This window comes from Canis aureus, chromosome 25, assembly GCF_053574225.1.
Source record: "Canis aureus isolate CA01 chromosome 25, VMU_Caureus_v.1.0, whole genome shotgun sequence".
In the NCBI taxonomy this organism is placed as follows: Eukaryota; Metazoa; Chordata; class Mammalia; order Carnivora; family Canidae; genus Canis; species Canis aureus.
Window position 1 is genome coordinate 7,884,598 of NC_135635.1, and position 72,089 is coordinate 7,956,686.

The 72,089-nt window shown below is 39.1% G+C and overlaps 1 long non-coding RNA gene across 1 annotated transcript; it reads right to left on the bottom strand.

Annotated features, from left to right (window-relative positions):
• Positions 1-4,109: 4,109 nt before the first annotated feature.
• Positions 4,110-47,195, bottom strand: LOC144297588 (uncharacterized). The gene is made up of 6 exons (XR_013364553.1): positions 43,955-47,195; positions 19,319-19,414; positions 13,949-14,051; positions 10,869-10,949; positions 5,288-5,483; positions 4,110-4,483 (listed from the first exon to the last, which is right to left on the bottom strand). It is a non-coding gene; the product is annotated as an uncharacterized LOC144297588 (long non-coding RNA).
• Positions 47,196-72,089: the final 24,894 nt, after the last annotated feature.

Sequence of the window (72,089 nt, forward strand, 5' to 3'; positions counted from 1 at the left end):
TTTTAAATCCAACTGTGCTTGAAGTGCAGGAAAACAAAGCAGATAACAGCTGTAAGAACCCCAGGTGAGCCAGAATTTCCCACTGACAACCCCCTGCCTCTTCATCCCACAAGTCTTAAATGACATCTCTACCTGCAAGGTTTTCCCAGATAGGCTTCCCAGGATGTGGGCTCTGAATGCAGGTTCTAGAACATCTTTCAGACTTGAAAGTGTTTATTCTGTCAGTGTATCCCTATTTTCTTACTGCTTTCAAGGCCTTTAAAAAACCATTTGGGATATAATTAAAATTGTCCCAAATAAACTTGTGTGATGAATAGGGGTATATTTCCTTTTCAGTCATTCCTGGGTTCTTCTGGAAAACTCATATCCAATTTTGTTAAGCAGAAGTACAAGTAAGCATGAAACCAGGTGTAAAAAGAAATGCAAAATTGAGCATCTACAGCAACTGGGTTGTTTTTATTTATAGTATTTAGATTTAATGACATGCAGTGAGACCTGATGTTCAGCATCAGAATATTCTCGACATTTATGGAGTGATAGGATCTTTGCTGTACTAACACTGAATCATCCTCTAGTGTTCCTCTCTCAAGAGCAAGATTTAGTTTAAATTGACCCATCTTGCATCACAGCCAAAGTGGTTTAATTCCTGAAGTTTTAAAAGAACATCACTATAAAGCATGGTGGGCCCTGGAGTATGCCTAAGATAGGTCCATTTTTAATTAGTGAATTAAGTTAGTAAATAAAAGTGAATATTTCAAACAATGCTTACTGTATGCCTGGAATTGTTTTTAAATGCTTTACAAATATTAACTCATCATAGTGAAGTCAAAGACTCTAAAAAAAAAAAAAAAAGAATACCAAGTATTTCTAATAATGTAAAAACCTTATTTTTAAAGGCAAGAAAGGGAGACAAAGAAGGAAGAGAAAAGCAAGAAAGGAAACCAGGAAATTGAGAAACAAAGATGAGGACAGAAAGTGGAATTGTTTTCAGTGGGAAATTGAAATAATTGCTGAAGGGAGGTCATGATGAGAGAGACCCTCTGAAAAGTTGCTCGTTGAAAACTAATCCCCTTCCAGCATTGGTAACTTGGGAAAACTTTTTGTAAGAGCATAACACTGGTGGCACAAAAAATAAAAATAAAAATAAAATAGATATATATAAAGGTATGTTTCTACTCTGGCCTGATTCTTCAGATTGCCCCTACCCTGGAGCTTGCCTTTCACCTCTGGGGAGCAATGCCAGGCCAGCAACAATAAAAACAGCATGGGCACATCTGGGTGGCTCAGTCAGTTAAGTGTTTGCCTTTGGCTCAGGTCATGATCTCAGGGTCCTGGGATGGAGCCCCATGTTGGGCTCTCTGCTCAGTGGGAAGTCTGCTTCTCCCTCTCCCTCTGCCTTTCCCCTCCTCTGCCCATGTTCTCTATAATAAATAAGTAAAATCTTTTAAAAAAAAAAAAAAAGCATTCATTGAGCATTACCCATGTTACCAGCAAATGCACAAAGCATATCATGTGCATTTTAGTCCTGTGTCACAATCAACAGATAAGCCCACTCATCTCTCTGCCCTTCCAGATGATGTTGATGTCATCAGACAACAGATCTGCTCTGCATAGTCAGGAAATAGAGGATGAAAAGTGAAAAACTGTATTTCCCAGACTCCTTTATAGTTCAGCCAGTTACATAGCTTAGGCTAAGCGGATACACCTGCATGAAATTTGGAAGATTCAAATTCTAGTCTATGTAGAAAAATAGAAGCTGTACTCTATTGCTTCTGGGAAACAGTGCCATAGGGTATTTCTGTGTGAGACACAGAAGAAGCTTGTTCTCTGGACCATCCTTAGCTTTATGGGTGTTGAGAGAGAAGGAGCAGAAGATCTATTTACCTGGTCCACATCATGGCAGAGATCAGGGGTGGGAGGGTTTCTGGAACCAGCAATTGTGGAGGAGCTTCCTACATCCCCAGCTTCCTAGTACTGGCAGAGGCACAAGCTCACTCACTTTGCAAACGAGTTCTGCAGTACGGTTTTGGGAGTCATTCCTAGAAACTCAGCCTAGAGACTGCTGTGTCACCTCTCAAAGTTTTACAAGCATCTAATTCCCTAACTAAATCTCTCCTTAAACTGGCTTGAATGGATTCTGCTACCTACCACTGAGCTTACACTGAGGTACCTTGACTGACTGAGACTGGTTATCGGAATTGGATGCGTGGCTAGATAGTGAAGATCCATTTGCCCTTAAATAATGGAATACTTATAATTCACAACTAGCAGTGGCAAAGTAGCTACTTAAACTATCATTTTCAGCCTTATGGAGAACGTGCTTGTTGAGGAAATGATTTTGGCATATGAGGGCTACTTCCATAACACAATATGAAATACGAGTGCTGAGTGGTAAAGGCTTTTAACTACACTTCAGAACTTAAAGAAAATTTCAGGCTTAGTGTCCTAAGTGTTTAGATAAAGACATAGAGAACCAGGGAGTTTCTCAGGGTTACCCTGAAAAAAAATCAGAGTAAAAATTTTTTAGGTAACCCTTAAAAAATCTCTTAAGAATGATATAGCTAGTAGATAAAACATATTGATTAATAAAACAGATAAATTGATATATAGATAAAAATCAGATGCAGAGTGTCATCATGGGGGCTGAAGAATTAAGTCAACAATGTATTTCACGTGAAACAGCACTGACTGAGAAAGAGTGGAACCATGAGAATTAGAATGGTAACATTTGGGAGGAATAAGGATTCTGAATTCCCCAAACTCTAGTAATCATCCTTTGAGAGCAGAATCAGCCTGCCTGACACTGTTCTTGTTCCAAGTCTCTTCAGGCTCCACCTATACCACCTCTCATTGCCTTTAGAGTTTTAATTATAACCCAGCATCCCCCAGGAGACCAATTAGAAAGTCAAATCCAGGAGGAGAATGCTCACATGCCAAAAAAGTAACAAAACTTTGCTAATTAATTTTCCATATTGCTACATAACATACCAACCCAAAACTTAGCAGCTTAAAGCAACAGCAGTTTTATCTAGCTCATGAGTCCAGTTATCAACTTGGGCTGAGAAGGCCTGGGTGGTCCTTCTGGTCTGGGTCAGGTTCAGTTATTCATGTCTGAGTTCACTCACATGTCTGGGATCTTAAGTGGATGGCGGCAGACTATTTGTACAATCTCAAATTCGCCAACAGGCTGGCTTGGGTTCATTCATGAGCTAGTGGAATGGTTCCCACTGTCAAAGCAGAAGCTACAAAGCCTCTTGGAGCCTAAATTCAGGACTTGAGCAACATGGCTTTCTCCATGTTCTATTGGTTAAAGCTGGTCAGAAGCCTCTCATTTTCAAGAAGTGGAGAAATAGACTCTACTTTTTAATGGAATGGGGCAAGTCATTTGCAGCCCTTTTTTCAACCTACCACATATGGGTAGTGATGACAATAAAGCTAAGCTGGCAGAAAAAATAAGAAAATGGATTCTGATGGTACCAGAGCAGACCAAGGTGGGGTGGGGGTGGGGATATCATTATGTCAGCTGAATGTAAGGATATTAGTGCACTTAGAAATTTAAGGATATATTAGCTAGAGTAGCTAGAAATGATTTTAATTCTTTGCTTGGTTGATTATCTCAAAATGTGAATTACTGGCTATACTTTGAGATGTGAAAATGAATCAGTGTAACATAGAAGAAGCACAAAATAACGAAAAAGGGTTGAAAACCAGATCAATAATTACAATCCAGGGGCCAGGAATAGAATTGCAATTAAAACTACCATTCGATTAAGTTTATGATACTCTGCTGTCACTCTCCAACATCTAGGGCTTCATAGTCACACAGATGAGTTCAATAGCAGGAAATATGGGCTCATTTTTACTATTTGCTCTGGACAAAGAGCTCCAGGAGATTCTACTTAACCCTCCCTACCATAAAGCTAGGTCTGGAAATTACATGAGAGGCTAGGACTTTCTGTTGAAGTGACTAAATTAAGCCTCCGCTCTCAAGATATAAAATTCTTTGTTATACAATGATGTATTTCCAATGGAGGACAGTTTTGGGAAGGGAAATGGGCACTGGAAATAAATGCATATATACACACTATCAATAGGTTGGCTTATATTGGTATACATGTACAAGAGTTCTATTCAAAAACTCTTTAAAAAGGAATTCTGCCTTAAGAATATACCTTGGTACATCAGAACAAAACTTGAAAGAAATTGCCTAAACATTAAAAATGAATACAAGCAGGTTGTTGAAAAGAAAACAAGCGAAGTGGAATTGAAAGCTTTAAGATTTCTTTTGAAAATGTTGCAGAACTATCCAAGAGGAGAGACTTGAAGACCAAGATATCATGGAGAAGACAACATCATTGACGTGAGCCCAGTAGGTCTACGCTTTTTCCTGTGGAGCATTTGTCTCACATAGCAGCATGAACTGAGAAGAAAGTATCAGATGATAGTCTGAGAAGAGAAGCAGAGCTTTCAGAAGTTCTATTCGCTGGAAAAAAAAAAAAAAACAGAATTCAGAACCCATCGAAGTAAGAGGTACCTCTTACAAACTTCATGTTTCTAGGTAGGACTCCTACAGAGCTGAACACAGGAGCAAGGGTGAGCCAGAAATAAACAGGTTTCTACAATGCTGAAATCCACCTTCAAGGCATATCTATGCTTAACTGCAGAGAGGCAATCTACCCTATCCTCTCTGCCAGAAGAAAATTAAATGGTCTTGGGAGGAAAAAGACCTCATCCCAATCTTCATGGTTTTTCATATTGTCCAACATTCAATTTAAAAAATTAGCAAGCATGTTAGTAGAAAGGAACAAGAAAAAAAAAAAACCCAGAAACAAACGCACAGATATTATGGTTATCAAGTTCAATTTTAACAAGATGAAGAGTTTCTTCAAATAAGTGAAATCTATTATAAAAAAAAAAGGAAATAGAACTATGAATGACTTAAAAACTCAATAATTCCTTGACCACAGCCAGTCATAGCATTAGACGGGATTAGTAAACTGCAAGATAGATTAAGAGGAAAAATTACTAACTGTAGGGTAGTATTGCAGGTCAGATTCCTTAGGAAGCAGACTCTTAGAGAATAGAATTCAGGAATTTTGGGGGGGGGAGAGAAGAGCTCTTCAGTTAAATATCTGGAGGGAAGTAAAGAAAGTGAAGAGAATAGAATTGGGCAGGGGGAATAATCAGGTCTCAATACAGTCAGCCAACACCACAGGAAACACTCAAGCTGAAATAGCCCTTTATAATTTTACCAAGGGCGGGGAGCAACAGGGCTCATCTTTTATACCTCTGCATTGATCAGTCATTTGAGGCAGGCCATTCCCAGGAAGAGGTCTTGAACTTCAGGGAGGTGGCTAGCTTCAGCTGAATTAAATTTTTGGAAAGGACAAACACTTGAGAGTTGTCAGCACCAACATACCCAGCAGCTGGGAAACTAAGCCTCTCAATCCTAACTGGGGAATATGAGTGATGCAGTACAGCATCTAAAACATAAAGAGAGAGAAACATTTAAACAAACAGAAATACACATATAATTCTAATTATATGTATTCCACTATATATATATTCCAATTATATATATAATTACCTCCCAAAAAATTATATATATACCTCCCAAAATTATATATATATATATATAATGATAGAAGGGCCTACCATACATATAATCGGAACCCAGAAAAAGAATGAGGCAGATGAAATATTTGAGAATTTTCTAAACTGTCCAAAGATATCAAATCACATATTTTAAAATTCTATGAATCCAGGATAAATACAAAGAAACCACACTTAGGCACAACATAATCAAATCACTGAAAAGAAACAAACAAAAAAATGTAAATTCAGCCAGGATAAAAGAGACATTACTTTCAAAAGAAAAACAATAATTCTGAGAGCTGACTTATCAATAGAAATAATAAAATCCAGAAGACAAAGATATAACATTTTCAAAGTGTTGATAATAAGTGACTGCCACACAACCTAAAGAAAATGAAAAGTGAAACAAAGACATTTTTAGTAGGGATGGGGAGACTCTGTTGCCAGTAGACCCTTTATGAAAAGAAAGATTAAGGCACTTTTATTTTATTTTATTTTATTTTTTTAGATTAAGGCACTTTTAAGCAGTAGAAAAATTATCCAAGATGGAAGCATAGAAATGAAGAATGAAGAGAATGAGGAGCAAATCTAAGTGAATGTTATTTCTACAAAACACTGATAGGAATGTATATAGTTAGCATATATGTAGAATTAGAATACAAGAATAACATAAAGGGTAGAAAGGGTGAATAAAGTTAAAGTGTTCTCTGGGTTTTGCATTATCCAAAAAGTAGTAACAGTGACAATTTATATTAGTCTGCAATAGTCAAGAATGCATGGTATAATCTACAAGGCAAGTGAAATAATAGTATTAGAGTATGTAAGGGGAAGAAGAAGGAGGAGGAGGAAAAATAGACCAAGAAGACTGAAAATGAAGTGGGAGAAGAAGAAATGCAAATGTTATTTAGGATGCCCTCAGCCACCACAACTGGTCCTGCAGACGGGCATGCACATCGACACGACTGCTTAGGCAAACTGTCTAGCAGCATCTTTTTAAGCTAAATCTACGTACACCATGTACATAATTCCAGTAATTCCACTCATAAGACTGTACCCAACAGAAAAGCATACATATATTTATCAAAATAATTATACAAGAATACACTTGTATCATTTACAGCACTATTCCCAAAAGCCCCTAACTGAAAATATCACGAATGTCCATCAACGGAGGAATAGATTTTTTTAAATTGTGAAAAAAAAAATTGTGGCATACTTGTAGAATGGAAAAATATAGCAATGAGAATAAACAACCTACCCCTATAGACAAAAATCACGGAGGAACCTCACAAATTGAATACTGAGCATAAGAAGCCAGACACAAAAGAAGGCATCAATAGAATTCAAGAAACAAAATTAATCCACGGTTATTTTAGAAGCCAGGCTAGTGTTGCCTTGAGAGGGGTAGGCAGGCACTGGAGGAGGGCTTCTGGGGTCCTGGGTGTGCTCTGTTTCTTGATCTGATTGCTGATTCCAGTTTATGAAAATTCAGTAAACTCTATACGTATTATTCTGCTCTTTTACAAATCTATGTTTTTCATAAATAAAATGAAAAACTGTGTTTCCTTGTAAAAATATATATAATTAATTTTCTACATATTCACAAACTTTAATACGTTTCTTAACATTACCTATCTTCAACATTATGTCTATCTTTTGTAGGATTTACCTTCTTAAATATGTTTTTTTAAAAAAAGTTAATTCCCATAATTTTCTCAAATTTACATTTTATGATTACTAGGTCTTAAATTGGTGATGTTTTTAAATAATCCTGTCTTGTAGATTTTGTCTACCTGAGTAGATCTCTCTCTGTTGAAGTACCCGTTAAGCTCTGAGCAAATGTGCCTAAACTGGGGCCACTGTTAAATTCAATAGTTCTAGACTGAAGTGTGCAAATATGGAAGCCCAGCTATTTTCTCAGAAAATATCCTTTTGTCTGCCTTCAGGATATATTTCTTTGATAAATATGTTTATAGGACAGAACTTATCAATTAAGTTGATGATTCTTTTGAACGTTTTGCCAAATTTAGATACTGAAAACTAATTTTTAAAACATGATTAGTGAATCCCAGATCATTTTTGCTCTCCTGGGTTCTGTCACTGGGGATTGTCCCCTCCCCTCCTTCTCCCTGAGACAGCATCTAAGTGGGGTTCATGCACCATCATGGCACCAGGGGAGAAAGCGAGGACTTAGTCATCTGTCCACAGCCATCTGTCCAGTCATAACCATGGCCATTGTCCCACCTCCCCTTGCTGGCAGCTCCCAAGCAGTCACATTCTTAGTGAATCTTTAGACGTACCGTCCTTTGATGCCGTTTGATCTTACAACTGATACAACTGATATAACGACCTCAGATCTGTCAGTTTTGCTCACAGCTATTTTTTGTGCTTTCTTGGGGTATGGAAAAGTTCTGCTTTCCTTCCAATTCCTTTATCTTATAAAATGGGTTGCAGGAAACCTGCTGGGGCTGCCTCAGACCCCTCCAGCCCTGCTCCCCGTGTTTCTGTCTCTAAGTCTCTGGTCATGGGCTGCTGCTGCTGCTGCTGAATGAAAACTTCCCAGGGTTCTAGAGAGGAAGCAGAGAACCTGTCCCCTCTACTCAAGGCTTCTTACATTTTGAGAATTGTTCTAGGATCCATCCCCTCCCCCACATTGGAGCTAACCACAAGGCAGGGGAGCAGGGCACAGCTCACTTGTTTAAAGATCCTCTAGCGAAAGGGACTATAAGGGAAAGGAGGGAAACTGAGTGGGGTAAAAATCAGAATGGAAGACAAACCATGAGAGACTCCCAACTCTAGGGGAAAAACAAAGAGTTGCAGAAGGGGAGGAGAGTGGGGGGATGCAGTGACTGGGTGAAGGGCACTAAGGAGGGCATTTGATGGGATGAGCACTAGGTGTTATACTATATGTTGGCAAATTGAATTTACACTTTAAAAAGTTAAAAATAAATAAATCAAAATGAATAAAGATCCTCACCATCATCTTGCTCTCGGCTTCTGCTCGAAGTTTTCCCCTAACTCTGTCTCAGACTCCACCCCTGCTGAAGAGCTAATGAACAGACTTGGCCATTTCAATAGGATAGACTTTTTTTGGACACCTAAAAGCCAAGGATTTAAGGTATTTATCCTCTGGTTCTGCTGGGCTGGGACAACAGAAGCTTCTGGTCTAGCCCCAAGAGGGGCAGGTCACAAGATAAACAAATAACCTAAATAACAACAACCACATGCGAGAATACGATCCTGCCAGAGTAGGCAGCCATTCTCTTCACAGTACTTGTTAGGGGACAGCGAAGTCCTCTTAGCTCAACACTTGGTGTAAACTTTGCCTGTGCAGACGCAAAGCCTGAAATCTTTCCTCCCAGCAGTAAGAGCCCTGTTACAAGGAAATGCTGGCTTTGGGACAAGAATAGCAGAGTGCACACAGGAAAGATATTTTAAATTTTTTTTTAAAAAAGAAAGAAAAACAGAATTGGATGATGAACAGGCCATCGGAAGTAGCAGAATTTTTAAAACTTGATTCCTTGATATGGAATAGTGTTTCTCAGCTAGGGTCCCTAGACTCATGGGGGTCTGTAAGTACATTTCCAATGGCCTACATGTTCCCTACAGGAACACTTTAAGTCTATGTATTCTTTTTAATGATGATCTTTAAGAGTATCATCAACATATCAGGAATCATCTGGACAGCCACTTTACCATCCATAGTACCATCATGCAATTTTAACTGCATTTGTAGTAGCCCAGAGGAGTCACTTCAAGTGTCCACATTTAAGGCATCGGAAGCATGTTTGCCTGATGGTAGATCAGCAGCCAGACCTTAGGGGTCCTAATATCAAAACAGAAATGACTTTCCCTTATTCTCAATTACACTCCAGTTGAATTATATTACCAGCTATAAACGTGCAAGTTCTCTTTTGAATGATAGTTTTCAATTAAAAGATTTTCCCACAGCACACAATTTCGATTTCACATATTAGTTAATAAATGAGATTGATTTGACAACTTGAAACAACCTTCTGCCACCAAGTAATATAATGGACTATTCTAATGATTAAGACTAGTGTAAAAACCAGCGGTTGAGGATTTAATGCATAGATGAGGCATTTCAGCTACATGAAGGCCAAATGATGTCACTGTGCACCTTATGAGAAAAGTTTCTCATACTTCAGATGAAGAAAAGGGATGAGACGGTTGAGTCATCCCTTGGCACATTAGGTACAGCAAACTCAGAAGACCCAAACAACATTGCGTCTACATTTCAAAATGCAACTTAGCCAAAGAAAACAACTATCCATCACACTGAAATAATATGGTTACTATTGATTATAATGGTTTTTTACAGCTTTGTTGATTTTTAGCATACAAATTTTGTTCTTACATTTGTATAGGAATTATGGGCCATATGGAGTTTATAACTAGTTTTTTTCATGTGGGGAAACATGAAAATAAAAACAATCTGAGTTCCCATCAATAAGACTTCACATACACACACACACACAAACACACACACATACACAAACACAATCCAGATCCAATGCTCCCACCTGTAAACTCATCCAAGCATTAAAGAAGAAATAACAGTACTTTTACACAAACTCTTCCAGAGAAGAGAAAAAGAGCATGCGTCCCAACTCATTTTCTGAGGCCAGCAGAATCTTGACAACAAACACTGTCCCAAATATTATATTAAAAAAACTACAGATCAGTCTCCCTCATGAACAAAGGTGGAAAACTTTTCCACAAAATATTAGTAAATTGAATAGAAGGATACTTTTTACTGGAGTTTGTGAATCATTGATATGATTAGGCATTGATAATAGTAGGTAGCAATTATTATGAACATAAGTACTTTTAATGAAAAAATTTATTTCAAAAGCCAACAGCAGCACTTTCCCAGTGAACATATCTTTTTTTTTATTTATTTGACAAAACATCCTGAAAGGATGTGGTTCTGGAAGGTGGAGTGTGACCCAAAGGGAAAGTTAATTGCTGTGAACAATAAAGAAAAATAGATGGGCTTCCTCTGGCAGCACAGGAAAGAGAACATGAGGAGACCAGACTAAAAAGGAAGGGACATGAAGAAGGTGAAGCTGAAAGGGAGGAAGGGCCCAGGAACTGGACATGGGAGCAGGGACACGTTCCTGGCGATGGGAATGTCCAGTGGACTTCTGAAAGCAGAGGTGTGTGATGGCCCATATGGCAAGCTGCAGTGCTGTGCTACAAGCTGCCACTCTACTACCCTCAGAGCCTCAGAGAAAATTCTTCTAACTTACTTTGTGATGGAGATACACCAGGGGAATCCAGGACAAGAGGCCGTATTCTACCTTTGGACCAATAGGTAGAAAAAAAGGCACCTGGCGTAGGGGGTGAGGAGAAAGGTGAAAGTTTAGTGAGCAAGAGCTTCTGGAATCTATAGGAATGCACACAAATGGGGAAGCGGGGGCACTGGAGATAGGATCTTTGGCTATGCTCATTTTAACATCAAGAACAAGATGACTCTGGGATGATGGCATTTGGGTTAAGTGGATATGAGAATAATACCAACATTTATTGAGTTCTTAATGTGGACGGGGCAGTTTTTCTGAGCCCTTCACGTGTATTAACCTATTTCATTCTTACAATAACCATATAACTGAAGTGAGATCCATATTGCCACTTTGCAGATGACGATTAGGTAGCTTGTCAAAGACCACACAAGTCTTCCATGTAGAGCTGGGATTTGAACCCAGGGGCTTGATTTAACAGAGCCTGTGCTTTTACCTGCCAAATCATACTATCTCTCAAACATAACACCCCTGTATTTTCTTCCTCTTTTAATACAGACAAACAATTGGGCAAACAAAGAGACTACTTGTGGGGTTTTGGGCTAGCTTTTGTTCAAAGAAAGAAATCCACCTTTCTGTTGGCTTTATAAGGCCCTCAACTAATAACGTCTTAAACCAGAACCTTCTTGTTTCCACAGACCGCTTCCTGGTTGGTCTCCTGTCCTCCTTCCTTAGCTCCTTCGAATCTTTCTCACACTGATGATTCAAAGTATATTTCTTCACACAGCGATTTGTTTAAAACAAAAATTCTGGAGATCAGTATCTGGCCTGAACAGATACCACCTAACTCATCCAAGACTTCGGCAATCCGAGGATGCAAGACCAGAGTATGTCTTTCAGAATGTCACCTTTTTGAAGCTCGTTTCTTGGTCCACTGGTGCCACATTTTGCTCTTTCTCTTCCAACAGCTGGGCAGTCGACACTGCTAGAGAAACTCATACTACTCTGTCCATCTGTGTCCTCCAGGCTCTGCTGAGTCCTTACTTTTGCCCTTTGCTCTTTTTCCCCCACTTTGGTCAACGTCTTCCCTATATTCAGTTACCGCTGTAAATCTTCACCATTCTCAAGGCCCCAACACACTCCTACTCCTTCCGGTATTAGCCGGTGGCAGTGCTACCTACTTCACCCACAACCCTGGAGCAAGCAGGCTTAAGCTGCTACAACCTCTACATCATCTTCTCTTCATACCCCCTGCTGCTCCTACATTCTGCATTTCAGGTGATCACAAACTATCCACCCAGCTGGTCTGCAGAAAGGGGATCATCTTTGCTCCCTCAACCAACCCTCAACCAATAAATTACCCATCCTTTCCCAATACATCCCCAATACTTCTCAGATTTGTTATTCCCTCATCATTCCTTCCAACACTTTCCCAGGGTGTCCTTATTATCTTTTAAAAAATGATTGCAATAGTTTTCTCTTGGTCTCACCGTACCCATTCCTCTTCCCCCCTTGAAACTGATCCCTCCCCCATACAGCCTTTTTAATCGATCTCAAATCCAACCTCTACACATCACACTGCCTTAACTTCCCTGTGTTCTTATGTATTGGATGAAATGGAAGTTAACCTCTTTCTTTTCTTCCTCCAATATTTAATTCGCAATTGTAGCATCAGGTTTATGCCTTTTAGAGTCACTCCAGGTTTCAGCCATCTGGAGTCAGGACAAGATAAAGAGGGCTGGCAGCTTGAAGCTCTTTTGCAGCCCCTGAATGGCAACATCATCATTATGGCTCTCAGCCCTCTGCTTCAGAATGAGAGAGGAAAAGGCCACAGGAATTGAAAAGTATTTTTTGGAGATCAGGATCCAGTTATGGTGGAATAGACATGGTGCCTTGGGCTCCTTATCTAATTACTTACACAGCTGGCACACAACAAACACAGGCTAATTAGACACACTTAAGTAAAAACATGGCATATGATAAAAGAAAATTAACAAATTATTTTCTTTTGCAGATACCATGGAATATCCAACTTAAAATTGCTTTTGTGGTGTTTTCATGTATTATGGCACCTCTGGGGTTAGGATGGCTCTTTGTTCCCGAGCTGGTTTGCACATGCCTGCGTAGTCTCAGGTTGTGCTAGATGCACGCTATTGGAGTTAACACCACATATTTTGGGAATTCGTCATGTCTGAAAGCAAGAGCTTCCTCTTTCTGGTGGACTGAGGCAGGTACTTGCTTGTTTCAGCTCACTTCTTCCTTCCCAAAAGGCTTAGCCACTCAAGGAAACTGACAGCTCGTTATTTCAGAACTTGGAAGAAGTGTTGGGGTTGGCAAGCACGAGCCTGTCATCCCCATGAAGACTGCCTCCCTGATCTTTAATCCAATGTCATTCAACGACACAAACATTCATTAATTGATTTCAGTACAAAGGACCAGGCTGGGCACCCCAAGGAGGAAAAGCAGCATGACACAATTTCTGCTATCAGAAGTCTTAGTGTAGGGATAGTACCCAAATACCTGTACAAGTAGGGATGGCAAAGTGTCCTGAGGGATGCACAAAGTGCTCTGTGGGAGGGACAGGAAAAGAGAGGGCACCCTTGTGCCCATGATGCTGCTCTGCCCTTTACAGGCTGAGCAGGGAACTCGACTCAAAGCTCTTCTCATTATCCTATGTCAGAAAAGTCAGAGTGAGGACTAAACATATTCTATGTGAATTTCCTTAGTACAGTACCCAAAAGATAGTAGGAACTTTAGTGAATGGTGGTTTCTTCTGCTTTGATGGTATCTCTGGGAGGGTCATTCTCCCCTAAATGGGCGTGAGATTGGGGCACGGGGACAGGCATTTTAGGCACAGAAAAGATCATGAAAAAAAAAAAAGAAAGAAAAGATCATGAGAAGACACAGGGGGTTGGGGAATGACCATTGTAAAGAAAAGGGTGAATGCTCTCCAGTTTTTACTAGTGGGAAGGAAAGACGTGGAAAGGTAAGTTGAGGCCATACTGAAGGAGTGATAAGATCTGGAGGGCCAGGGTGGTGTGCTGGTCTGGCCTGGGCTGGGAAGCCAGATTGTTCTGGCTGTACCATACCTATTCACTCCACGTGCCCCGGAGTAGGCTACCAGCAATCTGTGCCTCCATTCCTTCATCTATAAAATAGAGTTAATCCGAGTGCCTTTGCCATATTTCTGTCCTGTGGATTAAAAGGGTTAAAATGTGTGAAATATTATGTACCTGGCACATAGTTAATACCAAATAAGCACTAACTAGCTCTTATTATTAGTAAGCTGAAATATGCATCATGAAGTGTCATAGCCAGAAGGCATGCTACAAGTGCTAACCATGCGGAGGAAATCTAATCTGTTTTTACAAGATAAATGGGCCTTTCTGATCTGCGAAATGGCTCTGCCTTTTTACCTGATTGAGATGATATGGAGGTTTCTTAACAGATGATAAAGAACGGGAATGAACTGTGCCCTGGACTTCCTATTCGTTAGCTGACACCTGTAGGTCCCTTAACCCCATGAGATTCCTGAATTCTGTCTCAGTAGGGAGATGGACAGCTGCCACCCTGCAACCTCCTGCCAGGAGAACACATTGCCTCTCCTTGTTTGCTGGTGATGGAGGGTCAATCATATTGTGTCCAATGGAAAGATGGACTAAGTGGCCACAGGCCAGCTTGAATAATAATCAGCCAGGTTTGAGGGAACTAGAAGCCTCACCTTCACAGAGAAACTATAGGGAACCCTGGGTTCAGAGATTAGAGACCAGCCTGGACAAACACCAGCTCCTAGTCCCTGTGTGGCTGTGTTCCAGACACTGAATGGAGGAGCCACCCAGAGAGGGATGTTCTGGAGGCCTGGGAGGCCCCTGAACCTCCTTCTCCCAGACCTTATCTTAAGCTGGCAGGCATATTGGTGGGGTAACATTGTGTGCTTTGGGCTAAGAACACGTATTGCCTCTTGAGTAAGAGACAGGTGGTTGGAATTAATACTTTTGCTTTCAGAAAACCCATTAAGTGAACAATTCAATCCACATGGCTTTGAGAAAAGAAATTATATCCAAAAACCAGGACCTAATCCCTCAGCAAAGGGAAGAAATTAGGGGAGTCACACGTGCACGCCTATGTGTGTGTGTTTGTACACTATAACCCATGGGAAGTGGAGGAGAATGAATTCTAAAAGTTCATTAGAGACATAAAGTACAAGAGTCACTGAGAAATGGGTAATCCAAGGAAGTTTGGAGACCTCTGGTCTCCTTATAGCGCAAGCTTGAAAGTGGACCTATGAGTGAGGGGAGCAAACACTTTTGGGCCCTGGTGCTGAGCCAGCAAGTGCTTGCTGATCAGGGAAGCACTGAAAAATGCTAGCTGCCCAGGACCTGGAAATCTTGAGGGTCCATGGGAATTGGAAAAGAAGCTACTAGTCCAGAGGCCACCATGCCCTTCCCAAGTTGGGTTCAGGCACAACCCTGGCCTGAAATTTGGGTATAATCTCTCTTCTTACAGCCATGTGGATTGAATCTTTCACTTAATGGGTTTTCTGGAAACCAGGAGCCTTTAGTCCCAGCCAATCTAGCATTAACAATCCACAGAGAGTTCCTGGGCCATTGCACAAGCCCCATCCCTAGAGCCCACACACTGGGGAACCTCAAGTTTTTATCAGGAAGAGAGAATCTGAATCATGCTCTCAGCAATGGGAGGGGAGATTGAGGAGGAGAAGCCATGGGCTGTCACGGCAGCATTCAGACAGTCACAAAAGCCGCACTCACTTTGCTCTGGATATTCAAGATGGCGAAGAGTCCAAAAACCACTTCCTTATATCCTCAGAAAACAGTTAAATATACTTTCGAATGTTTGGCTGAGAGGGACTAAACTCAAGTTTAATGGTCACACAGAAGAAAAAGTGGATTTATTTAATGTAATCTTAGATAAGAGACCTGATAATAATGAGTAAATTTGACCTCACAGAGAAGCAAATGAAAACATAATGAGAGCTGCCTGGCAGTGGATGAAGCTGTAGCCTTCAGAAAAGGGAACTACCTAGCACTGGAGGTACTGAAGCTGAGGCTGGGGGCCATCTGTCAGCTATCATGTAGGTGGAAATCTCTGCACTGGGAGATGATTATTAAAGTAAGCAAAAGAGGCTCATGCTTGACCAATGCTCACTAAACCTGTTTTTATTCTTTCAATGACCCAAACTCTTACTTTCCTCTAATTTTGCTTCATAGAAACCCAGAGTAAAAGAGTTTTGCTTTGGTTATTCAAGTTCTACCAAGATATGAATCAACTCTCATTTTACTGTGGGAGAACTTGAAGTGCAATTGCTAGGTGGCATCTAAGGTTACACATTGGTAAGTGGTAGAGTGGGATCCGAACCTATGACCGGGAGTACGACAGTGGTTTCCTAACTGGTCTCCTTCCATCTATTCTCTCCCCTATACTACTTATCCTACACATATCCAGATTGATATTTCTTTTTTTTTTAAGATTTATTTATTTATTTATTTATTTATTTATTTATTTATGATAGACAGAGAGAGAGAGAGAGAGGCAGAGACACAGGCAGAGGGAGAAGCAGGCTCCATGCAGGGAGCCCGACGTAGGACTCGATCCTGGGACTCCAGGATCGTGCCCTGGGCCAAAGGCAGGTGCCAAACCGCTGAGCCACCCAGGGATTCCCCCCAGATTGATATTGCTAAAACACAGCTCTGATTATGTCATTGCTATATTAAACCTCTTCAAAAGCTCCTGTGCTCTTTAAAAATATACTTAGAATTCTTTATCATCGCATTTTAAGATTCAACCTTCTTGGTTTCATCTCCAATCCCAATCCTTCAACCTAGTTCTTTGTATATACTAAGATGTTAAATGTATATGGATGGCTACTCCATAGCGACCATTTCATCATACATAGAAATGTTGAATCACTATGCTGTTATGTCTGAAACTAGTATAACATTGCATGTCAACTACACTTCAGTTAAAAATAAAAATAAATAAAAATAAAATATTTAAAGACAGCAGCTAGGTTAACTAAACTTTTTAAAACACAACTTTCCTATCTTCAGTTAGCACAGCTTCTGAGACAACTGATTGGCAAAGCGAATAGACTAAACAACTTTTAGACGTATCATTTACCTCTGGGATTTTATTGCCATTTCTAAGTTAGAGGTAGTAGACAGTAACAGGGTTCAGAACATGCTATCCCAAAATATGGCACTCTGGCACACTGAATATTTTTAAGGTGAAGGAGTTTGAGTAAAAGGTAGAAACTGGAAGGTGTCCCTGACCTTCCCCCTACCCCACTTCCCTGAAGCAGGTCATAAGATCTTCATGTGAGAGGTGCCCTCCCTAAAACCAAAGGAAAGGAACATCCTTATGTCCAAGGCAGGGATGCTAAGAAGAATCCAAACAAATAGGCTTTGCTAAGCTTCCCCCAGTTTACTACCCTCAGCTCATACTCTTTGGCTTATCATATCTTTCCATTCTTCATCAAACCTAGATTTTTTTTTTAAACAGTGTGTACTGAATACAATTAGCTTTGGGAAAAACAGTTTTATTTCTCAGACTATTTCTTGCCATATGCCTCTTTTGTAGAGTTCACTCATCATCTGATTGTTGACCAGCATGTAATAAAACTCAGAATTTTTTTAAACATGCTGTTTTTCAGGACAATTAGCACAAGATACCATGGAGATTGTTTTGGCCAATGTTGCACTAAGGGAGCGTCACATGAAAGCCTGTAAAATGTGGCAGGAAAAAAAAAAAACCTAGTCACAGCCCATTTCCAAGAATTTCTTAATAATTCCTCTTTCACCATAAAAATAAATCAAGCTTTTAAAATGTGCCTTCCAGATACCAGTTTCTCAGAATTCATTCTGCAGTTATGTGAGAGTATGTGCCTTCACAAGATCAACACCAGCATCTTTAGTATTTTAAAAGAAAAGATCAAGCCCCCTGGATGCATTTAAAAGCCAAGTAGAAAAAACTCCTCCAGAAATATTTAAGACATCTGTAATTCTGGACTTTAATAAGAATGACACAATAAAATGTATTGAATCACAAATTAATCTGAATTCGTGACCATGATAACTTTGACTCTCAAGCACTTTTACAAGGCAGTGTTTCCATTAATGACTGACAGTCTATAGTCTCTCCATCTTCCATGAGCCAGGGTCCTACTCCTTTGAGAATGAAAACCAGAATGATTTGTGATAGATCTGTTATTTACCAAAGCATGAAAGTTACCTTTTGCTGCTTAACGACTTACTTCCCAAACTTCATGACTTAAAAACGTCTACTAGGTTGTCAAAGGATGATAAACCATCACTCAATCAATATCTCAAACAAATAAAAAGACAAAGCTGAATTTTCTGCTGGCTAATCAAGTACAGTCACTGTAAGCAGACTGCTGATCTTATACAGGGGACAGAGGATACATGAAGAAAAAAAGATGGGTGGATTTTCAGGGCCATAAGTGAGTTGACATCATTTGTTGAATCATGGTCACTTGAGCAAGACTTCTGTTGATTGGCTGACACACTCACATGTGTGCTTATTTGAGGGAATTCATTCCTGACTGATCGATCTACACAAGTAAGAGGCTCATACTGATTGGTTGGGCTTACAAAAGTATGTTCAGTGAGGCGAGTTGTAGTTGATCTAGTAAATGGATTTAAAAATTGGTATGGTGGCTATTTGTTTCCATGGTTAGAGAAAAACTGGTCTTTTTATGAGTATGTGAAGTAGGAAACCTCCAAGATGACTTCCAATGATCCCAGCCTCCTGCTATCATGCCTTGTGTAATTCCCTCTTCTGGAATGTGGGCTGACTTTAATAACTCACTTCAAACAAATAGAATGTGGTAGAAGTAATACAATGTCACTATGAAGATTAGGTTATAAAAAGTTGGTATCTTCTGCCTTAGGGGTCTTCTTTCACTTGCTTTCACTCAGATCTTTCACTCTGGGAGAAAGAGGCTGCCATCTTGTGAGTGGCTCTGTTGAGAGGCCCATGTGACAAGAAACTGCTATCTCCTGTTAACAGCCCATGAGGACTTGAGGTTTGCCAAAATGCTTGTGAGTAAGCTTGGAAGTGGATTCTTCCCTCACAGAGCTTTGGGCTGACTGCAGTCTCACCAACACCTTAACCTCAGTCTCAACTCAGAGGCACCCAGATAAGCTGTGCCTGGACTCCTGACCAATGGAAACCCGTGAGATAATAGATGTTTATTGTTTTAAGCTGCTAAATTGGGGGATGGTTCATTACATAGCAATAGAAAAGTCATACAGTGTGGGAACTTTTTTTAATCTTCACTATTAAGTCTATACTCTGTGAGTCAGCTGGATAGTTCTTTTGAACTGAGCAAGTTCACCTGACCTTCACTGGGCTTTCTCATGTATCTGGGATAAGCTGGTACATTTAATGGTGACTGGATCATCTTGGAGGGCCTCACTCACATCTGATGGTCAGCAGGCCACTGTGTAGGACTCTTTGGTTCTCTTCCATCTTCTAGCAGGTTAGCTCTGATTTTTCAGAGGGTCTGTCTCAGGGTTCTAAACTGAGCAAGGAAAAAAATTTTTTTAAATAAATAAATAAATAAACAAACAAACTGAGCAAAGAGGCAAGCCTACTACTATGCAAGTAGTTTTCAAGTCTATGTTTGCATTGGGTTTGCTAATATTCCATTGGCCAAAGCAAGTCACATGACTAACCTATAGTTAAAGGTGAGAATAGACACTAGCCCTTTAAAGGGAGGATCTGTAATGTCACATTACAAGGATGTGGCTGCAGAGAAGGGAAAAATGTGTGGCCATTTGAATTAAAAACATGACCAAAATAACAATAAATGGCATTTCTCCTTTTTCTTCTATTTCTCAAAGAAGAAAAGAGGTGGACAGCCCAAGCATTATTAAATACTTATAAATAAACTGGAAAGAGTTCACAGAAGAGAAAGGTAAAGAATTATAGGGCTGCTCTAAAAAGGAAGACTACATGAGCAAAAATATGTCATTTGGATAAGAAACAATAAATCGAGTTCCTGTAAGGGTCTAAACATACAGTGTTCACAAAAATAAGAAAGCATATACAAACATGATCCTGAAATCACAAAGGTAAATATCACTTGAACATCAAGTAACCCATCTTCCAAACAAATTTGTCCCAATTATTACAGAAGTAAAATGATAGAAAGGATTCCAGTATATCACCCTTTAGGATATTTAATCTTGATGATTGGATGTCAGGACAATTAGCACAAGATACCATGTTGATCACATAATTTTAGTGACACTGTAATCTCACAAAGAACTCTGCCCAGGGATCCAGATGCAGAGGCCCATTGTAAATCAGAATCTGAGTCATATCCATTTTCTCATTTCTCACTGAGGCTGTCACATGTTTTAGAGGCTTATCTGTTTTTGTTTTCTAGGTTCTTGTCCAATACTGGTTCTTAACAAAACATGTCAACCATGTGCATTTGACCACACCAGCTTCTACTCTAACACAATGGCTTTTTAACATATATTGTATTCATCATTGCAGAGAAAATTGATTCCAACCCCTTCAAAGTCCAACAACTGATCATGAAATTTACTGTAAGAAAAAAGAACAAAATATACAACATTGGATCCACTGCTCCTATTTGATAAAGGCAGTTCTCTACCTTCATGTTTGTTGTACTGGAAAGTTCTTCAAAATTAAAAATGTCATATGGTTTACTATGAGGCTGAATTATTAAATGTAGTTTTATATAACTGATTATTGTAATGCCTCCTTCACAATATTTTCTAAAGAAATATCAATTGACCACTGCGTAGCGTAAAGAAATGTAGTTGATAAGCAAAAATGGAGTCTATGGTTTATTCTATAAAAAGCTGGATGACCAATTTCTTTTCAGAAAAATAACTAAGTCCAGTCCTAGTTCTGTGGGACAACAATCAGATTAAAATGCTTCTGTGAAAATATTTTCTAGAATATAGCATATTGAGGTATGAATGATGACACTTTATAACTTTTAAGTCAGTGTTTATTTTGTCTGAGGATATAGAGAATGTCTTAAATATAGAGAAGGAAGAGGTACAGTGACTATTACTTGGGAATTTTACAGGTTTTTAAGTACTCCCTTTTATTATCTGTGTTACAGTGGAATCATTCCTAAAGGATACCCACTTTATAAGATCAGGAATATAAAAAAACAGATTTATATAAAGTCTACAGTGGACTTTATATAAATTATATATTATGGAGCTGAATTTCACATAATAGTTAAATTTTCTATACAGTATATTATATATTTTATGCACTTATGGTGTATTATATTTTCATGTGCTTTTTAATGCTAATAAGGGCCAAATAAGGTAGTACAGGCTTGTGTGATCAGAATTTTCTGGTGGTTTTTTGCTCATCAATTCAGCATACTTGAGGGGCTTTATCAAAGCCTTCAAATACCTTATCAAAGCCATAAAACTAATATTACTAGAGCAAGTTAGAATTACAAAGGATTATCTCATTTTTTTATTCATAATAGCTACACAATGTTTTATCAAAAAGCCCATTTTATTGAGGAAACATCTGATTTTCAGAGGGTTATTGCTTGCCCACAATCACCCAGCCAGTGACTGGAATCATTAGAACCACACTCCAGCCTTCGGGCTCCAAACATATTCTTTCCATTTTGTCACATATCTGTATCATATCTTTACCCTTCAATCTTCCACAAGCATTCTATTTCCCATGCACAAATTCTATAAAAACAGCAAAAACACAACCTCTATGAGTGCTTTCTGTCCCTCAGCAATTATAGAACCCAGTGGGCCTTCACAATTTAATTACTTGTTAATTAATTATACAAGTAGGCATTTTGAGTATGGGAAATCATAGATACTTACAAAATACGTCAAATTAATTAAACACAAGCTCAAACAATAATCAGGGAATCCCCTTGGTGTGAGAGAAAGAAATTTTGCACACTTTTCTGTCTTAAATTCAGTATAAACACGTGCATACATCTGTTGTTTATATCGTCTTGAATATTCTTAGTAAAATCTCATGTTTTAAAGAATCTTATAATGAAATGAAGGTACTTTTGCATTTGTGTCGTGTCTTATAGTTTGTAAAGCAGCGCATTATTTCATCTTTCCACCAAACTGTGAGGTAAGCAGATGGCAATTGTCCCCATTTTACAGACATAAAACCGAAATTCAGAGAGGATAAGATTTCCGTGAGTTAGAAAACTCTTAAGTGCAGGAGGCAGCTTACCTCAGAACATTAGAGCCTGAAGGGCCTTCCTTAGATACTATATAGGGCAGTATTTCCCAGTATGTGTTCTGTGCCATCTCACTGATCTTGTGAGATGTTCTATAAAAAGTAGCTCAATGCTCCAATAAATTTAAGAAACACTGCATATTATATTCCCTACTTGAGAATCACAATATATTTTGGCATACAAAGCCTCTAGGAAGGATTGCAGTGGTTTTTTTAAGGTTAATTTTGTTCAACTCAGAGTTTCCCAAATTGATTTAATCAAGGAGCCTTGTTGGAAAATGTTGACTAGGGTTGATCCCATTATATGGAGATAAGAGAGCTGATATTCAAAACATAAAATATGTATTTAAGATTACATGATTACTTATATGAGAGTTATGGAAGGAACTCCAAATCCCGATTCAATGCTCTTACTAATTTCCCACATAGAATAAACGGAAAGGAGAGAAAATGAGTGAAAATATCAGTGAGGGTGACAAAACATGGGAGACACCTAACTCTGGGAAATGAACAAGGGGTAGGGGAAGGGGAGGTGGGCAGGGGGTTGGGGTGACTGGGTGATGGGCACTGAGGGGGGCACTAGGCGGTATGAGCACTGGGTGTTATGCTACATGTTGGCAAATTGAACTCCAATAAAAAAAATTAAAATAATAATAATAATAATTTCCCATATAACTTTTTTATACTTGAATGCTTACTTCTCTATTTTAAGAAAAATAATTTGAATGGTCTTTATAGTCAAAATTAGATACAGATTTTGAATAAAAATCTTGAAAAAAAAGAGACAGAGACCATTCTTGGTGCTTAATTCACCTTTGTGCTCTCAAAATAATCTTGCTAATGATATAGCTGTCATTCTTGGGTTCCAAGATTATGAATAATTTTTAAAACTTTTAATAGACTTGCAAGTTAAATATTTTTACAGATTAAGACACTGAGACTCAGAGAAATAAAATAATTTGAGGGAGATTATCCATTTATTAAAAGTCTGAGCCATGATTTAAAGTCCAGTCTGTTGAACTTTAAACTTCTTGAAAAATAATATCCCAAGGGTCTCATTCTTTCAGAAGAGATCCTTGAAGCCTCACCACACTCCTTCTCATATAATATTACTACTACAAGGAATGCTAAAGGGGAGGCAAATTATACAGGCAGAAGAAAAACATTAAAACCTAGACATAAAGGAACCAGGCTAGGAATAAGCAGTGTCTGAGAAAGAAAAAACTAAGTGGTTATAATTGTGGCAGACACCATGCATTCTCTTTTTAATGCCTCCAATTCTGCAATAAGTATTTTTAAATGTAAGACAAAAATCCAGAAGCAACGACTGGCACATTAGTGAGACTTGTCAGAGGATTAGAATTTCAGATCTAATAGGGCCTTAAACATCTTGGACATTTAATCAGGACTTCTACCCACAGGAATTCTATCTACAACATCCCAACAGCCTCTGCTTGAACACCTCAGTGATTGGAGGACATCTTTCCTCCTTTAGAGGGAGGCCATGTATTTGGCAACTCCAACTGTAGGAAGTTCTCTGACTGTGTATGCTAAGGGCAGGGTGCATTTCTTATCTAGTATCTAGCAAGAGGGAATTCATCATTAAGGTGTGTTTTGTTTCTGTCTTTTTGGAATGATTTAATAGTACTGACATGAACTATTCCTTCTTACAATGTTTACCTTGTTATTCTCTTTTCTCCAGGCAAAAGTGAAATGATTTTCCCAGAAGGTTTATGGGAAGGCAAGGCACTTAGGAAATAAAACAAAATCTAGGTACTTCTTTAAAAAATTGATATGTGATCCAAATGCCATAAATTTACCCTTTTAAAGTGTACAATTCACTAGTTTTGAGCATATTCACAAAGTTGTGAAACCACTACTATTATCTAACTTCAGCATATATTTATCACCTCCCCCCAAACCTCATACTCATTACCAGTTACTCCTCATTCCCTCTTCTTTCTCAAACCCTGGCAACCATTTTCTGTCCTAGGAGTTTGCCTATTTTGGAAATTCCATATAAAAGGAATCATATAATTTGTGGCCTTTTGTGTCTGACTTCTTAGCATATTTTTAAGGCGCATCCGCAAATTGGCATGTATCAATAATTCACTCCCATTTATGGTAAAAATTTCATCACATGGATATACCACATTTTGTTTATCCATTCATCAGTTAATGAGCATTAAGTTTGTTTCTGCTTTTTGGCTATTATGAGTAATGCTAATCTGAACATTCATGTACAAATTTTGTGTGGACATGTTTTCAATTTTCTTGAGAAGGTAATTAGTACTGGACTTGTATGGATATATGGTAACACAATGTTGAACATTTTGAGGGACTGTCCAACTATTTAACAAAGCAGCTGCATCATTTTATGATCCCACCAGCAATGTATAAGGATTCAAATTTCTCCAAATCCTCAACAACATTTGTTGCTTCCCATTCTGGTCTGTTTGGGTTTGTTTTTTGGTTTTTTTGTTTGTTTGTTTTTTGTTTTTTTTTTCAAAAAATATTATAGCCACACCAGTGGGTATAAAGCAGTATCTTATAGGATTTAGATATGCATTTCTCTAGAGAGTGATGATGTTGAACATGTTTTCATGTACTTATTGATGAATTGTATATCTTCTTTGGGGAAATGTTCATTCAAACTCTTTACCTATTGTTGAAAATTGGCTTGTCTTTTTTTCAAGTTGTAAAAGTTCTTTACATATTCTAGACACAAGTTCCCTATCAGATATGTAATTTGCAATTCTATGACTAGTTTTTTTTATTTTCTTGATTATATTCTTTGAAACATAAATGTTTTTAATTTTAATGACGTCCAGTTTATCAAATTTTCTCCCATCCCTCATGCTTTGGATATCATATGTAAGAAACCATTGCCTGATCAAAGCCATGAAAATTCACTCTTATGTGTTTTTTTTCATAATTTTATAATTTTATGCCTTAAATTTCGGTGTATGACCCATTTTGAGTTAAGTTTTATATATGGTATGAGGTAGGGGTTCAACTTCAATCCTTTGCATGTGTGTATTCAATTGTCCCAGCACCATTTGTTAAAATTACCACTTTCCCCACTGAATTTAAAATTCACAGCTTTCAAAACTTTGTTCTTTTTCAAGATTGTTTTGACTCTTCTCGGTCCCTTGCATTTCCATATTAGTTTTACAAGCAAATTGTCAATTTCTACAAAATAAAACAAAAACATGGCTGAGATTTGATGGAAATTGCATTGAATCTGTAGATCAGTTTGAGGAATATTGTTATCTTAAGTATTCTGATTCATGAAGATGGAATGTCTTTCCATTTATTTAGGTCTTCCTTAATCTTTTTCAACACTGTTTTGAGGTTTTCAGTTTGTAAGTCTTATACTTCTTTTGTTAAATTTTAAATATTTTATTCTTTTTGATACTATTGTAAATAGAATTGTTTTACTTCCAGATTGCTTATTGTCACTGTATAGAAAATACAACTGATTTTTTTACATTGATTTGTATTCTGTAAACTTACTGACATTGTTTATTAGCTTTAATAGTTTTCTTGTGGATATACTAGCACTTTATATATACAAGAAAATGTCATCTGTAAATAGAAATAGCTTTATTTCTTCCTTTCTACCTGGATGCCTTTATTTCTTTTTCTTGAATAATTTCCCTCACTAGAACATTTAGCACAATGCTGAATAGGAGTGAGACCAGACATCTTCTCTTGTTCCTGATCTTATGGGAAAGGCTTTTAGTCTTTCCTTAAGTATGTTAGCTGTGGGGATTTTGAACATACCCTTTATCATGTTAAGAAAGTTCTTTTCTCTCCTGGGTGACTCAGTGGTTGAGTGTCTGCCTTTGGCTCAGGGTGTGATCCAGGGTTCCAGGAATGTGGAGCCTGCTTCTCCCTCTTCCTATTTCTCTGCCTCTCTCTGTGTGTCTCTCATGAATAAATAAATAAAATCTTTTTAAAAAAGAAGAAAGGAAGAAGTTCCTTTCTGATGACATCCAGGTGGCCAACAGACCAATGAAAAGAGGCTCAACATTACTGATCATCAGGGAAGTGCAAATCAGAACTACAATGAGATATCACCTCACACCTCTCAGAATGGCTAAAATCAACAACACAAGAAGCAACAGGTGCTGGTGAAGATGTGGAAAAAATGGAACTCTTGCACTGTTGGTGGGAATGTAAACTGCAGCAGCCACTGTGGAAAACAATATGGAGTTTCATTAAAAAGTGAAAATAGAACTAACCTACGATCCAGCAATTGTACTATTAGGTATTTACTCAACAGTATATAGAATACAAAATACTAATTCAAAGGGATATATACATTCCAATGTTTATGGCAGCATTATCTACAATTGACAAGTTATGGAAATGGACCAAGTGTCCATGAACTGACAGAACATGTGGTATTATATATATATAATATATATACATATATATAATAGAATATTAATCAGCCATTAAAAAGAATGAAATCTTGCCATTTGCAACAACATGGATGGATCTAGAGGGTATTATGCTAAGTAAAATGAGTTAGCCAGAGAAAGACAAATACTGTATGATCTCACTCAAATGTGGAATTTAAGAAACAAACAAAAAAAAAGAGCAAAGGGGAAAAAAAAGAGAGGGAGGCAAACCAAGAAACAGACTCTTTAACTACAGAGAACAAACTGATGGTTACCAAAATGGAAATGGGTAGGGGGATGAGTTAAATAAGTTATAGAGATTAAGGAGTGCACTTACAATGACCACCGAGTGTTGCATGGAAGTGTTGAATAACTATATTACGTGACTGAAACTAATATTACACTGTGTGTTAACTAACTGGAATTTAAATGTAAACTTTAAAAAAAGAAACAACAAAAAAGAAAGTTCCTTTCTATTTCTGGTTTGTTGACTGTTTTTATCATGACTCTTGTATTAGATTTTGTTGAATGCTTTTTCTGCACTTTTTAAGATGATCATGTGTTGTCTTTCCTGTTTTCTATAATATGGTGTATTACATTGATCAATTTTCATATGTTGCACCATTCCTCCATTGCTGGGATCAATTTCACTGGGCCGTAGTGTATAATCCATTTTATACATTTGATTTGCTAGTGTTTTGCTGAGAATTTTAGTGCTGACATTCAAAAGAAATATTGGTCTATTGTTTTCTTTTCTTGGGATATCTTTGTCAAGTTTTGGCATGAGAATAATACTGGCCTCATAGAATGAGTCGAGTTTTCCCTCCTTGTCTAGTTTTTGAAAAATTTGTGGAAGTTTGCTATTAATTTTCTATAGACATTTGGTAGAATTTACTGGGCTTAAGTGTTTCTTTGTGGGAAGGCTTTTACTTACTAATTCACTCTCTTTAATTAATAAAGATCTATTCAGATTTTCTATTTCACTTGAATCAGTTTATGTTTTAGAATTTGTCAGTTTCATCTGTTAACTAATGTATAGGCATATATTTACTCCCTTATAATCATTTTTATCTCCATAAGGTTTGTACGTTCCTGTTTTGATACTGGTTTAAAAGAGTCTTATCTCTTTTTATCTTGGTAAGTTTAGCCAAAGGTTTGTCCATTTGGTTCATCTTTTCAAAAAAGCAACTTTTGGGTTTGTTCAATTTGTTGCCTTTCTCTATTGTTTTTCTATTTCATTTATTTCTGCTCTAAACTTTATTTCTTTCCTTCTGTGGGTTGTGGGTTTAGTTTTCTCTTTTTAGTTTCTTACAGTCTCAGGTTAAGGTATTAGTTTTTTTTTTCTTTTATAATATGGCATCTACAGTTAGACTTTTCCCTCTTCTCACTGTTTTAGCTATACCTCATAAGTTTTAGTACACTGTTTTAATTTTCACTCATCTCAAAGTATGTTCTAATTTTTCTTTTTTTAAAGATTTATTTATTTATTCATGAGAGACACAGAGAGAGAGGCAAAGACATAGGCAGAGGGAGATACAGGCTTCCTGCAGAGAGACTGATGCGGGACTAATTCCCGAGACCCAGAGATCATGCCCTGAGCAAAAGGCAGACCCTCGACAGCTGAGCTACCCAGGCATTCCATGTTCTAATTTTTCTTGTAATATCTTCTCTGACTCATTAGCTGTTTAGTGGTGTGTTATCTAACTTACACATTATTTGTGAATTTCCTAAATTTATTTTTGTTATTAATTTCTAATTTCATTACACTATGGTCAGAGAACATGCTTTGTATAATTTTATTTTATTTGAATTTATTCAGGCTTATTTCCCTTCAGTGAACACCATTCTATTGGATATTACAATATCTTTTTTTTTTTTTTTTTTAATATTACAGTAATGTCTTATGTTAAACTCCATATCGGGCAGCCCAGGTGGCTCAGCGGTTTAGCGCCGCCTTCAGCCCAGGGTGTGATCCTGGAGACCTGGGATCGAGTCCCATATCGGGCTCCCTGCATGGAGCCTGCTTCTCCCTCTGCCTGTGTCTCTGCCTCTCTCTCTCTTATGAATAAATAAAATCTTTTTAAAAAAGAAAAAAAATAAACTTCCTAGCAGTATAAATGTTTGTTGAAGTCCATAGTTAATAAAATTGTCCCCAGATATCAGGTCTAACATAGTATCTTATATAAATATGGCAACCAAAAAATATCTTGAAAGGTATGAAGACCTATACTATATACTCATGTTATTCAAACTAAACTCATAATCAGAATCTTCTGGGGAATATTTTTGAACTTGTGATCATGCTGGTTAGACCACTAAATCCATTAAATATTAATGGATTCCCCTTTGTGTGACTCTACACACAGACTTGTAGAATTAGAGCTCACTTCTACATATGCCACCAACACAGCAAGCAACTGCCCATTTCCAATAAGAACACATTTTCCTTTTCATAAATATTGTCCTTAAAAGATCTGGAGTTATTTTTATTTCTAAATTGCACCAAATGATTTATTTGTTAAATGCATAAAACCTATAGAATGTGATTCAAATGTGTCAGTGACACATGCTGGAGGTAGAATTTTCTGGGTTAAAACATATCATTGTAACATTTAAGAAATATTTATGTAGACTTTCAGAAAGTTTTAAACAAATACATAAAATTGTTTCTTCACAACTGAAAAGTAAATGTGTCACCACTGCCTTTTACCATGTTAGTAAACAGAGAAATAATGATGGGAATATGCTGAAGGAACATGAATTCTGTTTGGGACATATTTTTTAAATAAAGTAAACAGAGCACAAATTCGCTAGGCAAATCCTTATTTCAAATATTCTTCCCATTGTCTCCCCATACCTTTGAAATGCCCTCAAGTTCCCAACATTTTAAAGTTTGGCTACATCTCCTAGGCTGTGTGTTAATCAATGGGTTGTCAGGGAATCTCCCCTGCTCCTCTACTTAGAAAACAATGACCACTTTATTCAGACAACCTATTTTCCACCTTGAGAGAAAACATAGATTCTGCTTTCTTTCACTTTTACCCTATATTTCAGAAAAGCCTTAAAATATGTAAATACAATAAAGGAAATAACAGAATATAAAAGAAAACCACTTAGAGTCACTAGAAACAATTTTGTTTCCTCCACTCCTAGCTCTAAGGTGATAGATATGAAATTATTCCAGAAAAAGAAATATGATGGAAGGCTTATCAATATTGTGAAAAAGCCATCCTCAAGATTTTTCTGTCCTCAACTCTTCATATATGAGACACTTTCATGAGCATAGATACTGGTGTAATTGCTTCTGAGTCACGTCTGAACACTATGCATAATTCTTCATCACTTGCAGACATCACACTACTGTTAACGTATTTATGTGTCCTAATCCAGTTGAGAACTTCTGCAAAAGAAAGGAAAGGCTGCTAGGATTTACTACAAGCCTAATATGTGGTAGGCTCTTCCACATGTTACTCTAATTAAATTCGAACTTCTATAACCTACAATCACCATTAACCGTAAACGAGCTAAATTAATTTTCATGCTACATTACATCCAGGATAATGTAACATATTTATCCACAATAAGAATAGATGAATGAAGCATGAGTTTTACTTAACAGCTGAGTTCTAAGTTTCACCAAGGGATTCCCTCCTGGTACTATCCTTATAATTTTGTCATGTTTTTGTTGTTTTTACTTTTTAATTTTGAAATAACAGAACTTACAGAAAATCTCACAGAACTATGACAAAGAATTCTTTGATACCCATCACCAAATTTAAGTGTGACTATTTGTCTCACTTGTTTCATCACTCTCTCCTCTTTGCCCCTAAATACTTCAGAGTATATTTTCTAAAATCATGAGAATATTTAACACAATACAATGCTGTTTTCTAAGTTTTAGTCCTAACTCATATTTCTCCAATTGTCCTAATAATTTCCTCTATAGCATTTTTTCTTGGTCCAGGATCTACTTCAGGATCCACTCTGCACTTTTTTTTCATAACCCCTTAGCATCTTTTAATGTGCAATGAATCCTTAACCTACCTAAGGATTCACAACGTTCACAGTTTTCTTTTCTTTTTTTTTTTTTTTTGAAGAGACAAGGAAGATGAAAATGTTTAGTTCTCCTCATTAACTTTTTAACATTGATTGATTCAACTTCTTTATTAAGTGCTTTATATTCCTAAGACCTCTTATCTACAGTAGAAGACAATACTAAGCAAAACAAACATTTAAAAACTGGTTATACTGATCAATTTTTTTAAAGTCCAGTAGTTTTAAGAATCCGATTTACAAAAAGTTCTGCCTAAGACTACATTGATTAATGTTTTCTTTGTTGCCTGGAGACTAAACATATTGATCCAGTTTTCATTGTTTTATAATTAATGCAGAACAGAGATGAAACTGAGTAGGAAACAAAATATTACAAGAACACAAAGTAACCAGATTTCAAGTTCATTTGTTACTACATACTGATTGGAAAGAAAAGTCGTAGGACTAAGAAGAACCAGAAAAAGAATCATCCTGCCTTATAAAAAAAAACTTTAAAGAAGCCAAAAGAAGGTCAAAACATTGAGCTAACTTCTCAGTCTAATAGCACAAGCTCAATATAAATATTTATTGGATGGCTGAAAGAATGAAAACTACTCAGAGAACAACAAGGCTAAGTGCTTTTAAATAAGACAAACAGAAATCTTGTACCTGTGGCAGACACTGTCAGTGTCCCACCCAGTATCCTTGTCCTGGAGGTCACAAGTATCTTTGGGGAACAATTTCTCTACACACTGGTGACTTCCTCCTGAAGACTCTGTGTCTCACTGGGTGAAAGTCTTCTCTGCTTGCATGCAGGGCAAGCCAGAAAAGCAGGGAAGTCAACACCCCTAGGAGCAAGCCCGCGCTAATGGGGGATGGAAGTTGGTGGATAAATATGCCAGCTCCCTTGCTTGCAGTGGGACAATTACAAGGTGCCTTCAACAGAGTCTCTCAGAGTCCTCAGCGGGATCAGCCTCAGTCACCCAGTGATAAGCTCCTCATTAATGCACCTTTTACTGATTTTCCTCCTGTCCCTCTCTCCCTTGTCAAGCTTGGAACCATTCTTCAAATAAACTCCAGCAACCAAATCCTTGTCTCAGGGTCAAAAGTGGTCTGTGGCAGCAGGGGCTAAGATCGGGTTTAAGAACTGCATCATGTGACTACCCACTGGTGAACAATATCCCATTCACATTATGTATTGAGTTCTACAGAGAAAGAGAACCAATAGGAAATATATAAGAGGAGATTTATTGCAGAAATTGGCTCACACAGTTATGGAGCCAAGAAGTCCCATGATCTGCCCTCTGCAAGCAGGAGAGCCAGAAAAGCCAGTACTATAATTTGTCCCAGTTAGAGGGCCTGAGGACCTGGAGAGCAGATGGTATAACTCTCTGTCCAATACTGAAGGCCTAGGAGAGGGGCTAGGGGACCCAGTATAAGCTCCAGAATCTGTAGACCAGAAAACCAGGAGTTTTACATGTCCAAAGGCAAGAGAAGATAGATGTCCTAACTCAAGAAGAGAGAGAAAGAATTAATCCTTTCTCCACGTTTTTGTTCTATTCCAGCTCAGTAGATTGGATGATGTCCACCCACCTCCACATTAGTGATGGCAGATCTTTACTTAATCTACACATTCAAATACCAATCTCTTCCAGAAACCCTCACAGACATTCCCCAAAACAGTGTTTTACCAACTATCTAGGTATCCTTTAGCCCAGTCAGGTTGACTCACAGAATTAACAATCACAACACGGTTGTGAGTCTCGTGTAGATGCTGGCACAAGGTGATGGATCAGCTGCTAAAAGTTTCATTGAGGGTGACTTGGGGAGAAAGCTTTCACTAGTTCAATAATTATACATTTTCATCATTTGAAAAGTATGTAGAAAATAAAATGTATAAGACAATGAGATTGGCTGGTTACACCAGGATCCATTGATCCCTTATAGGAGCAAAAGGGTAATCGTGTGTGTGTGTGTGTGTGTGTGTGTGTGTGTGTGTGTGTGTGGTAGGAAAGCAAACACAGCCTAGGCTCAAACTCTGGATCTAGGAGTTAATGTTGCAGAGCTTCAAAGATTGTTCAGCCAAGACATGTCTGTTATACTAATGTTATGGCCCTGGTTGAGAAAACCTGGAACCCTAAACATATAATAAGATATTTGATTGAATATCCCTGCAGATAAAGAAAAGACCTACACTGGCTCTTTAAAGTCTCCTAAACCCTCAGAGTCTGCAGAGGTGTCCTGTCCTTCCTTGTTAAAAGCTGGAAGCATTTCCAAGCAAGAAGATACTGTAGGATTCTCTCCCATACAAGGGAACAGATCCCCCCCAACAGGAGCTACCTCTACTTCCTTTTCTGGCTTCTAGGCCAATAAACAGGGTTAAATTCCAACACAACCCACCTGGAGACATGATGGGCTTGATAAAGAAGAAAACAGTTTACCCACCCAAAAGCTAAGAATTAGCTAGTATGTATCAGCAGGAGCCAGGGGAGTACCCACCGGATTCATTTTTTATGGTACTGATCTAGGGGATCAGAACATAAACTGATTCAACTTAAAAGGACTGTCTTGGGATATAAGATTTACCTCCCTGTCAAAGACACTAGGAGAGACAGAAGACTCAATATTAGGATGATTCTCAGAATTCAGGAGAAAGCAGTAACGTAGACTCCTTGCAAGATAATACTTGTCTTTAAAATTCAAACCCCACCTTTCCTCAATTATTCTAGACCAATAGTTAGTGGCAAGCCTCATCATGATCTGAATGAGAATGTATAGTCCCTGCCGTGGGAGGAAAGGGACCTGGCTGACATGGATGAAATGAGCCAGGATAACATACATGGGAATAGACCTTGAGGGTGTTGGACTGGGAGACTGGAGTACATGTGGGACAGAGGAGAACTGACTGATAAAGGGGCATTCTCCCATGACTCAGGATCTAAATCTTGGCAAGGACACCTAGTGTCAGGCCCAATTACACTGCTCACATTCCTTACCAGTAAAATGAGATACAGGTGCCAGAACTTTCTTGGCAGAGCTTGAGAAAGCTGCCAGAAGAATCCAAGAGTGGACATGTAAGAATGGACTTATGTTAGAAGACCAGAGAATTCACTAGCTTATAATACTTCCTAAGAGCACCCAAAACAAGATATACTGTACCAGGGAAGACCATCACCATTGTTGAGAGGCCCAGAACTTCTGTAGGCCAAGGCTGTTATTATTGCCATCCCCAGTGGCAGCAGGATGAGAAGGTTCTGGAATATTGGAGATCTAGAGGAAGAATATAACCATCAGGGGCAAGGTGTACATAATCTTTATAATGGAAAGCAACATCGGAATGTCAGCTGAGGCCTTGATGTGCAGAGATCTATGGTAATGGCTTTAGAAAGCATGAAAGGAGACAGATGGGTAGCCACTGAGAGTATTGCTTGACTTATGTAACCAAAAGAGATCAAAAGCAGGTGATCAGAAAGCTTATGCAACCTGCAGTAATGGAAAATCATGAACTCTCACCTAGTTTGCAGACCTGAGTCAGTGCTCAGGTCCAGATCCCTTTGTCCCTCTAAGGAATGACTCTGCAATGCCACCATTTAAGTATATACAATAATTATACCCCAATATGCCCAAAGAGACATTTGGAAGGTAGTAGCACCCAGATCTTTCAAGGGCTATTATTTATAAAAACTGATCTGACATGAGAGGGCAAAATGCCATTATGTCTCCCTATTAGACTGAGGCATATGGAAGCCAGGTAACAAAGGCCTAAGTACCTGACAGTGGATCTGGTGAACCCACACACTCCTCTTGTTCCTGGTCTCTGAATACCTGGTCCCTGAATACATAATCAAAACTGATATCATGCTGGTTCCCTATATTGATGACATTCTGTTAATAGACATGGTGGGCAGGAAATGGTAAATTCTCTTTGTTACTCCTGGCAAAGATAGGTTCATGTTAAAGGGTTGGAGAAGGTCAATAATCCCCAAACACTGAGGGGCCTTTCGTATCAGTAAAAGGGGTTTCATAATCTGAGGGCATGTTTGGGAACATCTTCTAAGGTAAAAGATGAGTTATTGCACCTTGTACTTCCTACACTATAAAAGAGGCATGGCCCTTCATAGGCCTGTTTGGATTTTGGAGACAGCATCAGTCATATCTGGAAATACAGCTCCAACCCTTTTGAGAGGATGCCAGTTTTGAGTGGTGCCCAGAGCAATAAAGGGCCCCGCAAAACATTCAGGCTGGAATAGAAACTCTCTTGCCACTCAGGCCACATAACCCAGCAGATCTCATGAGACAGAAGTAAGATAAGGATGCCGTGTGGAGCCTCTGCCAAACCCCGGTGGGAACATCTCAGCACAGACCTTCTCAGAGTTCTGGAGCAAGTCCATACTGTCTGCAGCAGATAAATGCTCTCTATTTAAAAAGCAGCTTTAGGCATGCTATTGGGTAGAATGAGTATCTGGCCATAAGGCATCAAATGACTCTAAACCAGAGCTTTCCAATCAAGACCTCGATATTATCAGATTCATAAAGTCATACATTTAGATATGCACAGAAGAAATCAATTGTCAGATGAGAGAGATATATTTGGAATCAGGTCCACAGAGCAGAAATGTGAAACATATACAGTTGTCAATGGCCTTGACTTACATGTTACCTACCCAGTCACATCAATGCTTCTCTCTCAGTTCATACCTATAGCATTGTTAGAGTTTCCTGATGACCAGATAAGAGGAAGAGGAAAATACTCCGGCATAGTTCATAGGCAGGTCAGCTCAATATGCATGATGCTATAAGCAGAAAAGAGATTGATGCTGCATTAAAGTCTCATGCCAGGGTAGCCTTGACAGAGAGGGGTGAAATGAAATCTTCCCAGCATGCAGAGCTTTTAATGGTACATTTGGTCATCAACCTTGGGTGAAAGGAGAAATGGCCTGAGGGAAGGAAAAATTCATGGGCAGTTACAAATGACTTGGTTGATTGGTCAGGGATCTGGAAAAAACAAGATTAGAAAACTGCAGACCAGAAAGTCTGGGGAAGAAGCATGTGGATAGACCATTAGGAGCAGTCACAAAGTGTGCAGATTTTTCTTTCTCATGTCAGTGTCTACTGCCCCATGTCTAGTGCCCATCTGCCTCAGAGAAGGTACAGAACAATCTGATGGACAGGAAAACTCACTATCAGCCAGCGTCTTCCTTGGCCACCCCAGTGCTTGCACAATGAATAAGGTCATGAACAGAGCAGCTCTGGTGGCAGGGATAGTGACAATATATAGGACCAAATGCACAGACTTCCTCTCACCAAAACTGATCATCTTGTCAGCACCAGAAACTGATGAGGGACCCCCATGAAGAGGACCAACAAGCCAAGGCAAGTTGATTACATCAAATCCTTCCAAACTGAAAGGGACAGAAATTCTTTGTTTTGGGGATTGATTATTTATTCTAGGAATAGGTTTGCCTTCCCAGGACACAGTACCTCTGCCAGTACCATTATCTAAGGGCTCAAAAGAAATGTCGAGGTACCAACTAAGAAGCCAATATAACATCTCCTTGCATCAAAGAACCCATTTTATGGTGAAGAAGACACAATGGGCATGTACCCACTGATTCTATAATATAGCACTTTACCTGGAAACTGCTGGCCTGATGGATCATTGACATGACCTCTGGCTTGAAGGTAACACCTTTCTGGATTGGCTGGTATTCATGTTTGATGAATGTAATATCTATGTTGAGCCAAAGGCCATTATGTTGTACTGTCCTGAGCAGCTAGAAGTTAGGTGTGGAAATGAAGGAAAAAAAATTGTTTCCTTAACCATCTACTCCAGGGACCTACTTGGGAAATAATGTGTTTCTGGTCCCTGAAACACAACAGCCTCATGAATTAGAGGTCCTGGTTCCTCAAGAAGGTGGGAATGAGAGGCCTCAATCAAAGCACATTGTAAAGTTTCCATCAAACCTAAAATTACATTTACCATTTGGTTAATTTGGGTTCCTCATACTGGTAGACCAGTAGTAGAAAATACGGAGTTAATATATTAAAAAGAGTAATTGACTCCAATCATCATGAAACACTAAGACTGCTACTACCAAAAAAAAAAAAAAAAAAAAGAGAGTGTCCGGGGGCAGCTAGGAGTATTCACTGGAATGAATGAATTCCAATGCTTCCTTGCACGGTGATATCTATAGCAACGATAGCCTAACAAAGTACAGAAACCCCAAGGAATCATACCCCCCAGGGATGAATATCTGACTCACTCCATTGGGCAAGTTCCCTAGGCCAGCAAAACTGGCGAAAGGTGAATAACTGTAAAATGGTGGTAGAGGAGGGTGATAATGATTATCAGTACAGTCTTGGGGACAAACTGCAGCTTATAGAATCAAAATGAATTTAATGTGGAACACAAGCAGATCTAGAAGATGCAGTGGATGCTACACTCATCCCACCTCAAAGTGAGATGAAGCTTCTGTGGAACAATCCCTGCACAGGCCAAAGACATCCTATATCCAACATCTGGATCTCTCTGGGGCAGGACCATCTTTCTGTGGCCCTGGGAGTAGACTCTGCCCATACACAGCACAGGCTGAAAGTGCCAGGGAGTTCATGTTCCCAGGAGCAGTCATCATCTGATCAGGAGTGGGTGTTTCTGGATAAATACCCCAGCTTCCTTGGCCTTTGATGAGACAACTGTAAGGTATGTTCTACACATTGAGCTTGAGTCCTGGCTGTCCATGGTGGGGACTCACTCATTAATATACCTTCTAGGTTTTTCTCTCTTCCCTCTCTCACTCCCTCACTATGCTTCCTGGTATCACCCCTCAAACTGTTGGTGCCCAAATGCTTGCCTCAGGGTCTACTTTTGGTGGAAACTAAACCAAGATAGTACTTGCATAAAATGAAGTAACAGATTTTGTAGAGTCGGTAATTAAGATCAGAAATAACTAGTATACTCTAGTTGAAAGTTTTACTGAAACTACTCCCAGGTTTTAAATGTACTCATTTATAAAACATAAAATTAGGAGAAAAAGAGCTATCCTGGAGTTTCTCTTTAGGAGACAATAAATTTGAAAAACAATGAAATCCTTGAAATAGTGGATAAAATATTAACACTATTCTTTTAAATACATACTTAAATTCACAAGAAAATTCGACAAAGACACAGAAACTGAACACAAAATGAAATCTGAAAACCTGAATGATAAGGAGTTAAAAGTGGCTCTGGGATGATCAAACGCAAGAGGCTGAGAGCAGAAACAAATGCAAAACTTCTCTGAAGGGAGCAATTCACAATCCTGGCCATACAAGCCCCACAGATACAGCCTTGTCAAAAATGAACTCACAAGCCAATATTTAAAAACCTCAAGCATAAAAAGTCATCACGAAGAGTCAGACCTCAGGAAAGTTCAGGTATTGTCAGATAAAGACTATAAAATATCTACATTTAAAAGAAATAGGAGACGAATCAAAATCAAAGCATGGTCCAAGATACCATAATAATATTAGACATTTGATATAGAACTTAGAGAAAAGAGCAATGTAGGAATGGATAAAATATTCAGAGGTTGGATTAAACAATAGACTAGCTATGGCTGACAAGAGGATTCATGACCTAGAATATAAATCTAAGGACATTAAGAAAGAAGTCACTAGAGAGAAATAAAAAGTTGGAAAAGAGAAAAGAGAACTTAAGTGATATAAAAGTGATCATAAGAAGATGTAAGATAGGTCCAGGAACAGTTCCAGGAAGATAGGGCAGGAAGGTTTGAGAAGAAATATTGTGAAATGTTTTCAGAAAGTAATAAAGACAAAAGTCTGCAGATTCAGAAGGCGTCATGAATACAAAATAAAATAAATCCAAACCTAGGCAATTGCCTAAAATTCACAAAGGATCAAAAAGCCAACCAGAGGGGAATAAAGTGGAAAAACAGAAATTAGACTGACAACAAACTTCTCAAAGCAGGAGTAGAAAGTAGAATAAGGAGCAGTAATTTTACCCATACACTGAAAGAAGTTGTCAACATGGATCTTTATGCTCCACTAAATTATTGATCAAGAACAAGAGCTTTTTCGATAAAAGAACCTGAGCTTACCACCAACGGACCCCCATTTCTAAAGGAGATAATTCAGGAAAAAAGAGACTGAACGCAAAAGGGAGGAATGAAGCTTTATAAGAAAGAAAGATAAGCAGAGAAACTGGTAAACATGTGGGAAAATATAAAAAACCTTGGTCATACACATCATGATTGTAACATGATGATCACTAATCTACAGATATGAACAAGAGAGCGAAAACACTAGACAGGGGCGCCTGGGTGGCTCAGTCAGTTAAACCACTGACTCTTGATTTTGGCTGAGGTGATGGTCTCAAGGTCATGGGATGGAGCCCAGCATGGGCTCGGGGGAGTCTGCTGGAGATCCTCTCTTCCTCTGTCCCTCCACCCACTCGCTCTCTTGCTCTGTCTCAAATAAATAAATAAATCTTTAAAGAAAAACACTAAATGACAAAAACAAGCATAATTAGGTGTAGATAATGAAAACAAAACTATTCTAAAATCCATGTCACATTCAGCATAATGTAAAGATCCCCATCAACTCAATAAGAAAAATCCTGCAACCCATTAAAAAAAAAAAAAAAATGGGCTTAATAGAAAAGACACAAGCTGACATTTCACAAAAGAAGAGATCCAAAAGGCCAGTTAATTTATGAAAAGGTGTGGCACTTTATTATCTACCAGTAAAATGCAAATTAAAGCCACAACATAACCACCGAGAAATTTAAGTGACTATCGAGCATTAATGAGGATGTGGAAACCTGAGAGCTTTCATAGACTGCTTGCGGCAGTATGAATTAGTACCACCAATTTCCAAACCACTTTGGGAAACCACTTGGTACTATCTACTATGGTTGTACACACTCAAACCCTCTGATTCAGCGGTTCCACTTGTAGGTACCCACTCAGCAGAATTGTGTACATATGTCACCAAAAGATACATGCAAGAGGTTCATAGACTCAATCGTCACAGTCATACCAAACTGGAAACAGCCCAGGAGTCCATAAACAATCGAATGCATAAATAAATTGTGGCACACCCATATTGTGGAATGCTATCCAACGATCAGAACAGAGGGGACAAGGCTCGCAAACATGGCATTGACTGAAAAGAGTGGGGCACAAATAACTACCTGCTGGATGATTCCTTTAATACGAAGTTCAAAAGCAGGCAAAAGTTACTCTCTACTTTTAGAAGTTATGTTAGTTATTATGACTGGATAAGAGGGTGGTAGGAGGTATAAGGGAGCACATAGTGGGCTTTGGGGGTTTTGGTAATGTTCAGAGTAATTCACCCAGGTGCTAAACAGTTTGTGAATATTCACTGAGGCATCTGCTTATAAGTTGTGGGATTTTATGCATGTCTACTGCAATAAAAACTTATTTTTTAAATTGCCTTAATAAACACCAGCAACAAAAAGTCAGAAAAGGTAATTTTTAAAAAGGTGCCATTTGCAAGTATAAGTTTCCTAGGAATGTATCTATCCAAAATGTTAAGACCTTTAGGGAGAAAAAAATAAATTTTTATTGAGAAATGTCAATAATGACAGGAAAAATGGAGAGAAAAAAAGTATCATGAATAAGAAGACTAAACTCATAAGGATATTGCTTTTTTTCCTAAAGTTATATATAGTTAACGCATAATACTGATAAAAATCCCAAATTTGTTGGGGGCAGTAGAGGTCCTGAAAAGCTGGTTTTAAAATTTAGGTAGATGGGGTGCCCGGGTGGCTCAGTCGGTTAAGCATCTGCCTTCAGCTCCAGTCATGATCCCAGGACCTTGGGACTGAGCGGTGGATCCTCTCGCTCCCTGCTTCTCCCTCTCCCTCTGTCTGCCCCTCCCCCTGCTGGTGCTCTCTCTCTCTCTCTCTCTCTCTCTCTCTCAATTTCTCTGTGTGTGTGTGTCAAATAAATTAATAAATAAAATCTTTAAAATGAAATGAAATAAAATAAAATAATAAAATTTAAGCAGAAAGTCAAAGAGCCAAAAATGGCCATATCAATTTTGAAGAACAAAGTGGGAGGGGCTTTTCATATCAGCTACTAAACTTTATATAAAGCTGTGATAGCAGCTTTATAACATGGTATCAACACACGGTGACAAAGAGACCGATGGGCCTATACCTAGGAAAAGGCCCTGGCACCGCATTAAAAGATCAATCACGAGTCTGTTCTAAATTAAAGATTCAAGGAATATATACATCAAATGTTACAATTCCTTGCTTTAATAAAAATTTTCAATTAGCTAACCAACCATCTCAAGCAAGAGGGCCTCTGTACCATACTTCTTGTCTGGCCTGTAAATGTCAATGGAAAACAACATATTCTGGAGCTCCTGGGTGGCTCAATGAGTCAAGCATATGCCTTGGGCTCAGGTCATGATCCCAGGGTCCTGGGATGAGCCCAGCTCGGAGCCCTGAGTGGAGCACTCTCTCCTCTCCCCACGCCCACTCTGCTTGCTCACAAGCATGCATGTGCTCTCTGTCTCTCTCTGGCTTAAATAAATACATAAAATCTTTTTAAAAAGAAAATAGCACATTTTGAACCTGTCTGTTGAATACCTCTTGTGAGCCAGGATTTGTAGAAAACACAAGGAACAAAAAGAAACTTCCAATATGGTCCTTACCCTTTGGGGAGCCCATGCAACAGTATACCACCTTACATCCTCATGACTAACGAAAGACATTCTCTTTCTGCTCATATAGACTGACCACTTCAGGAAATCAAGTAATTAAAAGAGCAATTAAAAGAGTGATTAAAAGGGGAAGTAGACCCATTTTGTAAACAAATTGCTTTCTCCATTCTACTTCTAATTTGCAAGGAAAAGTATTGCGCCCCTTTAGGGAGGATCTTTCTAAACCCCCTAGGCATCCCCACTTCTCCCTCAGATACCTTTAACCATAGATAACTTGGAACCTCTGATGCCCATTTTTCTTATCAATGTCCTCTCTAGATGGCTGCTCTGGATGCTGGCGATTTTTCCACCTGTGAATGGCTCATCCTGCAGTTTTAGCCATCTTCCTCCTCCAACATCCCAGATATCCTGTGAACCTTTCCCAACAATCTACCCCATAGGGCCAAAAGCACTTCATGGAGTGCTTCTCTCTCTGCCTCTCTCTGTCTCTCATGAATAAATAAATAAATAAAAATCTTTAAAAAAAATTATGAGAAAGGGAAGAGGGGGAGAGCGTGCCTGCAAATACAGTATGTCTGAAATAAAAACATTGGCCACTGGTAATCAGTTGGCAAAAGCAAATTCATTCCATCAGTGCCAAATAAAGACATTTTGATAAGCACTGTTGCCATCTGTTGAGCCGTCTTTATTCAAATTGTTTTTCATTATGCAGAAGGGTGACCTTAGAGAAACAGAGCCCTAGACACACCACTTCAGTCATTTCAATCCCTTCCCCCTCTGGCGCTCCCACAGCCCCCATTCTTCAGCACCTGTACACGAACACACTGCTTCAGGAAGAGCTGCTATGCTAGAGAGGTTTCTCCACATTATGCTATCATTTCAGCTAAAATAAAAATGAAATGACCTAGGATCTCGATTCATTTGGTAAAACACTAGCTGTACAAAAATTATATCTAAAGGGGATTATGAACAAATTCAGAGAAGTAAAAGAAAACATCAGAGCTTTTCCTCTATTTGGATTTTACTTCCTATGACTAAAGGCCCAATATTGCACCACTTTTAATTCTTTTTGATGCTTTAAAGATATTCTTTTTACATCATCTCCAGTGAGTATGTGCGTGCATGTGTGTGTGTGTGTGTGTGTGCGTTTGTACCTGGTCCATGATTAACTATTTAGACAAGTATGCTCATATTTTATGATTTTATGGTCTTTTAATGAGAATACACAGGTCTATTGAAATCCCAAGAGTCAAACAATAATAACAGCTAGATTATTTCCACAGTGCATTGTTAGCTGGTGAAATACACAGAAAGAAGGAATTCTAATTGTTGGATACTTCCTGGCAAAATCAAGAAAGTGCCAGTATCAAAACTTGAAGAATGAGTGTCAACAGCCTAGGAAGAAAATTCTGGAGCCTGTAAAGGACTATTAAGACACACTGACTTCTTACAAACTGCTGGTGGGCATGTAAACTGATACATTCATTTCATAAGCTGTTGGCACTATATGTTAAAATATACAGCATTTCCACTCCTAGATCTATGCCACAATATACGTGAGCATGCGCACCAAAAGATGTGTACAAGACTGTTCATTGCAGCATTATCTGCAATGAAATAAAATGGAAATGATTCAGTTGTCCATCAACTGGAGAATGCATAAATAAAACAAATAAAATGAGGTGTAGTCATACAATGAATCTTAGGAATAAAAGTGAACAAACCCTGTTACATAATACAAGGATGTAAACCATAGCATAATATTGGACAAAGAAAGTTAGAAACGGAGGAATAGGGACCCCTGGGTGACTCAGTGGTTGAGCTTCTGCCTTTGGCTCAGGTCGTGATCCTGGGATCTCAGGATCAAGTCCCACATCGGGAGCCTGCTTCTCCCTCTGCCTGTGTCTCTGCCTCTCTCCCTGGGTCTCTCATGAATAAATAAATAAAATCTTTAAACAAAAAAAAGAAATGGAGGAACACATACTGAATGTTTCCATTTATATAAATACCACCAATAGGAAAAACGAATCAATCGTGATAAACTAATGAAATTAGTGGTGGTGGAGCTGGGACAGTGCCTGGGAGGAAGCACCTGGTGCTTCTTGGGTGCTTGACGATGTTCTCTTTTTTGACTGACTAGTGGTTTAATGGATGTTTGCTCCGAGATAATCCATTCAGCTGTACATTTATGTAATAGGCATCGCTTCTTCAATAAAACATTTTAAAAGAACTGATGATACATCCCCAGTACTTTTGATGTGCAAAGGAGACATTACGTGAAAAATGTCAACAATTCTGAGTTGAAAAGTGATTCAGAAGAGTTGGACTCTGAATGTGAAGTTTTCAGAATATCTCAAGCAATTTATTTGGCTTATATGTTCCTTTTTTATATAAGCACAAGAGAGATGTATGATTAAATTCTCTATATAAATAATGCTTAAAGAGCTCTTTAAATAAATGTGAATTTAAAATGCGAAGTAATAAGAAAGCATAGTGGCACAGTTTAATTGACGGTCTTTTTTCCTTAGAAGTACGTAAAATAATGATGCATTTTACAATCAGTGGCTATGTAGATAGGATGAAATATATTATAAAGGCAATTGTCAAGAAATTTAATTTATCCAATCAGGATTTGAACACAGTGAAATTAAGTAGTTGGCACAAGCATAAGGAAACGTCTAAGAAGCGGCCACGTACCTGTGAAGTTGAGTCAATATTCGCCATAAATATTGTAACCCCAGCACGTCTTCACTTGTATGGTGATTAAGCAAAGTGACAGTTAAGCATAAAGTCCATGCGGAGAAAATAGAAGAAGGATTGAATGAGAGCTGCATATCTGCTCTTGGTTTTTTTCATTTCAAGTTAGCCTAGGGAAATTATTCACCTCAAGTCTGCCAGTTTGGACTAATTGCAAGTACTAGTTATGAGTATCAACCAAATATCGAATTCCCACTATTATTTTGTTTCTAAGTTATCTGTGCCTGTATTATCTCCCCGACTTGGCCATACACAGGGATGGTCATATTTCTCTTGCATCTTCTATGGCACCCAGCAAGGGCTGAAAATATAACAGGCAGTCAATAAACATCCCCCGAGGAAACACTTCTGTATTGCAACCTCTAAATTCAAATGAGTATGATCCAAATGGTTTTTGCCAAAGATGTCAAGAGGAAGCTAAAGAGCTCCTATTTTTAATTCACCTTCATTGAGGCTAAACACCGTAATTATATTCATGTAACACCCAGCTGAAACCTATCTTCCCAGTTTATAGGAAAAGTATGGCTGGGGTGAAGGCGTAGCCTCAAGTGCTAAGGTAGGATAGGACTCCCAGTCTCTCAACGAAGTCCCTACTACCCTACCAGTATTTCTGGGCATTTCCAGCAGGTGGCTCACCTACACTCAGTAACAAATCCAGCCTCCCTGACTGCTACTGCCTCTCTTTGTTCTACCCCCAAGGCATCTTTCAGCCAACTGGTGGCTCACTGGGTGCTCCCCCTCCTCTCATAGAGGGGATACCTATGTTTCAAAGTGTTCTCTTGGAAAGGAGGCCGATCATCTCTGTCTCCTTTGGGGTCACATTCTGTCAAAAAAACTACACAGGCCAAGCTGACAGTGCACTAAAGTCTCCGAATTTAGAGAAACAGCTCCTTCAATCTTCCTCTGCTCCACACTCCCACAATAGTATCTGGGTATCCTTCCTCTGGACTTAAAGACGATCCCAAGAATGCACTCAGAGATGTTATGAAAATTGCCTTTCTCTTTGGACTGGATGGAGTCCCTGGGGGGAAAAAAAAGTCTCATTGGAACTTCTTAACAAAGTTTTTTTTTTTTTTCGGTGTCACCAAACTGTCACCTAAATTATGTAGAGGCCATATTTAGGCAATAGGCTTGAGCCATGGAAACCTGAGTAAGGTAAAGAGACCCACCACGGTGACCATCAGCCTCATCAGGGGACCCACCTCAAAATAGCAATAAAGCCCTAGCTGACCAATGGGCGGCTTACAACTGGGCACAGGTAGCAAGGAAGGAAAATTCTATACGTTCCCATACCTCCTCACGTCCCCCCTCATCTACAGCACCCCACCACCGCGTCTGGTAGACAGTCTCTCCTTTGCTGCCCTGCCTGCTGTTTCCCTGCAGTGTTTTCAATAAATTTCTATTTCCTTTGTTCTGCTTTGGGTGAATTCCTTCACCACCGGCAACGCTGGCCTCCACCCCAGTGGGTGGCCCCACAAAGTAGTTGAGTCAGCAATCCTTAAAGATACAGCTGGATGGGGCAACCTGATTTTAAATTAGCAATTTCAATTTGAGTGTTTTGCTTGCAATACCAAAATGACTTTTATTTCTACATATTTCAAGGGCCGGCAGGTTATCTGTGGCAGGGTGGCCCAGCCTGTGAATGCCTGGCTATTCAAGTTGAGTAGGAACTAGCCCCTGATTAGAGAACCTGAAGGCCATTTTCCTGGATAGCTGGGAGCACCGGGACTGGGCTGCTACTATCGCTCTTGCTGAGTCACTTGGGAGTCTTTTGCTGGAGTTTGCCTTGTACTTTCTAAGTTTGTGCTTTCTGTGTAAAAGCCCACTCATTTGGATCTGCATGTAGTTTATTTTCTTCAACCAAAAAGTCAGTCCTTATTCAGAGTCACACACCATTCCTTACTGGATCACTCTTCTTTCCCTGACCTTTCCAGGAGGCTCCTCAACCCCCATAGCAACAGACTTAGTTCAGTAAGCCATCCCATAGTTTGGCAGGCACGCCCGGGCACAACAGAATTCAGGAGTGGACATGATTTATACCAAAGCTATGATCCTTTCCTCAGTGAGTCAAGACACCATATAGACGGGCATACACGAGTTATTTCAAATAGCTGATTTCCTATTGACTATTACATTCAAAATTACACTTCACCAACATCGTTCTGTGTTAGAAATGCATTAAGAAGTCAAAGCTATCACAAACATCAGAGAAGTAAGTATTATAAATAGGACAGTTTTTCTGACAGGCTAGGTATTATTCTACGACGATATCATTTTCTGCCTCATTTTTGGCAGAGCATATTTTTTAGGTAAATAAATTAATATCTGCTGTTGGCAATATTCCATGGTAGAAACTTGCAATGGATAAAACACTATTATTTATGTGGCTTTGAAGTCACTCATAGTTATACAGATATCTACGTTGTGAGTTAAATGTGGTTTTTGAATTGGGGCACATAATGACTTAGATGAATGTAGACTGTGTTGAAATAATGAAAAGCTCAAGAAGGCTGACTGAAGCAGTGTTCACAGAGTTGTGTACATGAAGCTGGATGCACCATCCTTACGTTTACTACTCTTTACTGTTCTAGAATGATCCTTGATGGCCATGTTTCAGTGGGTTAAAGCATTATAGCAGATTATACAATAAGTCTACTGGCAGCATCAGTCAAGAAATTAAGCAAGAATTAGATACGGTAACTATACAAAGGAGGGCTGTTCTGAAAGTTTGCCCTAAGACACTGGAGGTTTTTTTGTTTTTCAATTGGATTTTCAAATGAGTTGACCCTCTACTCCCCTCTACTGGAAGCGATTGGTACTTTTAGACCAATAGTGGCCTGAAAGATGGATTAAAAAAAAATCCCCTTGCTGAGGTACGATGATTATTTTGAGAATTCCAATATTCTCCTCTTGCTTTCAACTATAATTTGCTAACACTTGCTATCTTGATTTCATAATTTCTTCATAAACCTGGAAAAACATTGAATAATTCATCTCCGACGTACAATTCTTATTAAAACTACACATCCAAGAGAAAGATAAAAATTTTTAACTCTGATTATATGAGTACACTATTAATTCACTTACTTTTCTCAGCTACGGTACTAGCTCAACAAGATATCATGTCATGATCCATTCACTTGTTTTAGCCGACTTCACCTAAGGAACTCAAACAGCTTTGTAGATGTATCTAACTAAGCATGCCATGTCCCTTTTTCCCTTCATATCCTCTGCTTCCCACTTCCCCATTCTGCCTTCATCCCCCATCCTACCTCTGCCACCCTCAAGGTCACTGTCTACGCACCTTTCCAGCCAGTGACCCCCACTCTAAATCACTTCTAAATCAAGTGGAAAACACAAGATAATATCTCTACCGAATTCATTAGAGAGCAGAGAAAACCTCAACATCAAACCATAAACAGGTTGGTTGGGTTTACAAATTGTCACCTTCTCGGGGCATTTCAGGTAATTCCCTGAAAACATTATATAAAGAAAAGGAGATCCAGGACTCCATTTTTATAACTTATTTTCAAACAAGCCCTTTGTAGTAGTCCATGGCCTACAACTGCCACTCCAGACCTATGAATAAGGACTAACATAGAGCTATGCTGAATCAAAGCAAAACCTCTTTTATGGTACTTTTGGCATCTTCTTGACCTTGTGCTGCACACAGCCAGCCTCCTTCCTTCAAATTAGCTGGGGTGTGAGCATGAGGCCTAGCAGTGCAGATACAGAAGCCTACACACTCAGTTGCTCCTTTAGCCAGCCTATCCAGCAGGATATCTATTCAAAAGTATGCCTCTCTAATCCCTCTCAGATCACTGCCAAGTACTCTGGCTTTGACTAGTTGTCGTATACACAGCATCTTCATTTCTAAAACTTTTTTTAAAATATTAAGTTATATGATATAGAATTAAACTGAGATTAACCTACCCAGGTGGCTTGGTGGAATTAGCTCTATTACTTAATAGTCACATATGTTTTTGACTGATCTTATATTATCTAGTTTATACACTGCTTTAGATGAGCGAGGTGGCTCAAGGACTTTAAAGTGTTCCCTATAAAATACAATCAGGATTCTGGAAAAGAGCTATGCATGCTACATTCATACTTAAAATGTCCCAGGGAAAAAGCAATAAGCAGTTTAATGCGTATATTCAGCTTAAAGCAACTCTGAAAATTTCAAGATTTTATAACTATTACTTGCCCCTAGTTAGAAAGATTAATTTTTGATGATTCCTATTAGAAGCTAGAATAAGAGATTTTTTAAAAATGGAGACCTCATCTATTTTAAGGATATAGTTTCTTATCTCATGCCAAAAATCCATGTCTGGTACATGGCAAAGCCTTTATATAATAAAAAAAATTGTTCCTTTCTGGGCACCACTGGCATCTCTTGGCAGCCCCTCCTGAGCAGTAAGCACCTAAAGATCACCTATTCCTCTGAAGAACTGGCTCCTAAACTCTAAATCACTTCACTGAAACTCATTCTCCACATGACAGTCAGAACCACCTTTCTGAAATGCAATTTGGTCTTGTCAGTTCCTGTTTAATTCCTTCAGTGACTATCTCTTGTCCTAATCTACCCTGTTCACCTAAATTTTTAGCACCTTCTGGTGTTTCTCACACATAATAACGTTGAATGGATGCAGGGATGGGAAGATGGATGGAAGGATGGATGGAAGGACAGGAGGATGGATGGACAAGAGGATGGACGGAGAGGTGAAACAGATGTGCAACTAGCAGACCTCTAGCTTCACACAGGATTTGGCTACACCAGTTGTGGAGCCTCTCCTAACCCCCCACTAAAAGAAGTGTAAAGAAAGAAAAAGATGAAAACTCACAACACCATAAACTAATATTTAAAAGCAATATAATTGTGTTCAGAAAAACATACCCAAGCTTTCTTCCTAGCAGAATTAGACTTCATCTCTTAAAGGGTCCACTTGAGACAAGCAAACACATACTTACCAAATGAAAGTCAGTGAACAGGGTATTCAACTCAAGTTCTGTGGAAAGAATTGCAGGGAAGAGGAGGAATAAATTATTGAAGATAAGAGCAGGGGATCCTTGGGTTGCTCATGGTTTGGCACCTGCGTTTCGGCCCAGGGAGTGATCCTGGAGTCCCGGGATCGAGTCCCACATCAGGTTCCCAGCATGGAGCTTGCTTCTCCCTCTGCCTGTGTCTCTGCCTGTCTTTCTGATATACATAAATAAAATCTTTTTTAAAAAAATAAAGATAAGAGCAGATTTTAGTTAACCTAAAGCCCACAGACTAACTGAACTGTATATTAATAAATATAAGAGTTGGTTCTCAAGAAGACTGCTAAAATAATAATAACTTGATGGTACTGATCATGAAATTGGAAACAAACTAAATGTCCATCAACATCAGCATAAACAAATAAACCATGTTCTCTGCATACAGTTGAATACTATGTAGCGATAAACCTGAAAAGGCTATAGCTGCATGCAGCAACACATTTAAATCTCAAAAATACAATTTTAGGCCAAGGACTCCAGACAGAAAAAAAAAAAAAAGTATATTATAAGCGTCCATATACAAACCCCTCAAAAACAGGCAAATAATCCGTGGTTGATAATCAGAACACTGGTTACATACATTTGGAGAGAATGGTTAACTTTCATTGCTGTGTGTATCTCTATGGGGGGTTCTTGAGTTGCTGGTAATATTCTATGTCTTGATCTAGGTGCTTCCATGGGTGTGTTCAATTTGCTTTAATTCATCAAGTGATACACTTTGATTTATGTACTTCTTAATGTGTATATTTCAATTAAAAATTTTAATGTAATCAGTAACATAGAACCCTTTAAGGACAGCATATACTTAATGAAGAGAAAAATGTCAAAATATTAGTAATGTAAATAGTTTGCATACTTACTATACTCACAGCATTACACTAAGCACCTTCTAATTTATTTATCACACCAGAGACCTATAAGATACCCACTTATTGGGCCAGTTCAACAAGTGAGGAAATGATGCTTGGATAAGTAACTGCTGGAAGTCCTATAGCTCAAAGCCCATGTCCTCAAACACTGTTTTACTCAGCTTCAGAATAATCCAATTCCCAAACACAAATAAATTCATTGTTACCACATGCTGTGAAAATTGTTCTAGATAATGGTTTTCAAACTTTTGGATTTCACAAACCATGAAAGCTAAAGGAAAAGTTGGAGAAACCAACATGGAGTTACCAGCTTTCTGTTTTTCCTAGGAGAAACATTCTTTTTTATTACCACTATTGCAAGCATTTATTAAGAGAATAAAAATTCTGGCATTGATAATATAATATTGTATTCAATTACACTGCAATTTAAAAAACTTTTTTAAGAAGAGAACATAAGAAATACGTAATCTTTGGATTAAGGACTATCCTTTAAATGAAATCAAGCTAGGTTTTTAAATCCATTACATTTTCCTTATTTTTCTCATGCCAGGTACTTACGAGAACTTCTCTATGGATCAGCATTTGGAATATACTATTGCTTATTGGGGTTGGGAATAGGGGGATATCCCGACACATTTTATGATAACCTAATATCCTAATCTGAGAAAGGTAAAACAGACCAATACAACAAATGAATGCAGGCACAAAAGTTCTAAATGAACAATTAAGCAGATAGAATCCAGACCTATGTTAAAATAATAATAAACATTTATTATTTCAGGAATTTCAGGTTTATTTCAAGAATGTAAGATAGTTTCATCCCAGAAATTCAATCAATATAATTAGCCAATATGTTTGCATCAGCCAACCATTGCTACAATAATGCTGAATAATGGAACATTACAAAGTGTCAGCAGCACGCAGTAATAAGCTTTGTTCAGGTGTCAGTGGGATGTCTCGAGGTTGGCTGATTAGGCTAGCCTCAGCTAGAGGAGCTCTGCTCCTGTATCTCTAATCTTCTTTGGACCAGCAGACTAGCAAAGGCATATTCTTCTTAATAAAATCATTTCAATAATTACAATATATACGTTTTAAGGAAAAAGTCCATCTCTTAGCAAACTAACTTAAGAAAGATATTTTTTTCCATTATGATAAAGCTTACCTTGATTTTAGTCATTATCATACTCATTTCTAGATACCAGATCATTACACTTTCATTAAGGTCAAAAACCAAAAAAAATACAAGTTATCCCTTACTCAACACTGAAAATACCGGCCAACTCAATAAATAAAAGAAAAAGAGATATAAATATATCTCTGGGTTAGATGTGTTCCACTATTTAGAAGTTTTCATATTTTTAGAAAAGTTAATTTACTACCTATCATGTAATAACAGAAGCAGATGCCGACGTCTATAATCAACAATATTTCTATATTAAAATGTGTGAATATTAACACAAGATGTAAACATAGAGACTACAAGCTGCCTCACATCCCTGCCAGTCAGATTTTAGTTCCAAACTTACAAACTTTCCATGTTTAAAGTAAATTGCAGATAAGGGATTATGAACTATTATTAAAGAAGAAATCAAATTTTGATTACCAGCAGATTGCCTGCCTACAAAATCCTAGAGGATTAACTAGAAAACTATAATAGGAACTTATAAAGGTGATCACTTATTAAAGGCATAAAGTGCTTTTGTGTATGCCAACAAAACTCAGAAAACATAAGGCAAAAGATAGTTTTTGTGATAGAAACAAGACCTTACACAGCAATGAGCTCAACAAAAGAGGATAGTTATTTTTTTTGAAGCAGACTTTAAGACTTTACCAAGGAACATTAAATAAATTAAAAACAATTGTAAGCAAATCCAATTTAATTTGATGGGAAGATATTATGTGGTGGAGTCATCAACTCTTTCAGATTAAAATCATTAAAATGTGTATGTTTAATGATATTCTCAATTTCCTATTAAAGATTTTTTTGGAATTTCATAAAAGTAATAACAATTTCATCTGGCAAATAAACAAGAATAAATAACTAGATTTTAAAAAGAATGGAATAATGGAAGGACTTCCATCAACATATAATATTAGTTCACTAGAATATTTACTACAAAACTATAATAATAAGAACAATAGTAATAACGTAGAAATAAAATAAATATATATTTCCCTGTAGCTTGTGATAAAGTCACTTTTGGAATGCTCAAAAATCCACTACAAATGTAATGGGTGAACTTGATAATAGCTTTAATTTTGTGACTTTTGGGGATCCCTGGGTGGCTCAGTGGTTTGGTGCCTGCCTTTGGCCCAGGGCGCGATCCTGGAGTCCCAGGATCAAGTCCCACGTAGGGCTCCCGGCATGGAGCCTGCTTCTCCCTCTGCCTGTGTCTCTGCCTTTCTCTCTCTATCATAAGTAAATAAGTAAATCTTAAAAAAAAAAAAAAAATTTGTGACTTTTTCCAATATTTCAGTTCATAGATCTAAGCTACTACAGGTTGTTAGACCTTTCAACCTTTAATTTTTATCTTCCTTTAGTGTACCTCAAACACCCTCACCACCAAATTTCCTTTTAATTTTTCTCCTGAGAAATTTTCAATTTAATGATATTTTCAGAAAGTATTGGAACCAATGTCTTGATAACAAAATGGTAACCTTGTGTCATGTTTTGCACTTTTATTCTAGACTTGTCTACCTAAAATGTTGCTGACAATAATAGAGCATGCAGAAAAGAAAATATCTCCTTATACAAGATTTTTTGTGTGCGAAACATTCCCTTCAAGAGTAAAAATTGAGATATTATGAATATCTATTCCAGATTTTGGAAAAATCAATTGGACCTAAGGTCATAACCACTTGCCTGCCCTGCGGCCTTGGTCACTGCTACATTTTACAATGGTTAAACCTCAGTTATAAGTAATGTTTGCTATCTATTCTCAGTCTACCTTTTAAGGATTTCTCTCTTGATATAAAGTCACAATTAGCTGCTAGAGGAACCTTGCCATTTTGTGTCACAGATCGACAAAGCTCCATTTCCATCTTTGTCCAAATAGTTGAAAAGTTAGAGAAACCCCATAATGGGGTGGGACATTAGCAAAGTTTTTAAGTATTTCACATCTCCTTTGAGATCCCAAGTTCTACACTCAACCTTTTGCGGCAGGCAAAGTAACAAACTGCTGCAGGTCGCTCTGTCAGGAAATAGCCTCTCCTAGACCCCTAGGTGCAGTCCACTCACCAAAATAAGTGGAGATGGTCCTGCATTTCCCACAACTTTAAAAACAATACATACACGATTCTCCATCTATGCTACAAAACATTATTTGTATAATGAAAACAAGTGACATCATGCAAAAGGAATAAAATGTGTGAAGCAAGATGGTTTTCCTTTAAGTGGAGTTTGTGTTGGAATTGGAATTCAACATATCCCGATAATGTTGGGTAATGGACTGAGTAATGGAAGAAACTGAATAAAGATAAATTCTGGCAAGCAGAATAGAAACTGAACTAGTGTAGGATGAGGAAGATGTGTTTTATGAACGGTAATGTGGGTAAAATAGATGGCTGGGTTTGAGTCAGTGGTCACCTCAGCATGAGTCAACAGCAACACGACCTCATAAGGTGGCAGACACATGGTCTGACCCCAGTAAGGAAATGGTTTGGAGCCCTGGATCACCCTGATTATAAGGAATAAAGACCAATTCAAATGACTGCAGAAGAAATTAAACAGGATGGAAACCTGACCTCAAACTATATCATCTGAGAAAAATCAAGCAAACAAGTGATCTAGTAGAGAAGTCCAAATGGGAATGTGAACATTGCCCTCTGATACATAGCCGGCTCTGTTCTGCGTGCTGCAGAGACTGACAGGGAGACTGATGGGTGACTTGGTATAAGGAAGTACTTCATAATTTTCAAAATAGCCCAATGATGGAAATGTTGTTGCCTTAGGAGTTTCAATATCACTAGAGAAGCACAAACATAGCCAGGGAAAAATATCTCTTGACAAGGCTTTTGCAGAAATCAATGGGGAGTTTGGACTAAATGACCTTTAAGGTCTCTCCCAACCCAGATTCGTGATTCCTGTACTCTAAAACAAGTAGTTAAAGGCAGCAGAGGGATGCTCAGTGTCTCAGAGGGTTAAGCATCCAACTCTTGATCTCAGCTCAGGTCTTGATCTCAGGGTCTTGAGTTCAAGCCCCATGTTGGGCTCCACACTGGGCATGGAGCCTACTTTTTAAAAAAAAAAAAGCAGCAGAACACAAGGGATGTCTGATATCTTAACTCCATTAAGTCACCCTGATTAATGGAAATTCTCCATAACTCATGGCATAACATGGCATAGACAGAAAAGCAAGCCAGCAGTGAAGACAGACAGTGTTCAAATATTGGCTCTACTACTTGCTGCCTGAGTAGACATGGATTAATTCTCTGGGAGCCTCAGTTTCCTATAAAATGGGGATAAAATCGTGTACATCGCAGGTAGTGTACACAAGGAGTCTAGCGCCAAAGAGATTCTCAATCCACAGCAGATATTGTCAGTATTACCATGGAGATCCTGAAAACAATACTCCAGTTACAATGACACAGTACTGATTTAGCACAGCCTGATAAACTTTACTGCCTTAAATAAAACCACTGACCAAATTAAATAAAGGGTGAAAAAGAATTAAAATAATAACCTCATCTTTAAGGAATTATACCCAACTTCTTTCTTTGCAAGTGTGAAGATCCTTCTAACTTTTGCATCTTTCAAAATTGCTTAAACACCTGTTTGTTTAAATCCTACAGAGGAGAGTGTAAATTGATATCCCCTGGCTGGAAACAAACAGCTTGACCAGTGATGTGCACAACCACAAGGGATGGGTGGGCTGAGAAATGACAAAATGGTCTCAGAGGGCAGCTTCTTTTTCCATTCATTTCAGTTCCAACTAAGGGGAGGCCTGATTTCTCAGCAGGAGGCCCATTGTTTTACTTTCTGTAAGTACTTTTTTTTTTTTTTTTATCATGAAGTTCCTGGTGAAGAAATGTTTAAGAAAATCAAAATGTTGTCCCAATAGTTTAATTTTGCTTTTATTTCCCTTGCCAGAGGAGACATATCTAGAATTACCATATGACCTACTACTAAATCCCCTCCTGGGTATTTACCCAAAGAAAATGAAAACACAAATTCTTAAAAGATATACATACTTGTATATTTATTGTGGCATTATCCACAATAACCAAGGTATGGAAGCAACCCAAGTGTCCATCAATAGATGAAAGGATAAAGAAGAAGTGGTATATATGTGATGGAATACTACTCAGCCATAAAAAAGAATGAAATCTTGCCATTTGTAACAACATGGATGGAGCTAGAGAGTGTAATAATACTAAATGAAATAAGTCAGAGACAGACAAATGCCATATTTCATCCATATGTGGAATTTAAGAAAACAAAGAAAAAAAGAGACAAAAAGATAGACTTTTAAATACAGAGAACAGATTGTTGGTTACCAGAGGGGAAGGGGATGGAGAAAGTGGGTGAAATACGTGAAGGGGATTAAGAGTACACTTACCAAAAAAAAAAAAAAAAAAAAAAAAAAAGAGTACACTTACCGTGATGAGCCTTACTGCATAGAATTGAATCTTCATTTTGTACACCTGAAACTAATACAACACTATGTTAATTATACTTGAATAAAACCATTTTTAACAAAAAATAAAAGTCTTTTTCAATTAAAATTCTAAGGGTTGCTATTTTCCTGTCAGTGAGATAAGAAAAAGAGAAGGTATAAGCATAATTTTTATTATTTGTGTTTACCACGTTCTGGTTGAAAAAACCCGTCTATGTAATATTGTCTGTAAATACAGAGATTTCCTAAAAATTTTCCAAGAACTGTTCTCTAGGTTCAACTGCAAGTATACAGAGCTACGTGGCATAATGGGAGGACCTATGGGCTCTACCTTCAAGAGATGTAGGTCCCGGCTGATCTTGATTTGGGAGTCATCCTTCTCAAACATAAATAAATCATGTCACTCTTCTATTCAAAACCCTCCTAAGCCTAAAGCCCAGAATTGTTACCAGGCGACTCTTCCCTTGCTACTATCGGATCACATTCCCTGCCATTCTTCCCTCCCTCTATCCATTTCAGCCACATTGACTTTTGAGTGTGGATCCACCCCAGGGCCTTTGCACTTGCTTCTCTCTGCCTGGAATGCTCCTTCCCCAGATATCCACACGGTTCATTCCCTCACCTCATTCAGGACTCTGCTTGAATGTCATCTCCACTGAACATTCTGTCCAAAAGAACACTCTCACTGAGGGGGGCACTTGGCGGGATGAGCACTGGGTGTTATCCTAAATGCTGGCAAATTGAACTCCAATTAAAAAAAAATTTTTTTTTAAAAAAGGAGTGCATTTGCCAAAATGAGCAACAGGTGTTATATGGAAGTGTTGAATCACAAAATTGTACAACTGAAAGTCATATTACACTGTATGTTAGCTAATATGAATTTAAATTGAAGTTTAAAAATAAAGAGTAATAAATAAATGAAAGCCAAAAAAAAAAAGAGAGAGAGACTATTCTCCTTCATTACCCTTTATCCCTTACCTCGCTTAATGATATTTTCTGAATGTTTACCATTATCCACTATATATTTATTTGTGTGGTTTTTACTGAATGTTCCCTTCCCATTAGAACATACATCCGTGAAAGCAGTGACCACATCAGTTTTGCTCACTGCTGTAACTCCAACAAGTAGAACGGTACCAGGCATACAACAGACACACAATAAATATTCATTGAGTGAATAAATTAAAGAATGGCCTCGTACAAGACACGTAATCCCACTTGTGTTCCAATTTGTACATTTTTTAGAAAATCTTTAACTTCTCCTCATGCTCTCACATTCTATGATTTTTCAGTTTCCTAAGCCAGTGTTCACAATCATTATATTAGGAAAAGGAAAGAAAAAGTTCCTATCATTAACTGGGTGGCTTATAAACAGAAATTTACTTCGCACAGTTCTAGAAGCTGGGAAGTCCAAGATCGAGGCACCAGCAGATTCTGTGTCCAGTGATGTCCTCTTCTCAGCGCATAGATGACATATTTTTGCTGTAACCTCACATGGCAGAGAGGGTGAGGAAGCTCTCTAGGGCCTCTCTTACAAGGTCATTCATCCCATTCATGAGGGCTCTAAAAAGGGGGAAGGATTTCAACATATGAATTTTCAGGGGACCCAGACATTCAGTCTCTACAAAGTAGGGCAAGAGGCAGCTCATTCCTTTCATGTTGCAAAGAGAAGTCAGGACTTATTAAATATGTGATAACATATACCCTTGTATCTGCAGCCAGCCAGCCCAAAAGAGGGCTCTCAAAGTGTTGGACCAATCAGATTGTCCTCAGCTTGCGAAACCTGCTTTACACTGGGTCGCTCTTTCATCATTTGTCCTCGATTACAACATACCCTATTTCCCTAATATGTTGAATAACTTTACACATTTCCCTTCTACAAATGCTGAGAGGTACACCCACCCCTATCTCAGAGATGACAAGCCAAGGGTCAGCTAGAATTAAAACATTTGACCAAGAATATTTTTCTCCCGTGCACAAAACCACAGTTCTAGGACCCAGAACACAGTAGCACATAAAATATTTATTGTGCAGTGGTGGAGCCGGGGTTGAAAGCCGTGTGATATTCTGGGTTCAAAGGCAGTTCTTTTCTGACTCTGCCCTGTGGCCTCTCAGTACACACTGGGTCAGGAAGGTCAGAGGCAATTGGAGTGAAGCAGGATAGACGCAGACTTGTGATGGCTCCTTCATCGATTGCCTCTTAGGGTTCATTTGGAGCCAGAAAAGGTTTCTCTTCTTGGACTCATGAAACGATAGAGCACAGTTAAAAAAACATACCAGGATGAGCGCTTAGGAATTCTAGGTTCAAGTCTTGCCTCCGACTCAGGACAGACCACTTGGGCTCCCGGAAGGTCAGTTTTCTAATCTGCAGAATGGTGTGCTCGGTCTCCTACTCAGAGGGTTCCTGAGAGCCGGGGTGGGGGGAACGTACTGCCTGGCACTTCGTAGGCCTGCAGTTTGGGGTATTCATGATTAAATGCCAAAGAAGTGGCCTGATCTCTGCGGATCTCTGTGGATCCACCTGCTGTGCCACCGTGCTCACTCGGGAGGCCAGTTGCCGCTAGAGGACACTGAGCTAGCAGGAAACTGAAGCCAGAAGGAGCCAGAAGGAAACCCAGGCGCCTGCTTGAGCTGATGGCCTCTCCCTACTGGCTGAGCTGTTGAACTGCATGTGCGATTGAGCATCACCATTCAGGCCGGAGAGCCTTCCAGAGAACAGTGCTCTGAGGACCACAAAGCAGACCCAGGCTGCAAGGAAAGAATTCTCTTTCAATGCTGTGATTAGATGGCGGCATCAGTAATCACAGGGGCATCTGCACATCTTGCACCGGCCACGGAGAGACAACCATCTCCCCCTGAAGTTTCTAACAACACTGGGTTCTAGGCTTGAATCACAATGATCAGAGATCTCTCTCAGTCTTCTTACTAATCCACTCAGATGGACACTTCTGGCAACCTCACTGCATTAGTTTAGCAGGAAAATAAAAGTAAGTTTTATTCCCCTGGCTCATGTAAAAGATATTTTTTTTAAGATTTATTTATTTATTTGAGCAGGGAGGGCCAGAGGGAGAGAGAGAGAGAGTCTCAAGCAGACTCTGAGCCCCCGAGAGCATGACCTGAGTCAGACACTCAACCGACTGCGCCATCCAGGCACCCCAAAGATATTTATGTGCATATGTCATATACAGGCTCGTCCTCTGTTCCCTTCCTGACCCTTGTCTAAAGGAAGGTGAACTCTCTTAGAGACATCCGGACAGGCATTACCAGGAAAGGAAGCCAGAAATGAGAACTTGAGGTCATCCCCTGTGTATGTCCTTAACATAAGACAGAAGTATTTGCTCTCCCTCCATCCTGAATACTATTTCTAGAATTTTCTGTTTTAGGTTGCAAAATCTTCAACAGCAAAGATAGAATTCTATGATCTAATGCTTAATTCAATAAAGCTCTCAGTTCCAAAGGTTGGTCTCAATTGGCATCAGCATGACCACGTTACTTATGACACAAACAGGCATTTTTGAGAGTGAGATGGGGTGTTAATAATTATGATAGACAACAGACATAAACCGATGAGTCTGTGGTCACTTTGTGCTTAATTATGCTTCGAACCCATCCCACTAAAACATTTACTATCTTAACATTTTTACCTCAAAAACACCTTGCCTTAGAAAATTTCTTCACTTAAAAATTATGTGGGCTTTTTCTTTTTTTTTTTTTTTTTTCTTTTTTTTTTTTTCTTGTGGGCTTTTTCTATACAAACAGGACTGGCTTCATTCCCAGGACAAGTTGGTATCTGCCTCCCTCCTTCATCTATTAGCTGTAGAGCCTCTCTGGTGACTACATTCTTCTAGACTTCCTCCTTTGACCTCCCAGGCAGGAGCTACACAACTACATTTGTCTTTTCACTGTGACTGCTTTAAAATGCCTCTATGTAACTGTCATTTCAAAAATAAATTAATTAATTAATTAAAAGTTTCCTATTCTAAACAACACCTGCAATCCATTTTTACAAGAATGAAAATGACCTATCAAATACTCAATTAGTGGCCCCTAAAAAGTAAAATGTTGCTTCTTTAATATGAATCCAGAAATAGGGACAGAGATAGAATATTGAATCAGTAGATCTGGTTGCTACGGACAAGAAGCAGATGCCCCGGGTTGTTGATGTAGGTCAAGTGACAAGAGTGCCCACCTCCACTTGGCTAGTTTCCTACAAACCATATAGTGGGTGTATTTGCTGGAAAGTCCCACTGAAAAGAAGGGAGAATTATGAACATGCTTAAATGTTACACATTAAAATTCACACTAAACGAGGAAGTAGAAAGGAAGTAATGGACAAAGAGAAGCCCAATGACAAGGGCCATAATTTATTGTCCTCTCTGCCTCCTGGACACACAATTTTTAAAAATAAGAATATCTGTTACTTAAAAAATCCTCTTGATTCTTCAAACCCCTCCCTGATTACTTCCAGGTGGGAGGTAATCTAGATGTGTAACAGCAAAGTAGAAAATAAAAATAAAACGTTTCTGTATTGAAAAAAAAATAAAGTGCTTTAAAGTTTCCTGGGCCAGGTCTTCTCTTTTTTGAGCAAAAAGCATTTCTACTTTTATTCTCACTTGCCCATTTGTTCAAAATAGAAGGTTCTAACACAACAACAACTTAAAAAAAAAAAAAATTTCCTCCGGGGTCACTAGCTCAGAGACAAAAAGAGCTTCAATTAGGTGGTAGCTGTGTTATGAGCAGCTTCCATCCAGCATTCCAGGAGGAGTCCGGCAGTCTGCAAGGCATTTTTAAAAACAGCTCTAGATTTCCCTTAGCAGCCCACCCCAATCAGCCACAAATATATTTATTACATGATTTCACCAGTTATTCTAATAACAGCCTCTACATACCATTCTTTAAAAAAAAAAAAAATGCCTAACAATCAGGTTGGTCGAAACATCACTCTGACTTATACACACACTTGGTCCCTTTCTTTCCCTTTTCTACGGCCTGCCCTGAAGCACAAAATGTTCAGTGAACAGGACCCGTCATTATTTCTCTAGGGACCCTGAACACTGGACTTCTGTTTAGAAGTTCAGTTCCCAAATACTTCCCCAGAACACTCAACCCACAGTTAAACCCTATTAGTTAATTTGGTCTCCATGAATACACCATACACGGGTTCCCTTATTTTCTGGTAAAAACAAAGTTAAACAAAAAATAAAAGATTTGCAAATGTTTTTCTCATAAATAAAAAGGTGTTACCCCAAAGAGCCTCTTGTTTAGAGGCACAGAGGTGGTCAAAAAATTTTTAAAAATGAAACTTTCTGAGCACTAAAATACAATTTGCACCCAAGTAAGGAGGAAGGTTTGATGCCAGTGCACATAGGCATTATAATTATAAATTAGCTGATTTCTCCTGGGTCCTGCTGGGCACGAAGAACATTTGGCCACGTTTGTGTCAATTTACCTGAAGTCATTACTCAGGAAACAGGCTTATGTTCCTCACTTAGCATGTTCTTTTTAAAGCACTGGGAGTGGTTCACTAAAAGAGCCTTTTGTGAAGCAATGAAACTCTTGCTAGGAGTGTGAATTTTACCCCACTAATTGCGAAATTCCTTTTTTTAATGTATAGGATTTCCTCAAAGGGAAATACCCTCATTCAGTGATTTGATACCAACGACATACCATGTTAAATTTCCCGTAAAATCTAATAAATTGAGGAGGGAAGTAAAATCCACAACTGAGTCTTTCCCTCCTTATGACGGGAGAGGAAAATTGCTCCCTCTCTTGTAGTGTGTTTAACCCTTGATTCACCAGTCATCTCACCTTGCAGACTCCCATCCCAGGGAATGGCTGAAAGCATAGCCAGGTTCCCTTTATACTATGAAATACACTGCAGTACTTAAAATGAATTCTTTTCCACTTTTAAATCATATTTATCATGCTGAAAAAACAAACCTGAAATTGTACAAAATGTCTTAGTGTCCAGTTTAAGCCCTCGTGTGGAAATGTCCATGTGACTGGGTTGTTTCCTTACCTGTAGATCACCTGAGTGTTGCCCACTCTAACTGGAGTACCTGAGCATGTTGGGGGGACAAAGAGGGTATGAAGGTAATTCTGATCTAGGACTGATGGAATAACCCCAATGACTAAGGCACTCAGCCCCCTATTCAACATCCCTTTATTTATTTATTTTTTTTTTTCTCTACAGAGAGAGAGAGAGAGAGAGAGGCAGAGACAAGGCAGAGGGAGAAGCAGGCTCCATGCAGGGAGCCCGATGTGGGATTCGATCCCGGGTCTCCAGGATCAGGCCCTGGGCTGAAGGCGGCGCTAAACCACTGAGCCACCCGGGCTGCCCCTCAACATCCCTTTAATGACAATTCCACTTGATTGCATTTTTCTGTTTATCACGTTTTCTGTTTATTTTATTCTCCAACGTGTATGCAACTGTTAATGGCCCTAATGGTGTCTCTGGCTGTCAAGAGATAGTAAGTGTAACTGGCCATCACTTAACAGCCATGCCTATCTGCTAAGGGACAGCATTTGTAAATACGGGTCCTAATATAAATGGTATTTTATGACCGTTATGCCTCAAAAGTGGGTTCTTCCTCCCCATCACCCCAAAAAATTAAGACTTCCTGGAAAAATCTTTCTCCCTGTATCCAATACTGCACACACCCCTCCTCTGAAAAGGAAAACAACTCAAATAGGACAACTTCCCAAACTTGTTGATGAAGCTCTGGTTTTGCTTAAGAAAAAAGAAATACATGAACATTTCTGATTGTCTCCAGCATAGAATTTCCTTTTAAGCCCCAAGACAATATATGTGTTGGCTTACATGGCATGGGCTTTCCCAAGGGAGAACATATCCCAATTCTGATGAAAATATTAGCTTTCCCTTATAAGAACTGGGAGAGCCAAAAAACAATCTCTTTGTCTGGAGCCAGTGCCCTTCACCCAAGCATATTATTATTGTAGTAATCTATTTCATTAAAAAAAAAAAAAAAACCAACAACATTTGATCAAAATTAAGTTAGGGTGTCTCATCGTCTGGAGCCTCTACTGCTTGGTTTCATTCTTCACAAGTCCATATTTGACCCAAAGTTCTAGGAGATTAAGATACCTGAATGAAAACACATCCTTGATTATTTTGCAAGCTTTCCAGCTATGTAGACCCAGAAACTAATCTCATAGAGTTAAAAGGATTTTTTTTTAAGATTTTATTTATTTATTCATGAGAGAGAGAGAGAGAGAAAGAGAGGCAGAAACACAGGCAGAGGGAGAAACAGGCCCCATGCAGGGAGCCCAACGTGGGACTTGATCCCGGGTCTCCAGGATCAGGTCCTGGGCTAAAGGCAGCACTAAACCGCTGAGCCACCCAGGCTGCCTGAGTTAAAAGGATTCTTAATGTTTATCTAGTCTTATGGAGAAACTGAGGCTAAGAGAGGTCAACACCTTGCCAAAGGATTCAACTAAGCAGTACCAAGAACCAGTCTCTCCTGTCTCCTCATCCAGGACTCTTCCCATTGCGCGGTATCACCATAATTTAGGTCAGCATTCAATTTACGAACCATGGCAATGTGCACCCACTCTTTATTTTCACAAGTATCCTAACATTCAACAAACTTATATAAAACATATTTAATAACTAACTAGCACTTAGGGAACTATCATCTTACAAAAAATTAGTATTTGGTAAATCAAACCACCCAGTTTTCTGATATATTATATCCCTTCAATCAAAGCTCTAAATCTAGAAGAAATTCAAGCACAAAGCCGGAAAAATAAATTAGCAGGGTGGGCCCCACTAAATATGGCAGGCCTCAAGGCAACTGTTCCAAGGGGTGGGTGAGAGAGCAGCCAATCAAGAGCACCCATTGAGGGGCAAAGAAGCAGTGCAAGAATGGGGCAGAGGTGGATATTCAGAGCCAGAGACCCACCCCTGTGCTCAGGTTAACTGCCCAGCCTGCACAAGGCTAACAACCCTCAAAATAGCTCAGCCAAAAGCTAGCAACAAACACAATAATGCCCAAGAACATTTTTGTTTTGACAGTCTTCAAATTACTAGAAATTTCTTAACAATGTACCCCTCCAGCCCCTACCTTCAGGCATTATATAATTCACACTTACATAACCACCCTGTGACATTTCAATAGCCCTTTTATATTTCACCAAAACCTATTTTTCCCATTTTTCAAGGAGGATTATGAAAGCATCTTAAGGCACATGACTCAAACACTGAAAGTCATATTATCGCTGAAGATACTGCAGAAGCCAACTCCCACCACCTTTTGTACCCAGGGACACACACGCACACATACATCATTCCCTAAAATATAGGGAACTTTATACACAACTGGAAAAAAAAAAAAAAACCCTAGAAAAAAAAGGGGAAGGTAGTTTGTGTCCATCCAATATAGAATCTCCCAGGTAGATCAGACTCTGAATCCATCACCAGGGTTTACAGAATATCAGCTGAGGCCAAAGTATCACTGTGGTATCTATATTCCTTAGAGCGTTTGAGTTCTCTTTTTAAAAACAGATCCTACTGAGCATTAAACCCAAATACCACACTGGTTCCTTTAGAGAGACAGAAAAAAAAAAAAAAAAAGAGCCAATTACTAGATGTTCAAGGGAGTCCCTCAATTATCCTGGAAAACAGAGCCCTAGACCAAACCACAAGGTTTATATTACCTGCTTCTCCGAAACTCTGGACGTTAATGCCCCTACTGTGGGTTCTTCACTCCCTCTGCTTTTCCCATGACACAACGTACCCAACTGTGTTTTAATTGCCTTTATCTGAAATTCCCATTAGACCATAAGCCCCATGAGGGCAGGGCACCCTGCCCAATGTTGTCTCATTCACCATTGTATCTCTAGAACTATCACTCATTCATATACAGTTCAACAAGTATATGAATTTGTTCAACAAATACTTGAAGACCTACTATGTACCAGGCTCTCTCTGTTCTGAGTGTTAGAGGTACAGTATGAAAACAACAACAACAACAAAAAAAATCAAGTTACCAGATCTCATGGATAATACTGTGGTGAGGTATGTAGGAGGTCATTCAGTTGCCTATCTCATATTCCCTTCATCCAGTCAGCACATCCTCTCCCTGTTTCTGTGTATTGGCTCCCAGCTCCCAATGGCTCCCATTCCCAAGAGAGCTGTCCTCAGCTGAGGGGTGCTGCCTCAGCCAGGAAGTCACAGTGCCCTCTCCCTAAGTCCACAACCAATGACTAATTTACAGGGCACAAAAGGTCAGCCCCTTGTCTCCAGGTACCATTCAGGCACCACAAATTCTTTCCCAAGACTAGACTATGCCTGACACCATCCCCTCGCCTGACTGCTTTCCCTTATGCTCTCCAGCTTCCCTCCCTCCCTCAAAGTTTTTTCCTGCACAGCATTCATGCAGTTTGCATTTGAATCCTACCCTCAATCTCTGCTTCTAGGAAACCCAACCTAATGCAAGATGGGAAGACAGTAATCAGCAAGTAAATATGCAAGCGTACACTACGTCTGATGGTGATCACTGATTTGGAGACTCATACAGCAAGGGAAAGATAGAGGGGTAAACTGGGAGAGAGGAGTCCCATTTCAGCTAAAACAGTTAGTGAAAGTCCAATAAGATGACACTGGCAGAGACCTAGAGGAACTGAAGACGTGAGAAGTGTGAAAGCCTGGGCATGAACATTCCAGGCAGGGAGAAGCATGCTTGCTTCTCACAGCCAAAGAGCTAGGAGGAGGCTGGAATAAAGCAGCCAGGGGGAAGAGTGGGGGAAGGAGGAGTGTGGCCATAACCAGATGAGGAGACGCTGGCATCCTTAAAGAGGACTATCACGGGTTCTCATTGCAAAGTCATGGAAGTACCAGAACATTGAAATAGGAGCAGGACCTGAATACGAACAAAGTCACCTCGTGAGACTGAGTCTCTTGTCAAAATGGTATGGATGAGAAAATGTATGGATGAGCTTTAGTGTGGCATGATGGAAATGCAAGATGACAGATACCTTAGTAAAAATGAGCAAATAAAGAAGAGTCGGGTTCTCGATTCCATATTTTTCCATGAGGGTTTTTTTCCCCCTCTTCTTTTATGCTTACCCTCTTCCCACCTATATTCCGTTCATCCTAACCTGGAATGTGACTTCCTCTTATCAATTCTGAATTATTATACTACTATTATTTCACTACTTCGGTGATAGTAATGTAAAATATGTCACAGCCATATTTATGGGAAGGAACTGAATCGTAATTTTTTTTTGGTCTCTTCTCCTTCCTTCCCTTCTCTTCCTCTTTCTTCTCTTTTGCCTTTTCTCTTCTTTTCCATATTCTCTCCTTCTCTTGCACTTGGGAAATAGTTGCAGTAGTAAACAAATACGGATTGCTGCCATACTTACTCAAGGATTGTTCTTCCCTCTGTTGCCTGATACCAATCAGGACGGTAATGTCCACTCAATGAACACAAACTCTTATTAGCAAAAAGCAAAGTAGAACCTACAGAGTGATCCTCAAAAAAAAAAAAAATGGATATTAGTACAGTCTGGGGTTTGCTCTGCTTATCATCATCGTTCCACCACATGGACAAATTTCTTTTCTACCTTTTTGTGGATAATAGTACTCACATGAAGAGTGATTCCACAGCATATATATCATAACAGTTGCTAAAAAGTAAGACTTTTAGCCAGTTTTCTGCATGCTCGACACTGTGCTATTCAATTTACATGTATCATCTCACTGAAAATTTTACCACAACACTGGGAGGTGGTTATTGTTATTATCCTCATTTCACCCGTGAGAAAATGAGGCATCAGATGACTTCCCCCAGGGTCACTCATCTAGTCCTGGGCACATCTGGGAATGCAGCCAAGGTTGAATGAGTCCAGAATGGGAGCTCTTGAATTCCACTCTACACTGCGTGCCCCCCACCCTGCCTCATTACATCAATTCACAACTTTTTTGTTTCCAGTTCCACCTATCTCTACCTCTCCCCATGCTCTGTGAGCTTCCTGAGAGTAGGGACTAAATTTTATTCATCTTTGCTCATCAGGCACAGTAAGAGGGTCCCGATAAAGTATATCTTTGTTTTCTCCACTGAGTTCCAAACTAAATGAGAGATAAGACAAAAAACTAAGGCAGACATAGATAAAAATATTAGCTTCGTTACTGAGAAGGACCAGGCTGGAGGAGGTGGGTTTCCTGGTGCCAAGTCCCAGAATTAGCCATACTAATCCTCCCAGTCAAGGACAGTACCAGGAAAACCACAGGCTTCCACTCTAAAATGTAGCACATGGTAGAGCAGCCCATAGTGTATGTGGAGAGAGGAAAAGGAGCGGAGCCATCCACACCTTATCTCAGTACTATCAAGTGAAGAGCCCCTAGTGGTTGTCCTTCCACAGAAAAATAAGGAGCCCAGACCGAGGAGGTTCCAACTGCCTCCACTGACCTCAGTACCTGGAACTCAATGTTCTTGAATTAGTTAGACAGGAGGGTTGTATTAAGGATAAAAAACAGGGCAGCCCCGATGGCCCAGCGGTTTGGCGCCACCTTCGGCCTGGGGTATGATCCTGGAGACCCAGGATCGAGTCCCATGTCGGGCTCCCCGCATGGAGCCTGTGTCTCTGTCTCTTCTCCCTCTGCCTGTGTCTCTGCCTCTCTCTCGCTCTGTGTCTCTCATGAATAAATAAAATAAAATCTTTAAAAAATTTTTAAGAAAAAAAAAAAAGGATAAAGAACAGCTTCATAAAAAGCCCAAGCAATATGACACATAATTAATCGGCACTCGGAAACCAGAGAGTCCAAATCCAGAGCAGATTTGGGGAGAGAACTCAGGTTTCTTAATTCCTATATCAAGTGTACAGTCTGCTAGTTCACACCCAGATGCCCCCCCTTTTAAGCTCAGGTTTTTACTGGGGGTTGAAGTGGCCTGGATCGAGGCCAGGACATCATGGCATGTCTTCTGGTCCTGGGGGTAGGGTACACACAGAAGTCCCAGTAAGTCCAAAGCCATCACTGAGAACAGGAGCCCCATGAGAACCAGAACACGGCGGGCCAGGAGGTAAGCACGCATGTGACACTTTGTGGTGAGGTAGCAGTGGCACCACCTAGAGCTTTCAGAGAAGGGGAGAAGCTAACAGAGCAGAACAAGAGTGGAGAGTTGCATTAGCTACCCAGGATGCTTTCCTTTCCCACTAGAAGACCTTAGTTGTGCCCAAGACCTCTCCGAGCAGTGGGATGTTTATAAAATCGCAGACTCTGCTCCCTACCATCCTATCCACCCCCTTTCCTTAATCATCTCATTGAATTCATATGTGTCAATATTTTTACTTTGGGCGGGGGAGAGCTGTTGAAACCAGAACCTATAAGTCAGCCAGTCAAAGCAAAATAGCATAGCCATGCACAGAATTTGAGTCTTCTTGGACAGACAGTCTATACTCAAAGAAAATAATCTTTTGCTTAAATTGTCAAAATTGGCTCTTCTAGCTCTAAATATATTAAATTTTGACCTTCCAAATTGCTCTGGCTCTATTGACCCAGGGGAGTTGTTCTCTGCTGCCAAATAAGAAGTGGGAAATAAACACCATCTCAAGAATGAAACGTTGGCACCCTCTCACCGGGAACCCAAGTGTCACGGCCTAACCCTTACCACTAGATTTTGTCCAGAAATCTGGGTAAAAGAACCAGCCAAAACTGTTTTATCAATCAGCTATTTATTTCTGTGGACATTACTTTAGAGATTTTATCCTATCCAAATAACACTGAAGGTAATCATGTAATCAGAATCAAATTAAATGCCAACAAACCCCGTCACACCTCCCATACGTTTGTCACCCTAATAGCCTGCCTAAGCCTGTGCTCTCCAGCATGGCGGTGAAGAAGAGGTTCTGTAAACACTTCATCCTTATCTATTGTGGTCTGCTTTGCACAGATAAAATCAGTGGCCAGGAACCAGATATTTCACTGGTGGCCCCAGCTCTATCACAAATAACCCAGAGAGGATCAGGGAAAACCAGACCAAGGATGACTCAGTAAAATCCATTGTCTATGGGAGAGACATCAGAATAGGTCCAAATGGCAGTAACATTTGTGTAGAAGGAGCATGGGTCTATAAAATGTTATCTCTGGAGCTAAGCTGTTCAAACAAAAAGATAAAATCTTGAAATAATGGTTAAATTGATGTAATCTACTGTGAAAGGTTCCAACCCTGTCTGTGATATCATCCAAGGCCAAGTTAAATCAGGCGCGGTGGGAATGATGCTATCTCTGCCTGGCTCTGTCTAGACAAACACAACCACCTAAAAAAAGCATTAGGGTCCAGGTCAGTTGTCGACCAGAGATAATCTCTAAAATCATGGAGGCAACAGCAAAGCTGTTTCTCTGCTCACCTTTCAGCAAGACAATAAATGTCAGAAGGCTGTGTGTGTAGCCCCTGGGGTTAAATTTCACATACCTGATAAATTCAGGTAAATAAAGGTAACTGCTGGCATTCTGATTGGGCTTTAAAGACGGAGATTAAGTTATTTTCCCTGGACAAACTGCAGACCCCAGAAATTATTATTTTGAAGATACAAAGAAAGAATTAATATAAAGGAAAGTGCTAGGTAATCAGATAACAACATAGGTACTGGAAAATAATTTAATATTTTAAATATTAAACTCTCCATATTGGATTTCACTTGCCCCCTTGACTCATGCGGTTTTTGGAGTTAACGCAGTTATCAGAATCACTCAACTGTCATAATAGTTAATCTTGCACCATTATCCAGGTTAACTAGCGGTGTTGGTTTGGTTTGCGACCCTTTAGAAATAGTTAACAATGGAGTGGAAATCAAAATCACAACTAAAAAATGTCTGAGAGAGTTATCTATTTTCCTCAAGAATATTTACATAAGAGACCCCTGGGAGGCTCAGCAGTTGAACTTCTGCCTTCGGCTCAGGATGTGATCCCAAATCAGGGGATTAAGTCCCACATCAGGCTCCCTGCGAGAAGCCTGCTTCTCCCTCTGCCTGTGTCTCTGCCTCTCTCTGTCTCTCATGAATACATAAATAAAATCTTTAAAAAAAAAAAAAAGCCTATGTCTTTATAAAAAAAAAATTACATAAAATTACCTATCTTCTGAAATAAAAAGCCTATTTTTAAAATAAAAAGATTAAAATTTTATTTTAAAAATCTAGCACCTTAAAATGATACAAAATAATTTCTTTAAAGAAAACCCTTTTAAGATTTATTTATTGATTTATTTATTGATTTGTTGATTTGAGGGGGGCACGCACAAGTGGAGGGAGGGACAGAGGGAGAAGGAGCGAGAAGCTTAAAGCAGAATGCCCGTTGAGCATGGAGCTCAACATGGGGCTCAATCTCACAACCCAGGAGCTCATGACCTGAGCCAAAATCAAGAGCTGGATGCTTAACTGACTGAGCCACTCAGGTGGCCCAAAATGATACAAAATAATTTCTAAAGACACCGTCAACATTATTAAAAATATTAAAACTAGTGAAGGTAGTAAAAAAATAAAAAGCATCCACATTGGATACCTGTAAAGACAATTAAATAAAGCTCAGAGAACACATTTAAGCTTTAAGGTAAAGTATAGGATCCTAGTCTCTGGTACCTCCCTCGTTTCTTACTCCCTTCCATGAAAGACACTTAAAGCACCTCCTAATAGCCAAGGTTAGACAAATTATAATCCACTTTATACTGTTTATTTTAAAAAGCAAACAAATAGGCTAATACAAACATAGCGACTTTATCACACAAATATAAGAAACATCCATGACTTGAGGTGGTAACACATGCCTCATAACTTCTCTCCTTCCAGATGATCCCAGGATTCATTTCTGCAGGATGCATGCTTCTGCTCCCATCTCAGCCCAAGAGAAAGTTTAAGCACCTTTCTCAACACTGTGTCTAACAACTAGCTGCTTTTTAGCCTCCTGGCTCCACTGGGAATTGGCTTAAAGGCAGAAATGTGCTGCTCAGTCTGGGTGATATGGATTTAAAAAAAAAAAAAAAAAGTAAAAGCAAACTTTTAGGGAATTGACACTTACCCTGTGAACCATTTCTTGTGTAAACTGCCTCACACCTATCGGGCGAATGGCCACAAACAATCTTGCCGCTCACTTTTATGGGAAACAGCATTTCCTGAGTCACTTCTGAAGCGTCCCCACTCACAAAGGAGGGTGGCAAGGCCTCTCCTAAACTTTAATTTGCACATCGAAGATGTTTGTCACTTGAGCTTGCTTACTGCCACCAACCTGACTTCTAGAGAGCAACGTCCATGACATTTTGGCTTTAGCCCTGACAACCCTGAACCCCACATCCCTTCACTAACATTATCTTTGCACTGAATGACCAATGCCTCTCCTGTCTCTGTACAAGCTTTCCCAGTCACACCCGCCACCTCCCCCGCCACACTCCAAAGATGGCAGAAGGCCAGCTCCTCTTGGTTGACCTTAACCCCAGCAGATGTGCAGCACTGGTAGGTCGAAAGGACCACAGCTGCCTTCTGTAAGCTACCAACTGGCACCTCCATTCATCCCCAAACTCCACCTTTGAATGGTTTGAGGAGGGTACAAGAGAAGGGGGGGAACGAAGCCATCTTAAAGCCTGGCCAGGGTGACGGCCTCTCCATTCTTTCACACACGTGAGTTCTGAGGTGTGATACTCCCTCCGAGACATGAGGTCTGTGGGAGTTGACAGTCAGTGTGGGAATGAGAAGGGTTTCGAGACCAGCCTCAGCGTAGTTGTCCTACAGTGACTTCACACAGAGCCAAAGCATTGCCTTCCCTGACTCCAGAACAGATGGCCCTTCTCTCAGCCACACTTGAAGCTTCATCCTCCCCCTCCTTCCCTGAACATCCCTCCAGATCTCCACAACCAGATGAAACGCTCCCTCTGCGTGGCCTCTGTTGCACTGTTGCCTTTCGTATTGCTCATGATATTTTAAATGTTTAATTTGCATTATAAACATGTGTGATTGTTTAATATCCCTATTGTATGGTAATAAAGAAAGAGGGTTTTTTTTTTTTTTACCTCCACAGCACCCAATGCTATGCCCTGATCTGATAGGAACCCAATAAGTATTTGTTATAGGGAACAGAGACAATGCACTTGGTCTGCCAGCATCACTGGTATGTTGCCAAGATTAATGTTTCTGTCTCTCACTCTAAAATATCTGAAAGCCTCAAAAAGGGATCTCCTAATAGAACTCAGTGAAAAAAATTCTAAGTCAGGATTCAATTTGAGCTTTTATGCATGTTTTTTCCTAAAGGAAGGATTATTTAGACCAAAAACCCAGTGCTTAATGATTTCCTTATGTATGTAGGTCACTAGATGTGGGCAGAAATATGTAATATGATAAGGCAATATTTAAATCGTTAATAACAATTAACCATGACAGAACAGAGTGATTTTCTTTTTCTGCCACTGACATGCGCACGCTGTCCCTCTAGAGGGTGATTATGTACCATGCCATTGAAATTCCACTTGCCCCACCTCAAAAATTAAGTGTTTTATGATATGGAGGCTGCTCACCAACCTGAAGTATCTTAAATTTCTCCCTCT